This window comes from Anas platyrhynchos, chromosome 33 (assembly GCF_047663525.1).
Source record: "Anas platyrhynchos isolate ZD024472 breed Pekin duck chromosome 33, IASCAAS_PekinDuck_T2T, whole genome shotgun sequence".
Lineage (NCBI taxonomy): Eukaryota > Metazoa > Chordata > Aves > Anseriformes > Anatidae > Anas > Anas platyrhynchos.
The window spans coordinates 1,050,777-1,119,606 of NC_092618.1; the positions used below are offsets into that span (position 1 = coordinate 1,050,777).

General features: G+C 50.3%; 3 protein-coding genes and 2 long non-coding RNA genes across 9 annotated transcripts; 1 reads left to right on the forward strand and 4 right to left on the reverse strand.

The window, feature by feature from the left end:
* Positions 1–17,160: 17,160 nt before the first annotated feature.
* On the reverse strand, positions 17,161–23,746 carry LOC140000128 (ATPase family AAA domain-containing protein 2-like). The gene is made up of 7 exons (XM_072029887.1): positions 23,614–23,746; positions 22,311–22,470; positions 21,843–21,956; positions 21,597–21,746; positions 20,279–20,527; positions 19,460–19,593; positions 17,161–18,165 (listed from the first exon to the last, which is right to left on the reverse strand). The coding sequence occupies exons 1-7, from the start codon at positions 23,734–23,736 to the stop codon at positions 18,118–18,120; spliced, it is 978 nt and encodes a 325-aa protein (XP_071885988.1). The 5' UTR covers positions 23,737–23,746; the 3' UTR covers positions 17,161–18,117.
* LOC140000127 (ATPase family AAA domain-containing protein 2-like) lies at positions 23,669–39,342 on the reverse strand. The gene is made up of 15 exons (XM_072029886.1): positions 39,208–39,342; positions 35,271–35,385; positions 34,729–34,834; positions 33,801–33,923; positions 33,470–33,572; positions 33,134–33,249; positions 30,699–30,873; positions 30,239–30,327; positions 29,745–29,904; positions 28,810–28,900; positions 28,068–28,382; positions 27,631–27,757; positions 26,470–26,653; positions 25,338–25,496; positions 23,669–23,810 (listed from the first exon to the last, which is right to left on the reverse strand). The coding sequence occupies exons 1-15, from the start codon at positions 39,331–39,333 to the stop codon at positions 23,781–23,783; spliced, it is 2,019 nt and encodes a 672-aa protein (XP_071885987.1). The 5' UTR covers positions 39,334–39,342; the 3' UTR covers positions 23,669–23,780.
* LOC140000129 (protein N-terminal glutamine amidohydrolase-like) lies at positions 31,563–47,987 on the forward strand. 5 transcript variants are annotated; one of them, XM_072029891.1, is made up of 6 exons: positions 31,563–32,243; positions 39,992–40,091; positions 40,851–40,901; positions 42,109–42,257; positions 42,604–42,728; positions 47,686–47,987. In XM_072029891.1, the coding sequence occupies exons 2-6, from the start codon at positions 40,089–40,091 to the stop codon at positions 47,817–47,819; spliced, it is 462 nt and encodes a 153-aa protein (XP_071885992.1). In that variant the 5' UTR covers positions 31,563–32,243; positions 39,992–40,088; the 3' UTR covers positions 47,820–47,987. The 5 variants fall into 5 exon arrangements, 4 of the variants coding, with proteins under 4 accessions (XP_071885992.1, XP_071885989.1, XP_071885990.1 ...); XM_072029888.1 differs by lacking the exon at positions 31,563–32,243 and adding an exon at positions 39,670–39,804; XM_072029889.1 differs by lacking the exons at positions 31,563–32,243; positions 40,851–40,901 and adding an exon at positions 39,670–39,804.
* On the reverse strand, positions 37,124–38,498 carry LOC140000130 (uncharacterized). Its single transcript, XR_011805415.1, has 2 exons — positions 38,368–38,498; positions 37,124–38,271 (listed from the first exon to the last, which is right to left on the reverse strand). It is a non-coding gene; the product is annotated as an uncharacterized lncRNA (long non-coding RNA).
* Positions 47,948–48,918, reverse strand: LOC140000131 (uncharacterized). The gene is made up of 2 exons (XR_011805416.1): positions 48,392–48,918; positions 47,948–48,304 (listed from the first exon to the last, which is right to left on the reverse strand). It is a non-coding gene; the product is annotated as an uncharacterized lncRNA (long non-coding RNA).
* Positions 48,919–68,830: the final 19,912 nt, after the last annotated feature.

A 68,830-nucleotide genomic window follows, 5' to 3' on the forward strand; every position in this document is an offset into this window, starting at 1 on the left:
CTGCTACAGCCATCGAAGGCTTTTGCTGTTACGCCCATGGTGACCTGGATGTGCCTTTTGGCCCAGGCCCTATGGCCTTGAGAAGGAGCTGGATATGCTTGTCTTCGATTTGGGAAGAACGGGATCCATAGGGCCTGAGGACCGAGTTGCTTGACAACATAAAGCAAGACATATTGTTCAAAAGGAATGGAAAACGGAGACTTGTTAGTAATCAGGAAAAGGAGTGGAAAATGGAGACAGTTGAGTCGTGGAACTTGGAGGATTGTTTGTTACCTTTCCTGATTGTACGTATGTATAGGCATACTTGGGTTTAGTATGTAAAGCAATGTTCTGTATATTTAGAATGTTTGATGTTCGTGTGTGCGTGCTGGTGGAGCGTAGACTCCCCGCACACCCAGCGCTGTTTACTTGCCTTTTATACCTTTTATAGCTTTTATACCTTTTAGAAATATTTGTTTTATAAATATTACAAAGTTCAGATTGAGTTGAGACCTCATGTATAACAAGGGGAAGAGCAGAGCTAAGAGCAGAGCTGAGCGCCTCCAGCCCCCATTTCTCGCCCCCACCCCACACAAAACAGCACCGGGGGGGGGGTGGTCCCAGAAAAGCTAGGGGCTGCTGGGGGGAGTCGAGGTGCTCTAGGGCAGGCGCAGAGGGAGCAGAGCAGCCCCTGAACCCCTCAGGGGGCCGATCCGGACCCTGTCCCGGTTACCCCAGAGCCAAACCAGCAGCCAAGCCCTCAGGCCCACCCCAGTGCTGGTGGAGACCCCAAAAACGAGGGGTCCAGACCCCTCCTGTCTCACAGGAGACCCCACACAAGACCTCAAAGACATCCCCTTTTGGGGACAATTCCACCTCTCTTGGCAAAACTTCCCACTTTTTGTAAACAACTCCCACTTTTTGGGAATGACTCCCCTTATTTAGGTAACAATGCCACCTTTTTGGGGAAAATTCCCCCGTTTTTGGGGAACAACTCCCCCCTTTTGGTAATAATTCCCCGTTTTTTGGCAACAATTGCTCCCTTTGTGGGAAAAACTCCCCCCTTTGGAGAAAAAATCTCAATTTTGGAGAAAAACTCCCCCTTTTTGGGGAAAAAATTTCCCCAAAAAGGGGGAATTGTTCCTAAAAGTATGTTGTTGTTACCCAGAAAGAGGGAGTTTTTCCCCCAAACAGGGGAATTTTCCCAAAAAAGGGGGAAATTTCCCCAAACAAGGGAATATTTTCCCCAAATGGGGAGTTGTTTCCCAAAAAGGGGAATTGGTCCCAAATAATAAATTAAATGTTAAGTTACAAAAGTTCACAGGCCATGAGATTAGAAATAAATCCCTTCTCGAGCTAAAAGATCTCTTTTTTTTTTTTTTTTCAGGAGCGGCCTCCCTGAATCTAAATAATCCTCTCACAGGCAGAACAGAGTGTGTCCGTTCTAACTCTTTATCAGATGTGGAAAAAGAGATCGAGATGACCAGTGCCTAAAAAAAAGAGGCACTCTCTTTTTAAGGCAGACTGATCAGCACAACACATTTTATCTGTTCTTAAGCACAAGCAACTCTAAGATAAATGGGTTCAAGGATCTTCAATGTGAAGAGTGAATATCCAGCGTATACCGGGAACACCTGACTTGGACCATGGACGCCTCACGCAGATTTCGGAGGAATTCGGACAACTCAGAAATCATCTTTTACAGGAAGAGACCAGAGAATTTGACTCAGTGTAAAACTGGCACAGGCAGAAATCTCCCCAGTTACAGATGCTCAAGCGCATTAGTTAAAAAGAGATTAGAGTGTGACTAGAGAGAAGTCTCAAACTCTTGTTATATACTTAAATTTCTCTCCAAGGATGGAACAACCACTATCACCGTGCATGACTGGCTGTAGAGGGAGAGAGCAAGTGAAAGACTTAGAAAAGCACCTTCCCTTCATAGTCCTCCCACTCCCAAAATGGTTCTCAAGGAAAACTACTGACAGACTAAAGTTAACTGCTTTGAAAGGGCTGTGTGGGTGGACCCGTTGTCTTCAAGTTCAAGCTTTTTCCTGCAGAAACTGCCAACAATTATGCCAAATACAACAATGGTTTTGCAAGATGGATAAACGTCTTCCAGACTGAAAGGGAGAAGTCGTACTGTTGTTGTTGTCTGTGCACAGACACCTAAGCAGTAAAGAGCAATGCTAAACAACCACGATATCCCAGAACACACAAATACTGCGTAACAGTGACAGAAAGCGCTAGAATTCAAAACAAAAAGCGGCTGGTGGCGAAAGTGGGGTGGCTGGCGGGCAGCCTGCGATGGCAACCGATTGCGTTGCCCTTCACGGGCACCAGGCCTTGCAGCTGCCCCTGAGCAGCTCCTCTGGGAAGGATCCAGCGCTGAAGCATCTCACAGTGCTGGGAGCTCCCTTCACATCAGCCACGCTAATGCTGAAATTCCTCCTGTCCTGCTCCCTGCCAGGCATCCAGCCAGGTGCGGGAGCACTCCATTTGCCTCTTCCAAGCCATGGTGGAGGATGTGCTGCGGCAAAGGAAGAAGGAAATGAAGAGGACAGTGCACAGGAGCCTTCTCCCACTCTACTTTCACATGAGAGACCAGAGTGAGAGCGTAGCAAAGGTACAGATCTCAGAGCTGAGCAGTTATGTGGGCAAGGGTGTGCTGATGCCACAGGGTTGCTCTGGGGGATCACAGAATTTCTAGGTTGGAAGAGACCTCAAGATCATCGAGTCCAGCCTCTGATCTCTGGCTGTGATCTCTGGGATCTCTCTCATTGTGAGCTGCCTCCGATAGTGGCAGTCCCGTGGCCTTGCCTTGGCCACTGAACCCAGTGCACGCTGTCCGAGCCACGGCTGCACTCGCGTCAGGCAGCACCCTGGGGTGTCACCAAGTGACGTCACAATGGGTGCCCACCCAGCCCAGGCGCGTGTCACAGTGGCACCCATTGTGACGTCACTTGGTGACACCCCAGGGCTCCGCCTTATAAGAGCGCAGCCGTGGCTCGGACCCTCAGTGTCGGTGCACGGCAGTGACGGACAGGGCAGGAGCACAGGGCCTTCGAGGAGTCCCCGAGCATAGCCCACGTCCCACAATGCCGCAACCGCCCGCCCGGAGGAGCCGCCGGTTTCTATCTGAGAACTCTCCCACTCCAGAGGCTGCTTCTGAAGGGGATGAGGAGGGAGGCATGCCCCCCAGGCAGCCCAGGCTGGCCTGGCAGGAGACCTGGTCTTCTAGGGGCAGCAACCGGCCAGCAGAGGACAGCTTGCTGGCAGTGGAAAGAACCCCAGTTGAGGCCTTTTTGCCGGAAGAGGACAGCAGCCCGGCAGACGCCATTGCTCAGGCAGCGGGCAGCAGCCAGGTAGAGGAGAGCCAGGACGACGTACAGTGGCTGGATCCCAGTGAGTCAGGGTCTTCGGGATGGGGTGGGGAGGGTTGGGGACACAGAGACCCCTGCCTGACTCCAGGACTCCTTCCCTGGGTAAAGCGGCGCTTGGGCTGACGGGGCCGAGCTTCCTCCGCAGCACCACAGAATGCCAGGACGCTTTGGGCTGGGGGGGACCTCGGCGATCACGATGCTTCCCCCCAGCCCAGGCTGCCCAAAGCCCACCCAGCCTGGCCGTGGGCAGTGCCAGGGAGGGGGCACCGCAGCCTGCGCCAAGGCCTCACTGCCCTGGGCGTGAAGGAGAGAAATCCCTGCCTGTCCGAAAGAAACCTGCCCTCTTTGAGGTTAAGGCCGTCACCCCTTGTCCTGTCGCTGCAGTCCATGATGAAGATCCCCCCCCAGCTTTCCTGGAGGCCCCTTTGGGCACTGGGAGGCCGCAGCGAGGTCCCCCCGCAGCCTTCTCCAGGCTCCACAAGCCCAGCTCCCTCAGCCTCTCTTCCCAGTGGAGCTGCTGCAGCCTCTGGGCATCCCCACGGCCTCCCCACGGCCTTCTGGGGCTGGGGCCCTTCCTCTCCTCACCCCTGCATTCAGCCCCTCTCTGCAGCACTCTTTGCTTTCCTCCTTTCCAGGTAAGGCATGGAAACTGTGCAGAGACAAGGCCGTGGAATTCATCAGGGCGTATGTCAGAGGCACAGAAAAGGTAATGGCAGCCGCTTGCATCACAGCTGTGCTCCTGGCGCTGCCCTCCAGGGGTCCCACACAGCCCCAGACCCCTCAAGGCTTTGGTCCTGCTGGCCGTGGGTGTCCCCCTAATGCTCTGTTGGTGTCTTTGTGGCTGCCAGGACGACGAGGAGCAGAAGATGCTGTTCCTCAGCAAAATCTGCGATCTGTGCACATGTGTCACAGAGAGGGGTGTGCCGATGAACTTGCATGGCTTCTGCAGCAAACATAAGCTGGTGGAGAACATCATGGTGAGAGGATGCACAGCGGGTTGGGGAAGGGGCAAGGCCCCCCGGCACCAGCCCCCTGGGAGGCGAGGGCTGGGGCAGCGCTGGCTCTGCTGCTGCTGGGTGCCGGCGGCTCCAAGGTCTCATCCTGCTTGTGCTCTGCAGGCTCTGCTGGAAAAGGAGCCCATGGACAGCTTGCGCACAGCATTCCGGCAGAAGGCCATGGAGACTGTCGCCCTCCTCAGGTGCGTGCCCAGCCCCTGGTGGCAATGTCCTGGTGGCCCTGAAGCTGGCAGGGAGGCTGCCCGTCCCTCCCAGGGATGCCTGGCCAAGGGAGGTCCGTGTCCTCCTTCATAAGCCTCGAGGCACTGCGTCCAACAGGCTCCTCTCTCTCTTTTCTTCAGCAACACCATACCAACAGCACTGTGTGGCAAAAAGGAGAGTCTCCTAAACATGTGCTGCAAGAGCATCTTCTTTCTGCCTCCGGAGTCGGATGTGCCAGAGACAGGAGTGCTCTACGCCAAGGTATGTGCTGGGTGAGGTACCAGCACCCCCAGTCCTGCTGAGCTGCTGCCTTGCTTCCCCGTGCTGACACAACCAGAGACCAGTGCAGGGCCGGGGCCCAGATTTGCTTTCCCAGCCTCGCCCCTTCCCCGACCTGATCTTGTGCTGCAGGAGGTCTGCACACAGCAGCTTTTTAGCCCCAAAGCCACCCCTGAACTCCCGAGGGGCTCAGAGCCAGCTCCTGGGGGTGAGGAGGGCCACAGAAATAATTCGATGCTCTTCTGTCCTCCCTGCAGACTATGAAAGCCATGGACACCATGCTGGAGGGCTTCGTACGCAACTGTGCCAACACCAGTGTCAGCATAGAGTTGGAGAATATGTTGAAGGTTTGGCATTTGCAAAGAATTTCCAAAGAATCCTCTCAGGTCTCATTTGCAGACCACTGTCAACCCAGCAACTTCTCTCCTCACAGGTGATGCTGGACTTTGCTGTCTCCAAAGACTCAGCTGTGCGTGAGAGCGCTGTGAGGAGGATTGAGAGGCTGGGTGATTTCATCATCAGTTATTTTGTGAGCGAGGTAAGGCACAAGGAACCCTCCACCCTTTCCTGCATCCCAGAGCATCCTGCCACTCAGGGGTGCCTGTGAGGCAAGCCTCGATGCACGTGAGTGCCTCAGAACCGTGAATCGAGGGTCTTCGTCCCTCCTTCGCCCCTGCTCTTCCCTCCCCAGGCCCTGCTATCTCAGGGGCTGGCTCTGCCTCCACTAAGCCCTTTGTCTCTCCTCCCTTCCTCACCCAGATCACAGATGACTATGAAAACTATAGCGATGATGAGCCCACAGAGCTCTACATCCCCATCCTGGGACAGCTGCTGGGCATCCTCTTCATTTTCACCAGTGACAAAGATTCCATCAGATTCACAGCTTTAGAAACTCTTTCTCACATATACAAAATCATCAGAAAAGGAAGAGGTAAGAAGGTGTGGTGGGCAGCGTCCGTCTGCACACAAACATCTACTGATTTGTCTACTTGTTTTCCCCGAGTTTAGTGGGGACTGTTAGTGTTAGGTTAGAGGTTGGACTCGATGATCTTGAGGTCTCTTCCAACCTAGACATTCTGTGATTCTGTGAGTATTGTGAAGGATTGTTTTTGTGCTTGGTGGAGGCTGCCCACGGAATTCTGCCAGGTTCCCTGGCCTCCTCTGCTCCTCACAGCAGCTTCCCGCAGCATTCTGGCTATCGTTTTCCGCAGAAGCTAGACGCTCACCTGCCGTCCAGGAGCAGTTCTCTGCTGCTGTCCTTCCCAACCCTCCCCAGATCACCTACCACGCTGTTTTGTGGTGTCCCCCAGTCTAAGCCATCGATCGATGAGCACTTCCCAAACGGCATCTTCCCCGAGGAGTGAACAGCAGAGCCAGCCGTGCATCACCAGGGATGGTGACGCCCTCCAGAATGCTCCCTGACTGTTTGCTCCCTGCCGTCTTAAAGGCAGGTGTCAGGGGGCTTCCTGCACATCCTGACCCCGAGCAGAAGGGGGTCTGTGACACGCTGCTACCCCCACGGCACCCAACGCCATTGCTTCTCCTCCTTCTGCATCATCCCTGAGGTCCCTCTTGCTCCCAGCACTCCTCACCTTGTGCTTTACATCCCTGCCCACCACTCTCCTCGCCGTGGGTCTGAGCCTCCCTCCTCAGCCATTCCTAGTGAAAGTGCTTTTCACCATTTGGCAAGCTTGTTGGCAAAGATGCTCTTCCCTACTGACTCTTCGCTGTTGCCCCCTGTTTAGAATGCATATTGAGAGAGGACATGCTATATTATGCAGTGAGACACAAGAAATTGGAGTATGCAAAACTTCCATTTTCTACAACATCAACTCCGTGTGAAATTGCCAAGGTAATGAGCTCTGGCCTTGCTGGGGATCTTGTCCGCAGCATCAGCAGGCATCTCGTGTGAGCAAAGGGGTCCAGAACCGGTGGGGCTGGCACGGCCTCACTCGCCCTGCTGAGAGGGTTCCTCTTGTCCCCAGGCTGGGGCTATGCGAAGGCTGCTCCCCTGTGTCCCGGCAGCAGCTCCACCCTCCTGGCCACCAGCAAGCCCTGGTTACCTGCAGGGCCAGCACTCTGGCCCCATATGCCCCATCCTCACCCCTTCCCCCGAGGGCCCTCTCTCCAGAGCTGCCCTTGCTGCTCAGCTAAGCAGCACCCTTGGGACACTCAGTGAGGCATGTCTTCGCTCCTCCTTCTTCCCACAGGGGTTTGGAGGACATCTCTTCCCTGATGAGAGGCTGGACATCATCCTCACAGCCCTTGAAGCTTTACAAGACTCCAGCATCCATGACAAGCAGGGGGCCTGCAGCGTGCTGGACGCAGCCTTGGAGGACCCTTTCTACTGGCTGAAAGATGTAAGTGGCCTGTGGCCATGGCCCTGCCCTTGAGCTCTTCCAGGCGTGGTTCCTCTCTCCTTCCCTGCCTCCCTCCCTGCCTCCCTCGCACATCGGGGTCTCTTGGGCTCCAGAAGCCACCTGAAGCCAGCAGAGAGCAATGGAAGGGGCCAAAGTTTGATTGGCAGCTGTGACAATGGCTGCTGTCTGCTGGCAACACCATTCCCACTTTGTCCCCCAAGGTGCCAAAGACCATGGAGTGCATCAGGAGAAACCTGGGCAGCATCCACACGGCATTGGCGCGGCAGTGCCTGGACTCCCTGCTTCTCCAGATGACCAAAAAGATGTCCAGGGAAGAAGTCAAGAACCTGCTGCAGTTCTCTCCGCCACGTGACAGGTCCTGGCCTTAACATCCTTGAGGGCTTGTTCCGTGTTGGGAGATGCACCTGGAGACTCTCTGCTTGCCACACCAATGGCAAAGAGCAGGACATCCCCAAGGAGCACAGCCCTCCTTCCCACCAATGTGTTCCAGCCCTACTGGGCCAGCCAGGGCTGCAGCAGCCCAGCTGTCCAAGGCAGCCCAGAGTCCCCCTGCCCCCAGGGAACACCAGCTCAGCCCCCTCCTGCCTGCCCAGGCTGGGCCCTCAGTGCTCCCCAAGTCACAGGGGCTGCAGTACAGCCTGGGTCCTCCGGGGCTGGCCCAGTTTGTGGCCCTGCGGCTGAGGCAGCCTCACTGACAGAGTATTCTGGGCTTGCAGCACTGACCTGGCCATGTGGGAGGTGATCCTGGCCATGCCGCAGACCTTGGAGAGGGTTTTAAACATCATGATGCAAGACTTGCCGCTGCGCAACTGGTGCACCGAAGTCACCAAAGACACCTGCATCCGTCGCTTGGCTGTGAGTTCCCAGATGAAACCTTGCTCACAGCAGGGCTACGTGTGCCCCTTCAGGCACACAGGCACAGCCCTGTGCCCATCTACCCCCAAACTGCCAGCTCCCGCAGGACGTACGGACACATGGTCCCTGGGGCCGGCAAGCCCCCGTAGCTCCCCGCGCCTGGTGCCTCTTTGGTGCCAGCTGGCGCTGCCCCATCCCTGCCCAAAGGTGGGAGAAGAAGAGGCTGCAGGGAGCCCTGCAGGCCCTGCCAGGCTCTCACTGCTCTTTCTTGCAGATGCTGGCCCAGAATCACATTTCTGAGGAGGACTTTGTTAACCCAGTGCACCTCCAGAGCTACCTGAGGCACCCAAGACCAATGATGCGCTTTTTGGTTCTGAAAGGGCTCTGCACCGTGTCAGAGAGCCCTGAGAAGGTGAGCGGGCCATCGTCAAGCAAAGCCATGTTGGCAGCCTGGGGCTTTGCTCTTCTGCCCTCCCGTCCCTCCCCGCTGCCAGGAAGCAAGGCAGGAGGCTGGTGCTCAGGAACCAGAGCCCTTTGCCCAGGGTGGTCTCTCACTGCCTCACGGAAGGGAAATGGTGTCTTTCCTACAGGCAAGGGAAATTCAGGTCTTGCTGCCAGACATCCTGGAGGCCCTGCAGGACACCAACACACACGTGGTGCTGAAGGCCCTGCTTGTGCTGAAAAACGTGATGGCTCATGTGGAGAGGAGGAAGGCCAGTGGCCCGGCTCTGCAGCTGGCTGAGAAGCTCCTGCCATTCTTTGACCACGTAAGTGTGCTGCGGGAGCCCGAGCCCTCAGCTGGGCCCCCTGTAACGAGGGCTGCCCTTCAGCCCGGCCCTGTGGGCAGCACTCAGGCAGGGCCTTCCCAGTCTCCTCGTCAGCCCAGGCGCTGGGGAGCTCTGCTTGGGCATGGCTGGTGCGGCTGGTGGCGAAAGTGGGGTGGCTGGCGGGCAGCCTGCGATGGCAACCGATTGCGTTGCCCTTCACGGGCACCAGGCCTTGCAGCTGCCCCTGAGCAGCTCCTCTGGGAAGGATCCAGCGCTGAAGCATCTCACAGTGCTGGGAGCTCCCTTCACATCGGCCATGCTAATGCTGAAATTCCTCCTGTCCTCCTCCCTGCCAGGAGTCCAGCCACATGCGGGAGCACTCCATCTGCCTCTTCCAAACCGTGGTGGAGGCTGTGCTGCGGCAAAGGAAGAAGGAAATGAAGAGGACAGTTCACAGGAGCCTTCTCCCACTCTACTTTCACATGAGAGACCAGAGTGAGAGCGTAGCAAAGGTACAGATCTCAGAGCTGAGCAGTTATGTGGGCAAGGGTGTGCTGATGCCACAGGGTTGCTCTGGGGGATCTCTGGCCGGCAGCATGAGCTGCCTCCGATGGTGGCTGTCCCGTGGCCTTGCCTTGGCCACTGAACCCAGTGCACACTGCCCCCCACCACAGCCTCCCATAACGCGCTGGGAAAGGCTCGCAGCCCTGCCAAGAGGAGGGGACAGAGGGTCTCCTTCCCAAGGCTGTGCTGCTACCTCCCAACCTCTGCTGCTCCGCAGGCCTCTGGGGAAGCTCTCGCCGTGACTGCAGAGTTTCTGCGATGCAAGGAGCTGAAGCGCTTGGCCCAGACAGAACAGACGTGGAGGATCGGGGAGTGCTTGGTAAGGACCCAACTTGGTTTGCCCCAGCTGGGCAAACGTGCCCGGCCAGAGCCCGCTGCCTGCAGCCGCATCCTCGCTCCCTTCCTGCCAGCACAGAGCCCCAGGGGGCTCTTCTGCAGGCCCCTCTGCCCTCCCTGCCCCCAGGATGCTGGAGGAGACCCTGGAGAGGGTGTGCAAGCCCCGTGACCCTGCGTTCTCTCTCTCTCCAGCTGCAGCAGGACAGAGGCAGAGTAGAAGAATACCTGCAGCAGAGCCAGCCCTACCTGCAGGCCACTCAGACCGACTTGCGACTTGAGGCCGTCAGATTCATTGGTGAGCCCAGCCCCTGGGTCCCTCTTGGGGCAGTCTTTGGCAGCCCCAGGCACTGCCCTGTTGCCCCCAGAGCCCCCCGACTGGGCCCTTGCTCCAGGGTGCAGGAGGGGGCACAGCCTGGCTGGCCAGGCCAGGGGCTGCGCTGCTGGGAGCGTGCTGGGGAGCGGGGCTCTGATGGGGTCTCTGTGTCTAGGTCTTGCTGCGCGCTACTGCGAGGACCAGAGCGAGGAGAAGCTGAATGAAATCCTCAGAGGTGAGTGAGGGCAGTGGGGGGTGTGCTAGGGCTGGGGGGACAGCGGCAGAGGCCCCCGTGCCTTGCCCTGCTCCAGGGAAATGCTTCGGGGCGGAGGAGCAATGCAGCCATAGGAACGAGGGAGAGGAGACGGGGTAGCCTGTGGTGTCAGGGAATGGCCTCCCAGCCTGGAGCTGGGCAGTGCCGCTGAAAGGGTTGAGTGTCCCTGAGGAAGAGTCAGGGGAAAGGGTGACAGTAAGGCTGACAGAAGGTGGGAGCCTGTTGTAGAGCACGCAACCAGGACGAAGAGGGAGATGAGACAGCCTACAAGCAGCTAGGAGCAGGGTCACGATTGCTAGCCCTTGCTCTCATGGGGAAGCACAATAGCGAGAGGAAAGAGTCCAGGAGATTCCTGGAGTGTGTGAATCCTCCCAAGGGATGGAGGCAGGTGGTGAGGGAACCAGCTTGTGAAGGTGCCCCACTTGACCTGTGGTGCGCAGGTGGGGAAGGACTGGTGGCTGCATTTGGGACATTGCTGAGCAGCAGCTTTCAACGGATTCCTTTGTCCCTCTTGCTCCTCCTGGCCTGGGGAAGAGTCGAGTGGGGCTGGCATGGTCTGCAGGGGATGCCTGGGGATCTCTGCAACGAGTGGGTTTTCATCTCTGCTCTTCTTTCTTTTGCAGTCCTCCGGCCTTCAGAGAAAGACCCGGAACCCATGGTCCGTTCCGGGGCAGTTGAAACCACCGTGATGCTGACGTCAAGGCATACCGCAACGTCAGGACGGAGATTTCCACTGCCGTGTTGCCGCTAGCCCCGCAGCAGTCCTCAAAAGAGCAATATATATATTTAATAGAACTAGGTTGTTGTCTCGTTATTCCAGCAGCTCCTTCACAGTGACTCGGTGCCATGACGCTGAGCTAACTTGGAGGCCACCATGGACGTCTTTTCCCTGGGCCCGGTGACTGCATGGTGCCTACTCAATCAGTGAAAGAGTCACAGAACCCTTGCGCTTGGAAAAGGGCCTTCAGCTCAAGTCCAAGCGTCAGCTAACACCACCAGGCCCACCACAAAACCACGGCCCTTAGCGCCAAGTCCACGCATTTCTTTAATAGCTCCAGGCCTGGGACTCCAGCAGTGCCCTGGGCAGCCGGTTCCACCCTTTGCATGAAGAAATTCTTCCTGACATCCCATCCTGTGAGTCCACCTGTGGTAGGTGCGCCCAGGTAGAAGAACTGCTCAGCCTCCTGGCAGAGCTTCGGGAGGAGGTGGGCAGGCTGAGGAGCACCAGGGAGTCGGAGAAGGTTGAACTGTACTGTGCCAGCCCTGGGACAGATGCGTCAGGCAGACACAGCAGAGGAAATGGAGGATCCCCTACCCTCTGGCCATCAGGCAGAAGGAGTGCATCTCAGTGACGAAGGGATGGAAGTTTAGATCTGCTCGGGGCAGCAGGCGGACCCCTCCTTGCCTACCTCACCTTCCTTTCAGGTGCCCTGAAACAACAGACTCTGGAAGTAATGGACACACAAACGATGATGTGCATGAAGGTCCATCCAGGTTGGAGGGGTTTTCTAGGGCAAGTCAGCCTTCCCCAGTATCACGACCACCTCCATCAAGAAGAAGAGAAGGGTTACTGTCATAAGTGACTCCCTTCTGAGCAGAACAGAGGGCCGCATATGCCGGCCTGACCCAACCCATGGAGAAGTCTGCTGTCTCCCAGGAGATCAGGGTAAAAGGTGTTTCTGGAGAGCTCACTCGCCCCGTAAGGCCCTCTGAGCATCATCCATTATTGTTCTGTCCCCGGGGTTTTTCGGGGCCCGGTGGCAGTGCCGTCCCCTCTGTGTCCCCCTTCGCGCAGGTGACACCTCGGTGCTGGCCGGGCTGTACGGCCCCGCGGAGGTGCGGGGCTCAAAGGAGAGCCCCGAGAGGGCGACGCTGGAGGTGCTGCTGCGCCCCAAGTTGTGGCTGCCAGGTGGGGGCCGCCTGGGGGGGGGGGGGGGCTCGGGAGGGAGATGGGGTCGGGGCCAGGCTCCGAGGGGCGTGGGGGGGGCCGAGGGGGTGGGGTCCGGGAGTGCTCTGAGGGGTCTGGGGGTGCTCAGGGGGATCCTGAGGAACAGGGGGGAAACGGGGGGAGCCCTGAGGGGGGGCTATAGGGGTTTATGGGGCTCCTGAGGTGCTCAGAGGGCTCCGGGGGTGCTCAGAGGGGTTTGGGGATGCTCAGGGGGATCCTGAGGGGACAGGAAGGTAACAGGGGGAGCCCTGAGGAGGGCTACGGGGGGGCTTAGGGGGCTCTGGGGATGCTCGGAGGGGTTTGGGGGTGCTCAGGGGGATCCTGAGGGGTGGGGGGGTAATGGGGGGAACCCTGAGAGGGTCTTCGGGGGTGTTCAGGGGGCTCTGGGGGTGCTCAGAGAGCTCCGGGGGTGGTCAAAGGGCTCCCGAGGGATGTGGGGGTGCAGGGGGGAGTCCTGAGGAGGGCTCTGGGGGTGCTCAGGGGGCTCCTGAGGGGCAGGGGGTGTAATGGGGGGAGCCCTGAGGAGGGCTTTGGGGACTCTGGGAATGCTCAGAGGGGTCTGGGGGTGCTCAGAGGGCTTCAGGGGTGGTCAAAGAGCTCCCAAGGGATGCGGGAGTGCAGGGGAGAGCCCTAAGGAGGGCTCTGGGGGTGCTCAGAAGGGTCTGGGGGTGCTCAGGGGGCTCCCGAGGGACGTGGGGGCACCGGGGGGAGGGCCTGAGGAGAGCTCCAGAGGGGAGCCCCCTCCTTGGGGGCTATTTTGTGACACTTTGGGGACACTCTGGGGATAATTTGGGGACAATCTGGAGGCACATTGGGGACACCTTGGGGGCTATTTGGGGACACACCTTGGGAGCTATTTGGGGACACCCTGGGGACAATATGGGGACACTCTGGGGACGCACCTTGCAGGCCCTTGGTGACGTAGTGGACGTCGATGTTGTCACCTGTTGTCACCCTGTGCCCCCCCCTCACCGGCGTGCAGCCCCCACTTGCAAAAGAGGCTGCGCTGGGGGAAGCCGCTGGCCCCCACCAGCTGCCTGATGACGTGCAGCTCCGCCATGCCCTGCGGGGACACGGGGGGGGGGGGACATGGGGACACACACACACGGTGTCACCCCACCCCAGAGGGGGGGTCCATGTCCCCCCCCAGGGGTTTCTGCACCCCCTCCAAGGAGCTCCCCACCCCCTTGCACTGCACATCCCAAGCCCATCGCAGCCCCCCCCACCCTCTTGTTCCCCCAATTGCCCCGTCTGACCCCCCCAATTGCCCTGTCTGACCCCCCCTATTGCCCCACGCCCCCCCCACTGCACCCCCGCCCCCCCTTTTACATCCCCTTACTCCCTTCTCCCCCCATTGCCCCCCCAATTGCCCCATCACCAATTATTACCCCCCCAGTCCCCCAATTGCCCCCTACAGACCCCCCAAATTGCCCCCCATCCCAAATAATTACCCCACCAGCACCCCCAATCGCCCCCACCCCAATAATTACCCCAACCAGTCCTCCAATTTCCCCCATCCCCACTAATTACCCCCTCCAGCCCCCCTCATTAACCCCCACCCCCAATTGCCCCCCCAGAACCCCCTTCCCAACCAGGACCCCCCCCCAGCAGTACCCCCCCCTGTCCCAAAAAGACCCTTTTCCCCGGGCCCCTTCCCCGCGTCTCCATCCTGCACCAGTCCCGAGACCCCCAAGTACCGGGGCTGGTGGAGTTGGGGGGAGGGGCGTCGGTCTTGGGGGTGCTCGGTGCTCCCCTGTGTCCCCCCCGCGGGGGGGGGGCTCAGCACTGCACCCCGTAGCGCTCGAAGTGGCCCAGGATGACGCCGAGCTCCAGGCGCACGGTGCCGGCGGCCCCGGTGCGCAGCCGAATGCGGTCGCCGTAACCGGGGTCGGGGGTAAGCGGTTGGGGCCCCCCCCCCCCCCAGCCAAAATTGGCTCAGGCGCTCCCGCCAGGTCCCCTGGGGCCGCCAGGTGACGCAGGTCAGCGCGTGGCACCCCGGGGTGCTGGGGATCTGGCAGGAGCTGAAGCCCATCAGCTCGCTATGCCCCAGGGAGCCCTGGTGCCACACCTCGAGGTGCAGCTTGGGTCAGCCTGGGGGGGGCGACAAAAGGGAGGGGACAGGTTGGGGACACTTTGGGGACACCTTGGCGGCTATTTGGGGACACTTTGCAGACACCTTGGGGGCACCTTGGGGACACTCTGGGGACGCACCTTGCAGGCCCTTGGTGGCGTAGTGGATGTCGATGTTGTCACCCGTTATGACCCTGTGCCCCCCTCACTGGCGTGCAGCCCCCACTTGCAGAAGAGGCGGCACTGCAAGTATATATAATCCTCTATACCTAGAGGATTGGTTATCTACTTTGATCAATCAAATTTGATGTATGTGATGCTGCTGGGGATGATTAGTATACATTGTGTGGAACAATGAGTTGGGTGAAATATTCTAGATATGGGAGTCCAATAATTGCTAAAAACTTGTTTATAAATCTTGCAGAGAATATTGTGAAAGCATTCTCTTCTGGTTCAATTGGCCTTGGCCAAATCTGAAAACAAGACACGGATTAATGATACTCAAAAGAAGATGAGGGATTGTGATATATGGAGTGGTAATTCGTGTGGAGAAAATGGTTGATATTAATAAAGAAGGGGGAGATTTGGGAGTGTGGCCATGGGGCTTGGAAAGCCCTGTGGTTGAGATAAAATTAGACCCTTAACGAGGAGGCCATCAGGAATGTAAAAGAGTTTAGAGGGAACCAAGAAGGGTGATTCAGGAGACTCCATGCAGGCTCGGGTTTCTTGTTCTCCAGCCAGTAAGGCATGGAAGCTCCTGGGTGTTTGCTGTTGTTGTTACATTCAAAGTTGTTTGAGCAATGAAAAGTTGTTTTGAAAAGAACTGCTGTGGAGAGAAGGGGATAAGAGGGGAGCCTGCCCTCAAGAAAGAAGAAGAAAAAAAGGCAACACGATGAAGTTACATCAATAAAGAAGCAGGAAAAAGAAGTGAAGAGGAACAGGCTGGCAGAATGGAGACCAGGACGGGAACAGGCATTTTGATTGCCTCATGAAGATAGGTTCGGCCAAACTCAGCAAACTGCTCAGAGAAGCTCGTACTGGAAACAGGCGCGCCAGAGCTGGAGAGAAGCTCGAGCTGAGAGAAGCGGAGCCAGCACACAACTGCCCCTCGCTGCTAAGCAGCTGCGCATTATGGGGAATCATACGTCCTTAGGAACAAAGACTGTCCTGGTCACCTCACAGCTTATTCTCCTTATTAACAATCGGACAGTTTATGATCCTGAAACATGGGACCAAACTGAGGTCAAGGTGTGGGACTCTGCAACTAGAAACGACAAGGTTGCAGTGGGATTGCTCGGCACCTGGCGAGCAGTCTCTGAGGCCTTAAAGAGCCCTGTGGGACCACAGTCAGAAACGTGTGGTTTGCCAGACTGTGAGGGAGCTGCGGGCTCCTTTACTGCTCCTTCTGCCACGCCATCGGCCCCTCTGCTGCTACAGCCATCGAAGGCTTTTGCTGTTACGCCCATGGTGACCTGGATGTGCCTTTTGGCCCAGGCCCTATGGCCTTGAGAAGGAGCTGGATATGCTTGTCTTCGATTTGGGAAGAACGGGATCCATAGGGCCTGAGGACCGAGTTGCTTGACAACATAAAGCAAGACATATTGTTCAAAAGGAATGGAAAACGGAGACTTGTTAGTAATCAGGAAAAGGAGTGGAAAATGGAGACAGTTGAGTCGTGGAACTTGGAGGATTGTTTGTTACCTTTCCTGATTGTACGTATGTATAGGCATACTTGGGTTTAGTATGTAAAGCAATGTTCTGTATATTTAGAATGTTTGATGTTCGTGTGTGCGTGCTGGTGGAGCGTAGACTCCCCGCACACCCAGCGCTGTTTACTTGCCTTTTATACCTTTTATAGCTTTTATACCTTTTAGAAATATTTGTTTTATAAATATTACAAAGTTCAGATTGAGTTGAGACCTCATGTATAACAAGGGGAAGAGCAGAGCTAAGAGCAGAGCTGAGCGCCTCCAGCCCCCATTTCTCGCCCCCACCCCACACAAAACAGCACCGGGGGGGGGGTGGTCCCAGAAAAGCTAGGGGCTGCTGGGGGGAGTCGAGGTGCTCTAGGGCAGGCGCAGAGGGAGCAGAGCAGCCCCTGAACCCCTCAGGGGGCCGATCCGGACCCTGTCCCGGTTACCCCAGAGCCAAACCAGCAGCCAAGCCCTCAGGCCCACCCCAGTGCTGGTGGAGACCCCAAAAACGAGGGGTCCAGACCCCTCCTGTCTCACAGGAGACCCCACACAAGACCTCAAAGACATCCCCTTTTGGGGACAATTCCACCTCTCTTGGCAAAACTTCCCACTTTTTGTAAACAACTCCCACTTTTTGGGAATGACTCCCCTTATTTAGGTAACAATGCCACCTTTTTGGGGAAAATTCCCCCGTTTTTGGGGAACAACTCCCCCCTTTTGGTAATAATTCCCCGTTTTTTGGCAACAATTGCTCCCTTTGTGGGAAAAACTCCCCCCTTTGGAGAAAAAATCTCAATTTTGGAGAAAAACTCCCCCTTTTTGGGGAAAAAATTTCCCCAAAAAGGGGGAATTGTTCCTAAAAGTATGTTGTTGTTACCCAGAAAGAGGGAGTTTTTCCCCCAAACAGGGGAATTTTCCCAAAAAAGGGGGAAATTTCCCCAAACAAGGGAATATTTTCCCCAAATGGGGAGTTGTTTCCCAAAAAGGGGAATTGGTCCCAAATAATAAATTAAATGTTAAGTTACAAAAGTTCACAGGCCATGAGATTAGAAATAAATCCCTTCTCGAGCTAAAAGATCTCTTTTTTTTTTTTTTTTCAGGAGCGGCCTCCCTGAATCTAAATAATCCTCTCACAGGCAGAACAGAGTGTGTCCGTTCTAACTCTTTATCAGATGTGGAAAAAGAGATCGAGATGACCAGTGCCTAAAAAAAAGAGGCACTCTCTTTTTAAGGCAGACTGATCAGCACAACACATTTTATCTGTTCTTAAGCACAAGCAACTCTAAGATAAATGGGTTCAAGGATCTTCAATGTGAAGAGTGAATATCCAGCGTATACCGGGAACACCTGACTTGGACCATGGACGCCTCACGCAGATTTCGGAGGAATTCGGACAACTCAGAAATCATCTTTTACAGGAAGAGACCAGAGAATTTGACTCAGTGTAAAACTGGCACAGGCAGAAATCTCCCCAGTTACAGATGCTCAAGCGCATTAGTTAAAAAGAGATTAGAGTGTGACTAGAGAGAAGTCTCAAACTCTTGTTATATACTTAAATTTCTCTCCAAGGATGGAACAACCACTATCACCGTGCATGACTGGCTGTAGAGGGAGAGAGCAAGTGAAAGACTTAGAAAAGCACCTTCCCTTCATAGTCCTCCCACTCCCAAAATGGTTCTCAAGGAAAACTACTGACAGACTAAAGTTAACTGCTTTGAAAGGGCTGTGTGGGTGGACCCGTTGTCTTCAAGTTCAAGCTTTTTCCTGCAGAAACTGCCAACAATTATGCCAAATACAACAATGGTTTTGCAAGATGGATAAACGTCTTCCAGACTGAAAGGGAGAAGTCGTACTGTTGTTGTTGTCTGTGCACAGACACCTAAGCAGTAAAGAGCAATGCTAAACAACCACGATATCCCAGAACACACAAATACTGCGTAACAGTGACAGAAAGCGCTAGAATTCAAAACAAAAATTACCTCCACCAAATCGGTTTTGTCGTAGTCTTCTCTATGGTTGTAAATACACTGATTAATGACGCCATATACTTTTTCCAGGTGTTAAATGTCAAATCCCTTCGTTATCTTAGTGACAAAGCATAACAGTTTCTGAAGACAACAATGGAGCAAAACAACAACTTTAGAATAGTATAAGATCCTTTGAATACGCTCTATATGTTTTCAGAGGTTGAACAGTAACAATACAAGTGACAGCCTACTTTTTCTTACGCTATTAAATAAAATGTGACACTTCAGAGAACAGATTAAATATCCCATAAGATTTCAGCAGGGAAAATATGAGTTAATTTTTCATATTTCAGAGAAAGGAAAGGCTGAAATTTCGGACAATCTTTTACTACTAATCAATCACATCAACGGTTGTAATTGCAAGTCGACTGCTCCCAAAGCAGCAGGGAATGACACGATCCTCTTTGTAGGACAGCTGCTGCCACAGCAAAGCCACTGTTGCATTTCATTAGAGAAGCGTTGCAGCAGCGCGGGGCACTGTAAAAAGGCTGCAGATCTTGTAGATACAGCTGTGCCAGCTGGAAAAGGAAGCACCCTTAGGTGATTACCTTTACCCACGTGTGCCATGCCTACAACTCTGCTGGCAGAACAGATTGCTCAAACGCCCAGAGCAAAGGTGGATTAGTTTGCTCAGTCCTACCTTTAAATTCAGGGGTGGGTAAATAGCAAAGTGACTGCTTGTAGCAATCACCTCTCTCTCACACAGCCATTTCTATTACCAAAGATGCAGAGATGATAATCTCTGGCACAGCAACAGTGACAAGCTAGTGGCAGCACCTTCTTCCACTGCCACAGCTGTCCATTAGCTGTGTGAGCCTGCGAGTATGTAGCTTTAGGGAGCAGCCATACCAAATGGAAATACTACTGCCCCCTGGAAATAATGCTGCTATCATCTAATCAGCAAACTCTGCCTCCCTCGTGTATATATATACACACACACACACTATAAGAACTTCTAATGCTGCACTTTCAAGGAATTTCAGAAAAGTAGTCACTTCTCCATGGCTAGCTAGTTTACGTCAACCTGCTAACTTCAGGTTTAAAATCATCACTGCAAGAAATAAAGATCCTTTTCAGGTTCTTAATACATCAAAGCATGAAAAAAAAATCCCCAAATAAAAGCCCTCAAACCCATCATTAAAATTACAAATCATTAAATGATATCCATAATAGTGCTAGCAGGTTGTCAATGTGGTATTTTAAAATTCAGCAAGGCCTTTTATCTTAAAAATTAGGCAAAGAATCTGTCTCCTAAACTACAGATGACCAGAAGCAAATGGTAGCCTACAGAAATCTACACGAGGTATGGAAACTAAACAGTCACAGTGCATATGTCCTATTTGAGCATCAAAAAAAAAGCTGAAATTAGACATACTTTGAGCTCATAGCGATCCACGATAACTATGTAGTCTGTCTCTGTAGGAACTTGTACAGGGTTCTCATCACTTATCTGTTGCTGGTCTTCTTCCCAAGAATGTTCAGGAGTCACTGCTTGAAATGCCCAGGAATCTGGAAGGACACAAATTTCTTCAGTCAGGTTTCCTGTTTATCTAGAATACAGTCTCAGTGAAGTATCCTGTACCTGCAAAACAGTCTCTCTCTACAAATACAGAGACAGAATTGTTATCGTCTGCACTGAGAAATACTTGGCTTCTCCCTTCTTTCCAGCTAAAGCCACTGCTCCATAAAAAAACAGAAACTAAGACAAAAAAAAGCAAACAAAAATACCCACAAACAAACAAAAAGCACTAATGAAAAGGTTAATAGTGAAAAAAAATAGTCATGTTGCCAATTCAGGTTAGGGAACACATCTTAGAGTACAACATTAGGGCTTAAGTCTCCTATTCCACATGTTACTCTGGATCCACGCATCTTGAAGTGCTGCTTTTTCACCTAAGCTGCTCGTTATTGGAAAGCACCTCGTACAATAAAAGAGTGTCAGTGACTGCCTGCTTTCAGTTAGGTACCATTAGAAAAAAACACACTTTAGAATCAAAAAAACAGCACCTACAGAAACATGTGGGCTAGGCTTGCACAATTAGAGGAGCAACATCGTTATGGAATAAACTGTGTGATGATTTTTGAGAGCTGTAACAGAAAAAATAGAGTGAAATTGAAGGCTAAAGCTAATAAATAGTGCAATCCTCCTCAGCAAGAATAGGGTGCTAAAGGATCTGATGGACTTCTCCCTTACCATTTGAACTTGGATTTCCATTAGTTATAGTTCCCCATCTTGGTGTTGAATATCCACAAAGCTTAGCACTTTCCTTTTCAGTGTTAAGTTTAACTTGACATACGTCAGAAACATGTTTGTCCACAAACTCTTCTCCATCACTATTGTTTTGGTCATCTGTTGGTACTCTGTTCTCTGTATCGAATTGAGAACTCCTCTTTGCTGCAGCACGCGCACAGTTGTTCCTTCTGCGCTTTCTTTCTGACGCACCTACAAAGAGACAGCATAAAAAAATAATCCAAAACATAACCAAAAGAATTCTTTCTTCAAAATCCATTATCTTCATCTTACTCAACTGACAAGGAAAACAAAGGAACTGAGCTACCACTGCCTATATCCCTACATATGCTGAGAAAAGAGTTGAAAGTTAATGGGGTCAGTTTGCTATTAAGATTAAAAACAAGCAAACAAACCACACACACAGCTACGGAATTTCATTCACTAAACAGTCACTTTCAGGATTTTACATGCTGAGGATTCTTACTTTGGATGGGCAGCATTAATACAACGTGAGGTTATTTGACAAAGTCACTGTCTTACTACATGAACTAATACAGATGAACATCATAAAAGCCTCTGGAAATAAGCTCTCCTTCGAGTCTGGTATCAAGCTGAAGACTTCAAAAGCTGAATACGTGTTTGGAAGAGATTAATTAATGAGACAATTTTAAGGGAATATTCAAAGGAGAAAAAACATGAAGACTTATACCTCGTACGCTTCCTGATTTGGTAAACCTTTTGTGAAAAAACAAACTTTGTGGTTTTGCCCAACATTCGTAGTATTCATATAGTATTGCAAAAGGATATGGGTGGAGTCCATGGCAAAATTCCCACTCTCACTAGTTAGACTTCCCTCCTTCAACTGGGAATCACAGTATGAGGTAGCTAAGATTTTAGCATTTGGGGAAGGGAGGGGTGGAGTGGGGGTAAAAATGCCATTTTGCATAATTAAAAACTAGTTAAGTATTCAGAAACTGCCATCCACAACATTTTTTACCTCAAGAATTAGCAATTTAGGGGCGGCTAAATGTCAATTGGGCCATCAAAGTTGTTTTTGTTTGTTTGTTTGTTTGTTTTTTATGTTGTAAACCAACTTTCTTTGAACTTTAATTCATCACTATATTGAATGAATGACCTCTGGATTTCTCTCTCACATTTTGAAGTAAATTTGAAAACAAAATACCTCTGGCATAAAGAGCCAGGCATCAGAGACACCTGTTGCGCCTCAAGAACAGAGAAGGTATGAATGACAAGAGCAGCTGAATAAAATGCAACTTACCATTAGAAATGGGTGTACTGGCATCTACAGGTGCCGCTGTCATCTCCTCATTTTCATTACTCTCTTCCTCTGGTTTGTCGTCTTCAGTAGCAGGGTTCTGCTGTGGTGACTTGGAGTCGTCCCATGGAGACCACGCTGGAGAGGTGCGACCTTGCAATAAAGAATAGATACCAAAGATCTTCGTCGTGCATTTTCAGTTACAAATGCAGAGACAAGTCTTAAAATCCTTAGCGTTAAAGCACGTACCTCTTTTCTCACGAGATTCTTTAATTTGTTCACAAAGTCGTCCAAACTCTGTATCCATTTCGTTCCTCACCATTGAATATGCAGTGTCTTGCAAAACATAGGCTCTGTGACGATCTGAAATTTTACAGACTTTAACTGAATGTTGTCTACCAACCAATGAAACTGTTTTGATCACAGAAAAAAATTGCTTTCTTCATAGGTTGGTTCCAAAAGGTTATCTCAGTGAATATTTTCAGCATAACAACGTAGAAGTTAATTAAACAAAAGCACTAGTTCCTTGGGAACACTTATATCACAATTCCATGCCCAAGTAGCAAAATGGTAAAATAGTTACAATGTGGTAAGAGATGTTCTCTGTGGATGTCCAAAATCATCTAATCCATCTGAAGTCTACTGTTTGAACACAGCATTTATCCATCTATACGTTTGACCGATTTTTTAAACTAGGGCTAAAAAGCACATCCTCACCTGTAGATCTTTGATCCGGGTAGTACTCTAAGGCATTGTTACAGATTAGATCGATGTCCTTCAGATAGTCTCCTGCAGTGAGGTACTGGTGCGAGTCAATTTGAGTCAGAACTGTTAAAAGATCCATCGGCTCTTTAATCCTTGTGGCATAGTCAGGTACCTGCAGATCAAATACAAGCATTCAGAGGTTTTCTTAACCTTGCGCACTGTCTACCAAATTATTCTGAAAACTTTAAATAAACGACTTCCTAAAAACTCTGAACATTTGCGATGCATCAGAAGATGCTGAAATTAACCAGTTTGCTTCTCAAAAATGGAAGGGCTCTTTCAACTGGCATTAGAGCTGCTAGGAGAGGACAACAAGAGGTAGGGCGGTCAGAAGCACGTGCATGGTAGAGAAGAAACACTGAGGGTGGGAGATTCATTTCACTTTGCTTCAGAAAATCACAACAGTGAAAGCTGAGTAAGCCATCCGACATTCTCTTTGTTGTCGACATTGAGGAAAAGGTGCATGCATTGCACCTGTGAAGTACCTATTGCAGGCATCTACTTTAGAATGAGGTAACTGGGCCCAGAGGTGCCGAGTTCTTCCCTCAGACCGTAAGAGGAGCCTAATAACTAGTTCAGATGAGGACATACGTATCTGTCTGGATTTTTCACAGCTCAAGAACCTAGGAGAAAAGGGGAAGAAAAGCCAGTGGATGCCCACATGAAGAGGACTTTGCTGATCCGCAGGTATATTCAAGTTACATCTGTCTTTGAAATATACGCCCCTAGTTTAGACTTATCTAATCAATTAAGGAGAAAAAGGGATCTAAGCAGCCAATTGGAGGAAAAAGAAAACACACTGCACTTATGGTTGATTCCTATTGAGGAGTTCCAGATGAAACAGAGAACAGGATCTCAAAACTTACTTTTACAAACGGCTGCTCCTATTCCTGTTCCCACAGGTACTGACAGTCCAATAAAGGGCTTTAGACTTCATTAAAGTAGTCCTGTAAATACTGTTTGTAATTATAAGGGAGGATCTCTGGGCTTTTCAGTGCTGTGACATGCCTACATACCAAAGCCTTTTCACGAGCAAACTGTGTTGGCATTTGGACTGGCTTTTTAGAATGAAACCAGGGCTTTCAGCGAATAATCCAATAAGAGACGTTTGAGAGTCAGCAGAAGTAAAAGCACTGCCTCTGCTTCTTGCAAAATCCTAATAGCGCAGCCCTAAAAACAAAGTTGAACCTTCCCCAAAACGCTGAGAAATACGAACGCTGAGAAGTTACAGACACACAGATCAGCACTAGTTTACCTTCTGTGGGTCAACGGGCTTTGCAAATTCCCTGAAACGTCTGTCAGTGGCAAGTCTGTGAGTAATGTCCCTCAAGAAAATTCTAAGTTCACGCAAGGTATCCTCCTCTTCCTCCTCCAGCATCCCTACTTCTTCCTCTTGTGGCTTCTGAGGCTCAGCTGGTGGTGCTACAGGCAGGACTTCCAATGTCCGATCAACTTCAATTAATCAGGAAAAATTAGCCAATTTACAGTACTCAAATTCAAGCATATGACAAATTACTGACAGAAAATGACCACCAAAGCAAATCCCAAAGAGCTAGTAACTTCGATAGGAAAGTTTTAGATGTACTTCTTATATCCTCCTCACCCGTTTTCTTTACAGGAGGCTTAGCCACTTGATTTAGAATTAGGTCCTCAAAAAAAGCTGCTCTCTCTGCCCTACCAGGCACCTCAATATTGCACACTTCTCCAAATTCCTTATTAAATAATTTTTGGATCTAAAGCAGAAGGAGGAAAGACATTTCAGATTTAAGGCCACAAAAACTCATCTTCTATTCCAAAAAGACGAGTACCTTTTAAAATTAATAATAACCTGAAGAACACAAACTGAAAAAAGTTATCTTCCTGGCCTTAAACGGCTACATTTTCACAGGCTGGCACGGCAAATTCAAATATCACCTTTAAGAATCACCTGTAGAATTAAAGCTCGGTGAAGGGATTGTACGCTACACTGATAAAGTAATGCCTTTCACCACATCCAACATCGCTTCCTTTGTATTTACTTGCCTTGCTGCATCCTTTACTTAGAACCTTTATGGCTATAGAGGGAAGAGAAAGGCTTCAGCAGACAAGTGAGGGCTTTTTGCTGAGTTTTTATTTCTCTACCAAAAGGTGTCTGAAGTAGCTAGTACCTCTACGTCTTCCTCCATTTTCAATTTCTAGTATTAAAAGGTAGGTAAGGAATTTCACTACTTATTTTAGAAGGAATTTAGAACCTGCACAAAAACTTCTGTGGGAACTCAAGCACTTTCAAAGCAGTTGATAATAAACACGTCTAGGTAAGACCCGTTCTCTTCCCCCAATAACTGAGACAAAATAATCAGAACGAGAACAGCGTGTTCCTGTTTTGGGCACCTTCCCTTAATGTAAACTCTCAGAAGTCAATGAAGTTCTGCATGTACTTTTTTTACTACAGTTTATTTAGGAATACAACTAGAATTCCATTCCAAAGTTACTTGAGCAGAAATTGGAACTCAGCTTTCCAGCTTGGAAAGCTTTGGCCTATATGAAGAAAGAAACTGATTTTTTTTTTTTTTTAATCAAAGTGTTTCAATTCTCTACTAAATTGCATTATTAGCAGTTTACCCAACATAGCATGGAATGACAGACTGTCAGAAGAAGTCTCTTCAGTAAAGACATCCTCTTGTCATTTCAAGCACTGCATATTCTTGACTGAACCACTTTGTAGCCACCGGAATTATTGTATTAATTTATTATTTGCATGCGTGAGAAGGGGGTGAAAGTCACTTGCTTGACTCAGAAAAAACTTTAAGCAGATGCTTTCACAGTATTCCTTTTCTCTAAGCAAATTTTAAGTGATTTGTTAGGGTGCCTGAGTAATAACAGTATGCATTTAACAGCACAGCATTTTGATGCTGGAAGCATTCAAAAATTACAAGAAACTGAAGAAATAGTAAGAAAAGTATTGAAAAACACCTCTTCTGGGAGATCTGAGTGACGTACATCAGACGTAGCAAGCAGCAAAACTGGCGAAAATGCTGGAATGTTACGTAGTAGAGTTAGAAAAGTAAGTTTCAAGGCAGGTCCAGCGTTGTCCCACCATAAATGGATATCTGGGACATAACTTATGCTTGGTGCTGTCTTCTGAGCATTTCGGATCAGCTAGTGAAAAGGAAAGCTTGGGTAAGAAAACTAAAACACGGAGAATAACCTGTTAATACATAGCTACATAGCCATCTGACTGCCCCATGAAATGAAACTATGTGAACAGAGTGGCAAGCATCCTTTCACATAAGGAATTTCTCTGGGCACCCTTTCAGATTATCAGTATTCGGAGAACTCTAGTCAGAAGATGGGAAGGATATATTCAGGCAGTGGCTAGACACCGTAGCTATATGGCCACAGCCACAATCATCGCATAACAAAGAAAGGAAATGTCCCTCTTTTGGGACACATCAGTATTCAGTAGTGTAACATGCCTGTTCTTACTTGTATAGCTCTCAAATGTTTCCACTAAAGGTAAAAATATTTTAAGGTAGTGATGCCAAACAGTAAAATGGATTTCCTGCCTAAAAGTAAAAACACCAAATCTGTTCATTTTTTCTAGCTAAAACCACATCAGCGTGTTAATGCTTTTATTGCACACACTGCAACAGCACAAGTTGTGTATGTCCGTGTGAAAACAAAATAAACAGAAGCCCCAAACCTTGGTTGCCTTACTAATATAATTTAAAAGAAGGCTACAAAAAGTAGCCGACATGCAGTCTGGTACAGAGCCATCTACTGGGAGCACACAGTCTTAGGAGGCAATGAGAACTACTTTCTGGATCCCAGGGAGATGAGCAGCATTTCTTTCCACAAAGAGATGTTCATTAGCAATACCGCCCAGCTTCCTGAGCTGCTAGCAACATCCTCACTGTAAAATTGGGTATGGAAAACGTGGACATGTACAACATCCAGATTGTTTGTGGTGCTGTCTAAAAGAAAAGGGGATTTTCAGACAGAAGCAAACATCCCAGCACATTAAAAGAAGGCCACCTCCATTACCAATGAATTTTGCTCACCTTACTTGCAACTCGATTGATCCTCTACATACAGTCAGTGAATCCGATGAGAATAAAAAGAAAAAAGGTACCTGTCCGCAGATTTCTTCTGGCGGTGCAATGTTTGTAAGCAGAACAGAAAGGTCCAGGGTGTGAACGGGAAACTTCTCCAAAGCGTGCAACACCACGGGTGCCACGTAAGAAACCTGGCCGTACCCTTCTTTTCCTACTATTAGCAGACGGGGCCGGCGTGATGTTGGTTCGCAGAAAGCACTCCTAGAACAAGAGTTAAGAAAACAAGCTTATAAATGAGGTGCTGAATAGACACACAGATGTTCCAAGTACTTTTCCTATAGATTTTCTTTTCCCTCCCCAAATAATCCCAATGGCAGTGGTACATTAAATACATGTAAGATTTCCAGTTAAGTTATTCAGTCATTCCAATTGTTTCATCTTCTTCCCTTGTGTTTCCTATTCTTTACTAAACCAAGACTGCAAATTAATATCCCTGCAATCTTGCCTTACTACTAGGAAATAAATTTGCAATGAGCATTTGTTTCCCCACTACAGTCAGGCTGTACCTTTGCTGGCTTAAATCAAAGATGCTAGAGACTTAGCCTTGCTCTAGAGGACAGAAAATCTTCTGGACAGCACAGCAATAGAAACTGAGAAAAATAACTGATCCAGCTGCGACAACATGATCTAACTTTCCAACCGTGGGCTTGCATGACTTCCATACTAAAATACCACAAGATTAACACAACTTGGTGGCTTAACAAATAAAGACACCATTCAAATTTTTCTCAAGGTGTTTTAACAAGCCATTTCTCAGTGTTCTTTCTACTACAAAATTCACTACTGGTTTAACAATCCTGGAAAACAGAAGGGCAAAAGGTGGCAACACAAACCCCTAAAGTTGGGGTACTTTTAGCTAAAAGGACAGATAGGACATGTATGCGGTCTTGAGTCTTTCAAAGAATGCCATGGATTAAGTCAACGTGTTCTGGTAGTCTACGGATCACTTTGGCTTAGGAAGAGAAGCCTGGGCATTTCAATTGGGTCATTCAGAGCAACTTCATTACAACTTTAGTCCCTTCACCCTTTCTTCTTGTGAATACCAAGCACCCCTTCTACACACTAACTTGATGTTACCCCTTCGTCTACCACCCCTCACACTTTTAACAGCTGGAACTGTTTACAAAGACTCATCAGACCTGAGAATTTAAACATAACAGGGATCTATCTTTCTTTACCTGCTGAAACAGAGGAGTTTTTTCTCCGGTCCGTCAGGCATTCCATCTTTGAATTCATCTCCGGAAACCAAGGATGCATCGTCATCACTGTTGAACATACCATCTTGTAAAATAGGATTTAAATGGTCTGAAAGGCAAAAGAGGTTTGTTAACTTCCCTGAATAGCCTTTGTCTCTTTCTCTTACATTAATACAGCTTCTAAATCAGTGCCAAAACCCTTTCTTCATTTGAGAGCACACACTGAAAGCTATTTCCTAGAGTTCATCCCACCACAGATCTAAGCAGATGGCACAAGGCCCTACAAAGCTGTACCAAGTCCCACTGATGTGTACGTATAAGGTACGCTACTCTTGGTGATTTTTTTCTCTCCCTTAGAATAAAGGAGCTTACGAACAATCTTTAGCAGAATTATAAAGAAGTGGATGCTGTGGTTATACCTTGCTGTCGGTCCTCCTTTAGCACTAGCTGTGCCTGCGGGAAGATCTTCTGCACAACTTGTAAAATATTCGCTACTGATCTTTTAAAAAGTGGCTTGAAAATGGGTGATAGTGCTTGTACGGGTGAAGCCTCGATCCTGTTTGATGCCGGAACAACCTTCTTCGGAGCCATGAAAAAGTCCTTTGCTTTTATTTTAATAGAATTAACGTCTAGTTGCAATTTCTCCCTACTTGCATAAATCTGAGGATAGCATCGGCGCAGAGAGCACAGAGCAGCTTCAGTACATAGGGATTTGATATCTGCACCACAGTATCCTAACAAACAAAAATCAAACGTTACATCAGTCAAGGCCCAGGTTTACAACATGCAACATTTAAAGAATTTGTCATGTCAAAACCAAACAGGTTAACAGGGAATTCAAAGTGCTACCGCTCTGCAGGGAAGTTTCATGTTGCTCACTGCCTGATATCCTGCGCTTATGCAGCTGAAGCAGACTCCTCATCAAAAACTATACTCTTGAGGCAGATGCCCCAGAACCATTTAATGTTCTCAGACAACAAGAGGAACGACAACAAAGAGTAAATAGATGAAAGCATCTAACTCTGATTGCTATGAAGGCGTGCCAGCTGCCTCGTTGACTAGTTGTGCAGCAAGGCACAAGAGCTTGGGTACTGCCTGGTACAAGCTAAGGTTCTTTACAACTTGGTCACAAGCAAGAATCCATTTTGGTTTCAGTCTTACCAATGCATTTCTCAGCTAGTTCATCAAGCAACATGTCCGGTGGCTTAGGGGTCCAGTCACGAGTATGAATCTTGAAAATTTCTTTTCTAGCCTGGAAGCAAAATCATTGCATTTTAGCTTGTCTCAAGTTTTCCTTAAAAATACCAACAAGAAACAAACAAACAAAAAAACCAAAACAGTCCTCCCTCAAAACCCCTCATCTACTAATACGCTTTTCTTACTTGCTCAACTTTCAAGTATTTTACAGTTATTTAATATACACTCTGCATTGTCAACCAGGAAATTGAATATTTCTTATTTGTTACACTGGACTTTTTTCTAGGAACCTACAGTGAAAGAAAAGGCATTTATAGCTTCAATAACAAGTTTCCAAACTACGAGACCTAAAGACCCAGAGGAAAATACTGCAATGAAAAATTTATCCAGAAACATTTCTTTGTTGTCCAAAAAACTTCTCTAAAATTTAACAAGCTTTCATTGTGACAGTCTCATTACTTCATCACATTTGCTTTTCAGGCAGTAAATTCACAGAAAGCACTTCTGGCACAATGTTTCAAATTGCTACAATTACTATAAAGAAGAAAATAATTATGACTCAAACTACTACCACTGATCTGGGGCACAATCAAATGCACACATGCCCCCTATTCATTCATAAGTGAAGGACTGAGACCAAAAACACAACTTCATGATGAAAGCGCCCAAGTGGACTAAATAATTAAGCAAACAGGTACAACTTTGGGAATGAAAGGTTTGATTACAGAACTAACTACTTGGTGGTATCATCTTGACCATATATATTCAGTACCAGATTTGCCCTCCATGGAACAACGCAGTGTCTCCACATATCACTCTCTTGTTCAAGTTGTCAATTTTTTTTTCCTATAAAGTTGGACTTTGCCATGGTAGCGCTAACGTTGAATTTCAGTTCTCACCTCTTTATTTGGCAAGTTGAAGAGGAACTCTCTGTCAAAGCGTCCTGGTCTTCGTAAAGCAGGATCTATAGAATCCAGTCTGTTGGTAGCTCCGATTACCACGATCTCCCCGCTGTTAACTATGCCGTCCAGAAGCGTCAGAAGAGTTGAAACAATGGAACTAATAGAAAAATATAATTTTTACTTACTGGTTCAGTAAATTTTGTCACATTCCACATGACTTTCTTCCATGAGTAGTCAAAAAGGACAAGCTTTAAGGACAAGACTCATTTTAAGACATAAACAATAGGTAAGTTAACACAGACCACATGCTGATATCAGGCTTAGTAAATTGGTTTCAACTATTGTTTAGAAGCACCTGTTTTGGCATTGAGTTACAAGTTTTCAGGATAAATTAACGTGTTCACAGTAAATTAAACAGGTCATCATCCTTTTTTTTTTTTTTCATTCCCCAAAGATCAAGCAGATTTTATGTAGGTGCAAAACTGTAATACCTATGAATGTGGTCTTGTTTACTAGAGCGCACAGGAGCGAGACCATCTATCTCGTCAAAGAAAATAATTGAAGGTCGCATCTGATAGGCCTAGCACAAAAACACAGAGTAAAACACCATTATCTAAAGGAAAAATACACAAAAACATCATGGTTGGAATGTCATCTAAACTAGATTTTTCACTTCAGCCTCTGGGACCTCTACTGATAGAGCTACTGGAGTATCTGGCATGACTAACAGAAGACAGCAGTCTGTGTCAACCCACTGTATCCGGGTGACAGGAAGCAAATCGTTCCAGTAGCTCCTACAGCTGACATTCACAGCAGAAACACTGGCATTTCCGTTTCAGTGGGAAAAAAAAAATAACAAAATACAAAAAAAGCAAGTTCTACTTAAAAACGTTGACCACAGAAAATAATGGTTTCAACTCTGACAGAACACACTGTGCATTTCAACCTTACCTGTTCAAATAACACACGAAGTTGGCGTTCTGATTCCCCCACGTATTTTCTCATGCAGTCCGAAGCACTTCTCATAAAAAATGTTATTTTTCTGTCACTTCGGCTATATTCACCGGCAAGTGCACGAGCAACTAGTGTTTTCCCTGTTCCTGGGGGGCCATAAAATAGACAGCCTCTGCAATAAAAAACGATCCAGATAGGAAAAAAAACATCATGATGAGTACCTCCTACAACCATCATCTCTAGAACAAGCGTCTTTCCTAACCAAAACACATCATGTACAAGACAGCAGTAATAGCTGAAGTGTGGGTAGAGTCAGAACAGATAGAAGTTCTGCATTTTTACAACGTTTCACAAGAAAATTCATTTTTTTCACCCAAAGAAATGAATAAGGGGGTAACTCAAGTGTATAAAACCTTCAAAAGAGAGCATACTGTCCCAGAAGGACACTTCCAAAACTGCTGACAAACAGTTTGATCACAGCAAACCGGAGCCAAACAGGCAAACTTCAGCACAGAATCTGAGAATGGGCTGAATGGTGAATCACCACTTCATTCTTCAGTGATAAACTGCATATTCTTGCTTTCATAATATGCAGAATCTGATAGTAAAGCATTTAATGCTCCTCTCAAAAGCATTAAGTTACTGGGTTTGGTCTCTCAGACCATCTATTGCTGATGGCACGTGAGGAAGCCTAAAGCCGGAAGGAAAAGAGATGCCTTAGCACTCAGAGGGAAAAAAAAAAAAGAAAACAAAAGTAGGCAGGAAAAACAATTGGGCTTCCAGGCAACATATTACAATTGACTTCCACTAGATAATCCCTTCTTGCCTACAAACTAATCAAGCTGACTGTGGTGTAAATGCCTGAAGTAACTAGGAAAATAAAACTAACATTCACGTTTTTAAGGAAAAGGTACAGCTTTGAAGAGGCTTTCAGGGTAGGGCATAACTGCATTATCTGAGTGTTCCCTAGGCTCCCAACCTTAGATGCTATCGCGCTGGGGAAACTTGGTGTGCTAGCTCTAAGGAACACCACGGAGCGTGGAGTGGAGTGGAGACACCACGGCTAGGCTCTGTGATCAGGTGGGACCTCGATTGTTCTTGTGCACAAAGCAGCACTTTTTGCCACCCTAAGCCAAAGACCTGTCATGTTTTGACAAATGCTGTACCCTAGTGTACTTTTTGCTCATTATAATATCATTATAATACCAAAACACACCTCCATCCCAAAAGCTACCCGCCTCCAAGGTGCGACCACCCCTCACTGAGCATGCGCTCTGAATTTCTCGGAGCCTATTACTTTAAACGGAGACGGGAAAACTTTACACCAATCATAACTAAGATATGCTTGACTAGAGCCACTCAAGCTCCACCTAAAAGATAGAAAATAATATAAATTGGCCCAAGAGAGAGGGGATGTGAGGGAAGATACCATCGTCAGGGGAGATACCATCCCGAGGACATACAGCATCCTTAGGACCTCCTGACTCCTGGGATCAGTCGACGGGCTGAACCTCTCTTCCCCCCCCATTGGGACGCCTTTGGGTGAGATCTGAATATTTGCTTATAAATCTCTATATAGAGTCTTTGATCCTTTCAACGCGTTTATTTCTAGGCTGTGCACCCATAACACCTATAACACCTGTAACACCTGTAACATCTATACCATCTATAACATCTATAACATCTGTAACACCTATAACACCTATAACATCTGCAACACCTATAACACCTGTCACATCTATAACACCTATAACGCCTGTGTATTTCATGCATATTAGCTTGCTTTTGCAGACAGTCACTATCGCCGGCAATCCAAAAGAACCTGATATTCTGTTGCTGTAATAAACCATACTTGATTGCATTGTGATAGCTTTCATTAATGCGACTTGGGTGAGGGTGATTATCCGTGATAATTCAGTGTTCTGAATCTAACCAGACCCCCAGACGGTTAATGCATTGTTGGTGAATGTCTGAACGGACCCCCAGGTGGTTAATACGTTTTTGGTGAATGTCTGAGTGGACCCCCAGGCGGTTATTACGTTTTTGGTGATTGTCCGAACGGACCCCCAGTTTTGGTGAATGTCCGACTGGTTCAGTACTCTGAATTCAAACGGGCCCGTGACGGTTAATCAGCTACACCCCTTTAACGCGACACTGACTTGTACATAAAACTGAGAACAAAACCACTCCAACCCAACTAACCCAACTTTTTAAAGACACCAGACGGTAAAACTTAAAATTTTAAGACGTTGCTTATATTTTTAACCTACAAATATTCTGGATTCTATCCATTTTTAAGAAACCACTTTTTGCCACTACTAAAACAAACGTTCACCGCTGCCAAAATGTTGAAGCATGGAAGCATATTGATGCCTGAATTGAACTTTCTCCTGAAAACAGCTGACTTACGATTTATCACTTTAATGAGTTACCTGGGGGACTGAATATTGAACCGCTGAAAAACTTCTGGATACAGGAGGGGAAAAATCACCATCTCTTTCAAAGCTGCGATGTGTTCGGAAAGACCACCCACGTTCTCAAATCCAATCTAAAGAGAAATTCAACACAACAGAGTTTGTATGTTAAAGAAAGCAGCAACCTAGATCAAGGTTTCATCAGAAATTATCTCAGCACAACGGAAACATTCTGGGCAACTTTTGAAGTTGCTTTAGAGAAAACCATCAACAAAGGTAGTTGTAGATGGCACACTGAGATCTTTCATAATCCCTGGAAACACTCGCTGACACGATGATTAGTTTAAGACTTACCGCACTATCTATTTGCATTGCATCTCCCTGACTTCCTCCAACTTTCTTTTGATCCCTCTGAACTCTCTTTAGGTCCTGTTTCTGAAGTTTCACTCGAAAAGTCCTGATTTGAATTAAGGAGAAGTTATAGGGCTTCTTTTTCTTTAAGATGCAACTCGAAGATTTTTGTTTTTCATAATAATGCCAAGCAAATGTAGAAAACATTAATTAATATATAGAAGACCTAACTAATTGACATAAACTCACACAGTTAAATTTAGATAAACTTAAACATGGCTAAATATTCATTTGAAGGAGATTCATCCCTCCCCTATTCTCTAATGACAGCAACCTTCTTGGAGATGTGCTCTCGCTGTCCTCACTGCTCTCACCACTCTCCTCCGTATCACATGTGCTAAGCAAGGGAGATGAGCAAGAGGGTGTAGAATCACTGATGTCATCTGCATGTCTCTGTCTGCAAGCAAGCATATAAACCAGAAAGTTAAAAAGAAAATAGAGCAGATACTAAGTAACACCAAAAATTAAGGGAATTCTATCTCAAAATTTACTCTGAGATCTATTTTCCAGTCCATTGTACTCCTTAGCAATCTGATTTCAAAGGCCATGACATGATTTTCCTCGTGACAACTGTCTGCTTTCAAGAATGCTCAACAAAATATCTGGCAATCAACAGCATTCTCTACGCACTAACTGCTTACAGAATCCAAAAAGCCTTTATCATTACTAAGGCAATTTATGATTTCATTTAGATCTTTTATTGTTTAAGGTTAACTTCATATAGAAACATTAGTTGATTCCAAACAGAAACTAGAGTCAGTATTTGAGTGATAACTTTTTTTTTTTTTTAATCCAACAAAACTTCCATAAAGCCTCTCCCTCTAAATCGAATAAAATTATTTTTGGTTTTAAGAAAATAATTTGTATCCTTCAAGATTAAATAGTGTGACTAAGATTTTTAAGGGGGGATTCTGGCTTCAGTTCCAGAACCAAAGAATTTCAGTTACAGAAACTCAGACACTACCTCCATAATCATCTTATCAGCGACCCACAAATATTGGATTTAAAAAAGAAACCAACTTAAAAGTATCCACCTCCTGCCCTCCAAATATTTCTTTCCTCTCTATCCTCAGACTACCAAAGTACCGATCATAAACTTACTCTGTAATTACCACTAAACTGAAAACCCTTTGAAGCATTATGCAGTAAGGAGACTGACAGCTCTACGGATAAGTAAGAGCTATCACTAGCCATACACCAACCTGGCACGTCTTCTACATTTTTGTGACCCAGCATTTTCAAGTGACTCTTTCTGTCTGACAGAACAGGGCTGGCCCGAGTTAGTCCTCTCTCGATCTCTTTGTCTTACTGAAAGGAAAGAATTTAGAATAATGATACAGATACATTTAAGAGAGGAGGATATCAAAAGATAAAGAAAATGCCACGTGTTTCACTCATCCCTAATTCCAGAAGAATTTTTAACCGTTTTTGCTTTTCATCAGTGCATGGTACAAGTGGAAAACTACGCCCTTTTTAAAGGTGAACTGAAAATCACAAGAGCAAGACTATTAAGTGTGATTAATTACTGTTATATCAAGGATACATAGCACTAAGTAGGCCAAACAGCAAAGAAATATAATGGGCACAGGACACACGTGTCTGATAAAAACAGCGAAGTTCATGTGCAGAATGAAGGTACAGAACTGAAACAGAACTGTGTGCGCAAACACATGTATTTGCATTGAAAAAAATTATCTCACTTATGTGCAAGAAATAAGGTTTTAAGAGAAACTGTGCGTTCAACCTGCTTTCCATAGGAGCTTGGTAGCGGTCAACAGGTTTCCTCCGTCGAAGGTTGTAACGCCTTGGAACATCTTCACCGTCATTTTCTTTGTTCTCACTTCCTCTTGCTGTTTGTACTGTACCACAAAATGACACCGAATCGTTAAGTACTTTTGCAAATTATATGAAATCCAAAATGCATTACACAGATGCCTGTAAGTTTTATTATTATCATTATTTTAATGACACAGTGGATCCTGCAAAACCTTAAGATGAATTTATGCAAGTCACGTTTCAGAAATCACAAATCCTAGCAGATGAGCATGCATCTAGACATTGTCTGTCCTCTCTGAAACTGCTGATGGACTTGTCGTCAGCCTCAGTGTTTAACAACAGGCAAAATTCTGTCATATTGCTTAGCTAAGATGCAGATCTTCTGAAAACAGCTATTTCAGAAAGTCACTTCTTAGTTTGAGAAAGTGTTTAATGGAAAGGGTTTTAATAATCTGTAGTGCTAAGACTAAGCACAGTAATCTAAGTCCAAGTCTAGCTCTGCCACAAATTCTGTGAGCAATAATGGGCCAGACACAGGCTTGAAGCTCACCAATGAGAAAACAATGCCAAATGCACATAAGCTTAGGCCATTAGCTTCTGTCAAGTAACCTGAAGTTGTTTCATGAAAGATGGTAAAAAACACAAAAACCAGAGTGCAATTATCTACTGGGTTCTGGTGAATATCCTCTCACGTTAACAGCAGGACACCGAGGAAGGAACGTACATACTCCGTTCACCTACCTGTTTGCCAAAAGGACTTATCTTTTTTTCTTGGAAAGCACCGCCCTCTTTGGTTTTTATTTTTTAACCCCAAAGGTTGCATTGCTTTCTGAACGCAAGGTAGGTGCCATGGGGTATACAGACAGCACACGGAAAACTGAGCGATCAGTAAATGAGTTTGTGATCACTACCATCTCCAGTCCTTGGTGTTCCAACACTTCTATCACAAAAGCATGAATTTCTTTGCTTTATTGCTCCACTAACCCTTTCTCAAGAAACCCTGTGCTCAAGAAAAACCTGGAGGAAAAAAACAAACAAACAAAAAAAAACTTTCAAAACTAAAGCTTCCCTCTCCCCACCATTTTCTTGTGGATAACTTAAGCTTAATATCCTTGGCAAAAAGATATTGCAGCAAAACCTTTCACATAAACTTAGTGTTTCGTGAAAAACAACAACAAAAAAAACCTTTAAATTGAATTGGAATTTAAATTCAAAACTTTGAATTCAATTGAATTTAAATTAAAAAAACTAAACTAATTAAATTAAAAAATTTAAATTCAATTGACTGTTCAGAGGAACAGTCAAGCTTGACATTATACATCCTAGAATTAAAATCTAGTTCGAGTTTTTCTCCCATCTCCAGACCTTGCTAAAGATGCTTATTAGGAGCTCTGTCAAAAAAAAGTGTAAGGCTTGTTATATCAAAGCTTTGAACCCTTCTTACTGCCCTTGACCTTCTTCACATTGCTGCTCCTACAAGGGTGAGTACTATCATTTTTAGTACGGGAGGGAAGCTGTGATATCCTTGATTGGGGGGTCGTTCTGTTTACAAAATGAAGTTCCAGCAAGAGTACATCAAATGAAATTTCACTCCAAAGTCAGAAAATAGACAAGATTTTTCTGCTTCCCGGCACTAACTTTACTAAGAGCTTAGTTAGTGTTTGCTCAAGGTAACAGCAAAGGCATGAAGAAGTTAGAGGAGGGCACTGGTAAGGGCACGTGGGAGAATGCTTTTCTCCCTCCTGTTCTCCGTGCTGATAGAAAGGGGCCTCACGAGATGCTTGCCCTAGCACAAGTTTGAATCCAGGCATCTGAAACAACTCTTGAAGACATTTTTTATTCCCCAGACCCAGCAGAGATGAAACAAGACCTAAAGCTTGATGAGACCAGCCTGGTCTGCCACAGTGATGTTTAATGTTTTTCCTCCGGGAGGCTTAAGAAAGGAAAGAGTGGAATAACTCAGGAGACCTCTGTACACATAGTTATGCATTTCTTTGATGACTTCTCTGCAACAAGCACAGTGCCGTGTACTCGTGTTATTCTTTATCAGCTCTTCTTTTATCTTCACCTTGTCTCAAACAAGGGCACAGCCAGGAACAATGGACCAGGAACCCTGACCATCCTCTGGCTCCTACAAAAGCATCCCAAGTCAGTGAGACAGCAGACACTGAGAAGCACTACGTTACCTGCAGCAGGCTGCCAGCAGGGCAGAACTGGCTCGTATCAGTCACACAAGGCTGAAAAAACACACTCAAGAAGTGAAATTCAGCAGAAGCAAGTGGCTAAACCAGAGCAAGGAAACTGCAGGAAGGAATTTTGTAGTAGTTTGAAAGTTATTTTCCTCCTACTATGGGAAGTGATCAACAATTGCTTCTAAGAAGTTAGCTGTTGGGTGTCTCTAAGGAAGCAAGCAGATGCTCAAGTGCCAGCCAAACAGGTAAGTGTGTTTAGGCTAGGAGCTCTGGTGTCAAGTCCCTACGCAGATGACTCAGGAAGGCTCAGCAGAGAAAAGGGCCACTTCCCACTTTCCCCAAACAAAAAGGGAACTCTGGAGCACACGGGTGTCAAGTACAGGTCACAACAAAACGACCTTGTTCGGCCTGAGGAATCACAGCGGGGTTGTAAAGCTGCAGACAAACAGCCTCCAGAGGGACAGCCGCCGCTTACGGTCTGCCACAGGACTCCTTGGGACTGGAAACTTGGGAGAAGACGAAGCCATCAGACTCCGGTTTACCTGAGACTTTCTGCTGCATGCTCCTTAATCTAGATGGATGAAATACGCAGGTAAATGGCTTGCTGGTATCGGGAAAACTGCAAAAGCTGCTATTGCCGAGTCTTTGCGCACCAGAAAGTCAGGGAAGAGACATTAGGATGTGAACAAGCAGCTAGGAGCAGGATCGCCATCTCTGTCATCTAGGGCACTTCTACATGTCTCTGCTATATGAGTGCTCCAGCAAAGGCTGGCGGTCCTACAAACGAAACAGGAGTGACTCTGTGCCTTGAAGCATGGGAAAGTTCTGCAAAGAGGTGAAAAAACACAAAGAAAGAAACCAAACCAAACACACCTTACAACCTGTTTCATGAGAAGGATTCTGCTTTCGCTTCAGTGAAAACTTTACATTTAACTTCCTCATTCCTGCTCCCACAAGGAAAGCGGGCCAGCTGTTTGCCCTGCCTGACTTTGCACAGCCTTCCCTCACGTGCCACGGGCAGCTCAAGTCCTTGCAGGCTTTGACAACCGCTTCTCATGCACACTGCAACGGCAAAGTGGAGATACTGAAGCAGCCTCCAGCGCCTGCTTGCAAAGAGACGACACCCCAAGGGCTGCTTCCTGCTTAGTTCAGTAGACTTGAAATGAGAAGGGGGAAGAGAAAGAGCAAAACAAAACCCCAGCCTGAACCCAAAGAGCCGAGAACGCTGAGCTCGGCGGCACGGAGAGCTGAAAGCATCGCTCGGAGGCGGGGCTCGCCCTGAGAGCTGGGAGGTGCTTTGAGGTGGTTCTGCTCTGCCTTTGGGAAGAGCAGAGCTTGAGCTCTAGCTAGCTGTGTGTACAGCAGCCAATTCCTTCAGGTGATGCTGAGCGGGGATGGGAGCAGCAAGACGGAGCTGGAAAGGTGTGGATGAAATACCAGACACACGAATCGTCCCTAAGAGCAAATTCGGGCTTTCCCTAACACCATCAACCCCTTAAGGGAAGTCGTAACCACATTACACCCCCTAACTAACGGTTTTTTTACTTCAGCACTAATTAACCCTGATTTTTAGCCTTGCTCTCCGAGCCCCCTCAGCACCCCCCGCGTGCACCTGCCCGCGGGGCCGCCTGAGGGGGTGGGGGGCTGGTGAACGAACCCCCCCCCAAAGCTCCCCGCCCGGGCTCGCTCGGAGGGAACCCCGCGGGAACTCACGGCCGGGGCTGCTCTCTGCCTGCTCGTCCTCCTGCCGCCGGGCTGCAGCGAGAGGAACTCGGAGCTCGAGTCCATGGCAGCCAGGGACCGCCGGCGGCTGCCGGCGCTGCGCCTCAGCACCACCATGGCGGCGCCGCAGGGCCTCCCGGAGGCGCGGCGCCCACTGAGGCGGCCCCGCGGCCCGCTGCGGATCCCTCCGCCTCACACGGAGCCCTCCATCCCCCTCCTCCCCCCTTTCTTCCCTCCTCGGCGCGGCTCCCTCTTCCGGCCCTCACTGAGGGCCGGCCCTCGCCCGCTCTTTTAATTTTTTTTTTTTTTTTGGAAGTATTTTTTAAATCTTTGCCGGCGGAGGGTTACAGGCGGGAGGCGCAGCACCGTTTGAGCCTTTTGGCGGGCGGGAAGCGGCGCGTGCCGCCCCCTCAGGCGGGCACCGCCTCCTCACGGGCTCCGCGCCCGCCCTCAGGCGGCTCCCTCAGGAGCCCGGCCCCGTTCCCCAGCACGGGAAATCTGCCCCCGGAGCATGGCGGAGCTGGATGAGGACCGGTACCGGCCGGCGGTGCCTCCCCGAGCCGCCTGCGCCTACACCGGCTGCTACTGGTAAGGGAGGCGCCTGAAAATGGCGGCCGGCGCCTGACTGGAGGCTGGCGGCACGCTGAGGGGGGGAGTTGAAAACGGAGCTAAAAACCCCGCAGGGAAACCTTCCCGGCCCGGTTTGGGTTGCTGGAAGTGAAGGTGAAAAGGGGATTGAAAAGAAAACGGTGCCGTCGACGGTTGTGTTTTGCAGTGAGGAAAACGTGTGGAAGCTGTGCGACTACATCAGGAGTCGGGGGGAGCGCCCTGTGGAGGAGTTCTACGCGGTTTTCATCTCCAACGAGAGGAGGATGGTGAGTGGGTGAGTTGTGCGCTCCGTGGGGGTGGTAAACCAGAGGCGGGGGGAGGTGGGAGGCGCTTTAACTACCCCAGGCCTTTTAAGTACAGCCTGGGGTAGGTGAGTCTTGGCCCCAGGCCCCCCTGCAGCAGCTGAGAGGCACGCAGGCAGCAGCACCTGGGAGCATGAAGAATTTCATTTGTTTCTGGCCTCCAGACCCCACGCAGTATTTGTTCAAGACATCAAGGCAACACCAGAACCTGAGAAACAGTAAAAGGAAACAGCTCGACCTGCTGCACCAGAAGAGAGCCCTGCTCTCTCCTCTGGAAGCCCCAAGGATAAGGATACCCTCAGGGGAACAAAAGGTTCATGGCATTCTTTCCAAGCTTAAAAGAAGTTGCCCTAAAACAACAGATCAATCTTAATTAAAGGTTAAAGGTTGGGCTAGATGATCTTAAAGGTCTCTTCCAACCTGAATGTTTCTATGAATGTCCTTACCTGACACGCTTGGATTGTGGGAAGAAGGAATCACGGTGTCCCTAAGGGCTGTGGGATGATTTTTCCCTGTCATCCATCAGGTTAGGGGGAATATTACATTATATGGTCCAGAATAGCGCCCAGTTTAATGTTTCTGAAAGATAAAAACTGGAGCAAGCTTTCTGACAGCAGCACTGATACAAGCTGATGAAATGCAGAGTTTAGCAAAGAACTTACCCAACGTGAAACTAATCTCTGTAAGTCAGGAGTGGTTTATGCCAAATTGCTTAACTTTCAGGTCCCGCTCTGGAAACAGAAGTCAGGGCATGGAGATGAGCCTGTTGTCTGGGTAAGGCCCTCTGTTCTTTCTTTGTCAGTATTTAAGTGCGTGCCTCTGCAGCTGAGGTCTGCAGGATCAGATGTGGGTAGTGTTAGATACCTCTGCTGGAATGAATTTAGGTTTATGTCCCCCCTGAGCATCAGGAAGCACTCTGTATGTGCCAGAGGTCCCTTCCGACCTCAGCCGTCCTGTAGTTCTGTATTAGTATTTATTATTCTTCTACAGCAGCCTAAATGCAACCCTTTTATTGTTCACAGGGAAATAGCAGTGAGATGGCCCATAAAACCACCAGGTGACAAAGCTTAGTTAGCATCGGTAAGAGTGCACAACAGTTCTGTGAAAATTACTGTCTGGTTTTGTTGGGGCCCGCCAGCTTTGTAGGATGTTAAATAGATGTCTTGTAACAAGCTGACGGGTGAAAATATCCATATAGGTCTGACATGGGATGGAAAAACGTGAGCAATACATGTCTTCAGGTGCCAGCTTGTATGTAAGCTCTTCCAGAGTTTTTGGCGTGTCATTTAATTTAATGTAGTTCAGTAGTTGCCACTACAGAATTCCTTTTAAAGATGTGTAGTTATGGTTATACTGTATGGGAGGGAAAAAATAAATTTTGCATGGCAATTTGTTTCAGAAATTCTGTTTTAAAAAAAAAAAATCTATGAATTTCTGAAATTCTGTCCTTACAGAATCATTTTCTGGAAAATTATCAGTGTGTTTATATTGTACAAAAGGCTTGGTTTAAAAAGAGGTCCAAGTGTTATCGGGATGATCTGAGAAGGAATAGGAGTTAACAACAACTATCTTCAATTTACTTTTTGGAAAACTGCAATGAATGTAAGTAACTAACACTGAAAATAATAACTGGAGTTTCTCCAACCCCCTGCCATACCCGTGTTTCCTACATGTTAAGGAATCAAAGATGTGGTATGAGGACTAGCGTACTCTTCAGGTTAGCTGCCCAGGCTGATATCAAAGAAGGCTACAAGTAATGGGGAGAATAGCAAGGCTTACCAAAAGGCACGAGGGCTGAGGCAGGCATTAGGAAACGTCTCTCCTGGTGCTGGAACATCACAGGCGTGATACCCGAGCATCAGAAAGCAGTCTCTAAAGAAGAGAAGCTGTAGCCTCAGCTTCCAGGAGGCTTTTTTTCTACTCCCTGTGCCGGTTTCTGGTTAACAACTGTTTAACTCCTGACAATTACCGTTCTTCCCAGGACTACCACGTTATCCTACTTCGTGTCTCCAGTGGGGAGCAGAACTTCATTTATGATCTTGACACAGAGCTGCCATTCCCCTGTCCTTTTGACGGGTACAGCACGGAGGCCTTCAGGCTGGATGACAGCCTTCATCCTGAATTTCACAGGTGAGGACAAAAAAAATAAAGATGAAGAGCATGAATTTTATTTCATGAAGTCCAAGTTGAAGTTGTCTCTGTGGATATATACTGATAGAAGTCTTCTGTTATACTCCAAGAAACTCAATGCACTGCATTATTTTTCTAAAGCTCTTTAATTGCTGTTGTTTAATCATCAAAAGCCTTTCCTTGCTGATGTTTATTCTTAACAGCCCAGCAGCTTAGCCCAGTGTTTCTGAGTGGAGTATTTAACTAAGCTAAGGCTCCCTGGGAGGAAGAAAGGGCTCTTCTCCAGAGTGGCTAATGCAGCGTTATGTACATATATCTCTTGATACAATTGTGCATTGTTGTTCAGGAAAATCCGGATGATACGAGCAGATCTGTACCTGGAGACGTTTGCTTCGGACAGATCTCACATGAAAGATGCAGATGGGAAATGGCAGAAACCTCCTCCCTCGTACCCCTGCATTGAAACAGCAGGTGAGCTGGCAGGACTCCTTTTTCCTTTTAACAGAGTTGAATGATTCAGTCAGAGGTGGGTGCAATAAATAAATGTGCTTTTGGACATGTGCTTTGGAAGCGTATCCAGCCAGCACAGTGTGTGGGGACAAAATGGGGCTCTGCAGTGCTTGCCTTTTCCGAACATGTAAAGTGTAGCGTGCTTCCTGGCAGCTGCCACTGCTGTTATCAAACACGAACTGCTGGTCTTCAGAAACTGAGCAGAGAGTAAGAGGTATGAAATGTTGCAGTGGGGAGCTGAAACAGAGGCCAAGCAACCTGCCTAGGGTTGGAAAGGGAATTTTTAACACGGTGATTACCCCACTTTTTTTTATCACACGGCGTTTCAGCTTACTCGAACCAGGTGTTTGCCAAGCTGGCTAATGTTTGCCATGTGCTTATTCTCTCCTTTTCTTCCCAGATGGAGAGAAGTGTGGTGAAGTTTTGTTTTGGTGGAGTTTGTTGATGCTGTGCACGTTTGGTTTTGCTGCTTTTTTAATAATACAATGCTACCATATATTTCTGTTAGAGAAGGTGGGGTCAAAGGAACATGTCTTGTGTCTAGAGCCAAGTTTATTGTGGTTTTAAGCTACAGGCAAGTTAATTCACAGTTTTTGTGTTGCTTTCTAAGAAAGTTTGGCGTTTCACTTGGGTATAAATGAGTTATGAGTGGGGGCGGGAGCACAGGTACAGCCTTGTGAAGCATTTTTAGAAATTCCAGGCTATGAAACACCTGTCTCAGCCAGCCCCCAGGTCATCCTTGGGATGTTGGTAGGTAGCTAAAGATGCAGAGACTTTGATTGCTCCCATACTTCATTCCTTAGCCTGTACCTTGCCAGGCTGGGAGGAGCATCCCCAAGTCATCCAGTCCAGACCCTGCTCAAAGCCGGTGCAATTAGACTGAGGGGCTTTAAGACTCTGTCTGGTCTAGCCTGGAACAACTCCAGGGACGGCCATTGCACCACCTCTCTGGGCACAGTGTTCCAATATTTGATCCCAGGCATGAATTCAATACAATTCCAGTATGCAACCAGAGTTTCCTGTGTTCCCACTCGAGTGCTTTGCTTCTTGTCCTGTTGCCAGCCACCTGGAAGGCTCTGAGTGCACCTGTGGTGATGTGCTCTTGTCTGGGCAGTCACCTGGGTGTTGCAGGGGACGGTGACTGCTTACCCTGCGCCCACCCAAGGTGGAGGATCGCTGACTGGGTAGCTCTGGGATTGGGGTCAGAACAGGAGGAGACTCTGTCAGGTCTAGGACATCTCGTTCACACTGCCTTTCGCTCAGTGCAAGTTTCTCAGGCTTTGATTTTGTTTTTCCTTTCCTCACCTGAGGCACCTCGTAATGGTGTGTGCTTCAATGTATGCACAGTCTTATCAGGCATAAAGCACCTGATTTCAAACTTGATAGGAAGCCAGGTGGCTGACCTTTGGTTAGTGTAAAACAGCCTGGGACATTGATGTTCATCCACGCCAAATGCCTTTATGGATAATTGCTTCCTCCCCACTTAGAGTACTCTCTTTTCCATGCTAATTTGTGTTTGTGGAAGATTAAATTGCTCGCTGCTGGTGTTAGAGGTGACTGTAATTTAACAGCTGGCGGAATTGATCACGTATATGGCTTTAGTGCCAATTTATTTGTGAGATCAGAGCATTACATTACTCCTTGAGGTTATATTGCTGTCATTTAGAGAAGCCAGAGTTATAAGCTCTTGAGAAGATGACTACAAAAGCTTATCAGTTACAAGGACTCATATTACATCTATTTGGTCTGTCTTTGATGCTAAACAAATGCTTGAAGACTGAAAAATAGCATAAATACATATATTTTTTTTTAATGTATATGAGCATTGTACTGTTAAAAAGAAATGAGCTTGTGAACTTAGGGTATTTAAAGAAAATCAGCGCTCTGGTGCTGCTGCGTCTTAAAGGATGTTAGTTACACTCAACACACCCTGCTTCACTTATCCAGTGGGGGTTTAAAGCTTTTAGTAAACTTAAAAAGATTGGAGGTTTTGTTCTTGATACTGAAATATTGCCTCTTCAGGGCAGAGCAGCTGCTGAGCCCAAATAGAGCACTTTGGGCAAGGAAATTCTGTAGCATTTAAGTCAAATGTAGGCCAAATAGGGTAATGTAAATACCCACTGTGGTGCTGGGACAAGGCACTGGGACCAGTGATGCCTTTTTATGAAGTTTACCAGGAAGTGTTAAAGGACTGTGAAATTCCTGTTGGAATTCAACCAATAAACTATCAGGAACCAGTGAAGCATTTTTTTTTCCTAATACTAACTCAAAAGGAATAATTCTTGTGTTGGAGTAAGTCTTGTGTTGGCAGTGCTCTGGCCTCTGTTCCTCTGCTGCAGGTGCTCATCCTGCTTTTTTAAATAAAACTAAACAAGATCTGTTTTGAGGTGTGGATTCACCATTCTGGAGCTGGCTAGCCCAGCCTGGGGTTTTCTTTTAAGTCTTCCTCCTACAAATGAATGAGGTTTGATTCTGCATGGTTTAAGTCCCGATGAGATCAGCCCTCCTTGCTGCAAGCCTGTGTAAAATCCAGCTTGCACCCTGCAGTTACTCAGGTCTTACTGCTTCGATACAACTGGTAGCACCAGCTCCTAACGCTGAAAAGCCTCACTTTGATTTTCAGTTCTCCCCAGGTGTTTGGCAGCACACAGGCAGAATGGATGTGTAAAGGCTTTTTGTTCTTTTTATTACTACTGAAATCCCTAGAAGCCATGAATTCTGGGGGTTTATTTCTGAAGAATGCAGGTAGGGCAGCTGAGGAACTGTGTGGGTGCCGTGTGTGATGCGTTTCTGTAACGGGCAGCTGCTAGACAGGGCAGGCAGGTGGCTGCAGTTCCCTTCTGTACCTTCTCCACAAGGTAATGGCAGGATCCTAGCAGAAGGAAAGAAGGACTGATACAGATCTAAGCAGCTCATGCGTGCTATAACCTGATTCCCATTTGAAAATAAAACTGTTGTGAGAAACACCTCAAATAATTTTCTTCAGACAGGATCTTCTGTGAAGTTATTTTATTTGCGAGTGCAATGGCATGCGGCCTGTCAATCAGGAGCGCATTTCAGTAAACAAACCATAACCTTTTATTCGCTATTACCCGATGCCTGATCACCTCCCCTGTTTCCTCACTGAATCCTCTCTGGATTTATTCTTCGTTCCCCCTCAGCCACTAGATGCCCTAACTATTTGACTTCTCTTTTTCTATGAATTTTAATTTATTTTCCAATCCTTTCAAGCCCTGTTTTCCCAGAAATTCAAATAGCTTGTTAGTGCCTTCCTTCACAGCTGTTTTCTCCTGTCCTAACAATAGAAGATCATCCATATATTGTTACAGCAACACCCCCTTTGGAGGTTGGAATTACTCCAAAAACTCCTGTTGGCAGATGCCACAGGTATCGTGGCTGTTAGGCTGTGCACTATCGGATGGTGTTTTTGTTTTGTCCCTGCTCAGGGCAAAAGTGTCAGACTTGATCAAAAAAGAAATGAAAACGTGCACGGATCTCGGAATGCACCAGGTAGGTCTCACGGACTGTAAACAAAGTGAGTTTGGGCAAAGAGGAAGCCTTAGCTCTGTGCGTGCCCAAATGCAGACTAGTGTAACACCTACAGCATCAGAGGAGGACTGTGAGCGTGTTGTAAATCTTAAAAATAAACAGGAGATTTTTCATTATTATTTTTTGCCACTTTTTATCTGCTTCAGAAAAAGGCTTTTGTGGTGGTCTGTTTTTGCGGAGCTGTTGGCTAAAGCTGTAAGGTCTCACATAAGTGCACAGCCTTTAGATGTGACACGTGAATAACAAGGATGACAAAGGGGGACTTCTGTCTCCTGAACCAAAGGAGATGGGAGAGCACTACAGGCAGTTACATGGCTCTCATACTGCTTTAGTGCCACCTACTGACTGGTCTTTAGACCATCTGCTCTTCGCGGGACGGTGAAGCTTGTTTCTTCTTCTTGCTTGCCTGTTACAACAGGTTTTGCTCTCATTAAACTCCTGATGCACTGTGTTATGCCCTGCCACCACCCTCCTGACTGTCAGAGACTGTTTCCCTTCCTACAGACAGTGTGACAGCAGTTCCCAAGTTGCTAACAGCAGCTGCTTTGGTTGTGACTCTGCTGGAACAATCCCCCTTGGGCTTCTTCACCATTCGCAGAACATTTTAATTAAATTATTCTTCTGCTATGCTCAGTGCACATAAAGCAGGGACTTGTTTATCTTTCAGATCTTAAACTACATGAGTAATCACATTAATTGTAAAATAAAAGCATCTGAGAGGAAAAGACAAGCTGGGGATTGGAAAACAAGCTTACCAGGCTACCTGCATGCTGGAACTGTTATCCTCTGCTGGTTGTTCTGGAGTTCCAACAGAAAATTGCTGGGCTTGTGCTATTTTAAATCCCCACGTAGTCAAGTAGAAAGTGGCCTAGTGCTGGCACTTGTGGCAGCAGTGGGACTGTGGTTGAGAGAGTTTTTGATGTTCAGTACCCAAAGGGGCTGACAAGGAAAAGGTCAAGTTAGGGGCCAGACCTTGCAGGTGCTGAGAGCTGGGGCTCAGAAAATCCCAAAGCTGTGCTGCGGTGTAGATATGGTGCAAACAAGAGGGCTGCAGGGGCTGCGTGTTGGCTGGGACTGCTGGGTATGGGATTCCCAAACGTTGTCTTCCCTTCCTCGCTTACACTATCTGTAATGGTGAGCCTAATTACACAGGCTTTTTGCAGCTGGAGCAAATTCCATTTCTATGGAATTTGGTTCTGGTGGCTCTGTATGGTCTGCAGAGCTGTTGGACTGCTGCTCAGCAAGTGTGCTGTGAGCTGCTCTGAGTTATACTTTCAAACGGTTTTTCTTGGGATTTTCATGGTAGCTGTATGTGCTACAGAAGCTGAATCGGGAACTCTGACATTTCACTTCTCTGCTCTTGTTTTAGATTCCAAGATGAACTTGGATGATTTCATCGGTATGAATCCCAGAGTGGGCTGGGGCTCAGTGCTGCCCTTATCGGACTTTGTGCGCCAGTTTGGCAGACAGACTCATCTCAGCTGCTCCGTGAAAGCACAGTGAAGTAAAGAAGCTCTTTCTGCTGCAGGTTGCAGGTGGTTTGATTTGTTTTGCTGCTCTTACATTGTATTTATGAATGGTTTACATTTCTTTATATGGAATAAGCGTTTGGGCAAATACAGTACCCAGGGTACACTGAACTGAATAAAGTCTTTTATTTTTATTACAAAAGAGTCAACTTCTTTTTTTTTTAATAAATCAGATCAGAGGTTGACATCCCACCATAAACGTGTTGCTCTGTTGTAAACAGAGGCCACCCTTGCAGCTCCCCCCACTACCAAAACCTCGCCACATAAACCCAGCACCTGGGCGTCACTCAACAGAGCCATTGAGCTGTAGAACATCAGGTTGTCATCCCTCCAGACATGAGTTTGCTCCTTGATTAAACTACTGAGCTGGTTCCTGGTGGCTGAAATCCTTGGCACGCTCCCTTTAGTGAGGCTCAGATAGGAGAATTTGCCACGTTTGGTCTAATTTCAGGATCAAGGCTGTTAAGGAGAACAGAGACAACCATTATTCAGAATGTAGAAGTTAAAAATCAGCATGAAGAAACGTTCCTTTTTCTCTTTACTCACTCTTTAGCTTGTCCTTTCCCACAGAGAAGTCCTGACTTTCTGTAGTCCATTCCTATTACAGTATTTATGTGCTGAGAGTCCCCGTGTGGTGGCTTTTTGGACTCGGTCACCCTTGAATTAGGCATTGAACAAACAGAAAAAAGTTCCTCACAGTCCCACTCTCTCCTGGCTTCTCTGTGCTGGTGGTCACTGGAAATTCTCCAGTAACCCAACACTACAACGTTTGCTACTGAAAATGTTAGGGCAAGGCCTTGACGGCCTGACATCCACGCTGGGGTCACCCTGTCCCATGGGTCGGTCCTCTCGCTTCCACCAAACTATGGATGCAGTGAGCTGGGATGGGACAGAAGACCCATGTCTGTCCTGCCTCTTTCTCCTCTGCTGCTTCCTTTTTGTTAAGAATATCATTTATTCAATTCAACCTCTTTTATGTGCCTGTTTGGGACTTTAGGGGAAAAAAAAAAGCTCTATTTTTCTGACATGCATTTTCTCGGTTGATGCATTTCTGCAGGCCTGTCTCGTGGAAATAAAATTTTTCAGTTGGCCAGCAGAGAGAGCAGTCAGCACGCAGCAAGCGTGCGGCCAGTTCCCTGCTGGCACGGTGTGCCAGGAGCTGTTACAGCTCAAAACAAATCATCCCACAGCGGCGCAGAGGTGATCTGTGTCTCACAGGGTTGGGGCACCGGGTTTCGTGTTGCCCTTGTCAGCCTGAGCCCCTGAGGGCATCGAGGAGCGTGCCAAGGCCTTCAAACCAAGCCTTTGGATCGAACCAGCGTTTGTAATTCCTACTGAAATGGGTGCGTGGCACTTGAGGATGTCAAACTAATCGATGTATGGATTTGGGGGGCTAAATTTAGGCACCCGGGAGGCTGTAATCCGATCTGCACCATTAAGTAGAGCAGCTGGGAGGCACCGGGCTGCACTCGTATGAATCAGATTCCAGGATCAGAGCCCGGGTCGGAACATTTTGGCCTGTGGGGCCCTTCCCTGCTCGCCCGCTCGGCGTCATCCAGCCAGGACCTCATGTGTGCTGTGAAACCATCTGCTGTGAAAACGGTCAGCTCTAGGGTCTGCTTTTCCCTTGTTAGGATGAATTGGGCCGAATTTTCCCGTTTTACGGTGCCGTGAGGTTGTTTTCTCCTTTTCCCCTTGCCTTTCCAGCAAACGCGGGTGGTGGGTTGAAGGACACTGCAAGGAGCAGGCAGGAGGTGTGAAAACCCCGCCGGGTCATTCCTGTAGCCCCCAGCAGCTGAGCACCTGCCTCCACCTTTTGTGGGGTTGCCCTCTTAGGGCACTTAGGATTCGCAGGCTCGGGGAATCTCAACGTGAAACCCATCTCCACGTCCGCCTGCGGTAATTTCCTGCTCAGAAATTGGAGGGAGCAAGCGCCGGTGATTTTCTTCTCCCTCCTGGCTTCCCCCGTGCTGACCCAGCCGAGGTCAAGGTGAATGAGGCATACCCGGGGAGTGTCCGGAGGCATCCGCGCAGCTTTGCTCAGCAGCTGCCTGCGCCCTTGCCCCTGGAGCTCGGCGAAGATCTGAGCGAGGCTTTTTTGTCATCATGGTGTCAGCAGAGAAGCACTCGCTGGAAGGGCAGCCTCTCAAAGCACAGCTGCAGCAGCGGTTCTGGAAAATCTCCCCGGTTTGACCTAAGATAAACAAATATGGCAGCTGAAGCGTCCTCAATGTTTCCTTGTTCTTATAGTAGGAAATACCTTGGATGCTGAGGGCGGCTAAAACAAATCTTGCCTACTTATCTAAGGCCTCTGGCAAGTCCCTGAGTTTCTGGGGGAGCTAAGCCGCTTCCCATGCGGGAGGCACACAGAGCTCGGGTTCGTGCTGCCGAAAATCAGCACACAAAGGACCTGAGCTGTGGATCGGTGCTCGCCAGGCCCGAGGGAGGTGGCATTGCTGGGTGTGATGAGCAGGGTGTTTCCAGCAGGCCAGATTCCTGACATTACATGACTTAAAAGCAGGAAATGCTCATTTGGCTCTCTCCAACGTCATACCTGCCTTCCCATGCAGGGCTATATCTGAAAGCCAAACACTGCAATAAGGCAGGAATCGTTACATGTTACTTTTTTTTTTTTTTTTTAACCAGCCTACACGGTAAGAATATGGTAGTTAGCTCAGCCTTCCCCTCTTCCGAGTGTGTAATGGTGGTGGCATGCTTCCCACCGCCTTGGCATGGCTGGTCGGGTGGCAGAGCACCAGCTTCACACTCGGAGCCCTCCAGAAAAAGCACTCTGCCACGGCTTTTAATGATTTAGCTGTAAAACCTCCCTCCGCTGCCATGGCTTCCGACTTGCAGAGGGGAACAAGGGTTTCCAGCCCGTGTTTATAGCTCCTGTAATCAGTAAGGCCACTTATACTGTACTCATGCACTCATCACAGAGTGTTTTGCTGTATGAAATGGTCGTGGTTATATTTATCCCTGTGCAAAAACAAAGTCATCACAAACTCGGGCGGCAACGTTCGGCGTGTTTTGCCCTTGCTGTGTGCTGCTGTTTCTTCAGCAAACGGAGCGTCTACCAGCCCAAGCCACGCTCCTAGCACAAAAACCCCAGCCTGCTGTACGTCAGGAACCCCTCTGGTGTTTTTCTCTACTTGTTTTTTTTTTTGTCTTGTGTGAAGTAAACACAACTATTTAGTAAACTTTGCTCAGCTGCTACCTCAGTACGAATATGAGGCGATGCCAGCACAGTCCACAGGGTTCCATTAGCAGAGCTGAAAGCCGAGTTTGATCCGTTCTGCCAGAGGTACTAAAAATACCTTCTAATATGCTAAGGTATGTGTCTAGCCAGAAGATGTTTTCAAACGCCTTGTTCCAGGGAGCTGCTACACAGTAAACGGAGCCCGAGCAGCTCAGTCCTGAGGTGCAGAGGAAGAAGAGAAGAGGAAGGCCAAGTGCCTCCAGCCTGGCTCTAGACCAGGGGTAGCAGCACCATGTTCCCCCCACGTTGGTCCCAGCAGCAGGGTGGGAAGAGGGGACCTGGAGGGGGTTACAGTGCCCTACCTGCCATATGAACCAGTGGTGTTTTACTGGGAGGAATTAGATGCTTAATCCCTCATTCATGGCTTTCTCCGTTGCCTCTGCACTGCTTGGCATGGCAGCTGGGAGAAATGGGCTGGGACTGCCTTCTTCCACCAGTGTCCTGCTCCAAGAGACTTTGAGGGTTTACACGTGCTCATGGAGAGGGACTAAAATGAAGGCCCTCAGAAAACCTGTGTCCTTTTCTATTCAGATTTCCACCTTCTCTGGAAATCAAGTGCTGTTTCTGGTTGCTTTAGACAGTTTGGCAGGGTGTACTTACCTCCAGCAGAATACATTCGTGAAAAAGACAAGTTCGTGATTAATGCAGAAAGATTTCTTCCCCACCACAGTATGAGCCACGTCTTAAAACCTTTCGTTCAAGAAAAGCTGCTGCTGACAAGAAATTACTGACCTCCATTACTCATGCTGCAGCGCCCGGCATCTAAAAGTCATCTATTAATTATTTGCACGTAATGTGTGTGCATGTGCCCTTATCGCTCCCATGGGCAGTTGGCACCTCCTGAGAAATGCTCACACCTTGGCTGCTGCCGCCTGGCAACATTTGCGGGATTTTGGGCCAAAATTTGCAGCGCTGTTAGTCATTTTAACTCTCATTGTCACCCCATCACATAGCCCTTTGAAAACGTTTCAAGATATTTTTTTTTTCCATGCCAAAGTTTGGTTCCTTTAGGAAGACAACCTGGCAGTGGAAACACTGACAAAAGCACAGGCTAATGCTGTGTTGCTTAACATCCTTTCTTTAGACTGCTCCATCAGGGGGAGTTGCTTGTTTGGTGTTGGGTTTTGTTGTTTTTGTTTTGGATGGCACTAAAGAAGCCATAAAATTAGCTACAGTACTGCTTCAGGGATTTGCACACTTCAGCCACATCTGCCTTCAAAATAAGAAGAGGATCACAGTAAAATGAAGTACAGGAATGGCGCTAACCCTGCTGCCACCAGTCGGGCAGGGCAGGCCGGTGGCAGGGCAAGGCCTCGCCACTGTGCCTTGGGGACAGGGCTTTCTGGCAGGCTGACAGCATGCACAGGGACATTTGGCTCAGGCAGAACATTTCAAATGAGGGGGATGAGGAGCATGAGATAAACGGTGTCCCATCCTGTATTGTAGCAGAGGCACTGCCCTGCTGCCTGCTGGGGCCAGCAAGGCCTTGGGCTTTCCTGAAGGCTCAAGCAAGGGAAATTTGCATTTTCAGGGTTTCTTTCTCAAATAAAGATGAACTGAATTCACAAATACTAAAAAACCTTGAGGCTCTAGCCTGAGGAGAAGGGGTTTAAGGTGCCCAGGTGTGTTACAAACTGCGAGGCCTAGCACTGAGCGCGCAGAGGCCGTGCTACCTGCAGCTCTGCTCTCTGTGTGTGTGTGTGTGAGAAATGAGTTACCCAGCCTCTTTTCCTTCAAATGTTCACAAGAAGCAGGGAATAGTAAAACACAACTGTAGTTCTGGGCACCACAGTACAAAAAGAACATTAAACTGTTGGAGAGTGTCCAGAGAAGAGCTACGAAGATGGTGAAGGGCCTTGAGGGGAAGACATATGAGGAGCGACTGAGGGCACTGGGCCCATTCGGCCTGGAAAGGAGCAGGCTGAGGGGAAACCTCATCGCGATCTACAGCTTCCTCATGAAAGAATCATAGAATCACGAGGTTGGAAAGGACCCACAGGATCATTTAGTCCAACCATCCTTCTATTACCATTACTACCCAATAAGCTACTAAATCATATCTCGTGCACCTTGTCCAGGCACTTCCTGAACACTGTGAGGGACGGTGACTCCACCACCTCCCTGGGCAGGCCGTTCCAGTGCCTGACTGCTCTCTGAGAGAAAAAGTTGTTCCTGATATCTTATCTCCCCAGGCACAACTTGTGGCCATTTCCTCAAGTCCTATCATTAGTTATCTGAGAAAAGAGGCTGACCCCCTCCTCATCACAACCTCCCTTCAGGAAGTTGTAGAGTACAATGAGGTCTCCCCTGAGCCTCCACTTCCGCAGACCAACCACCCCCAGCTCCCTCAGCCGCTCTTCACAGGACTTGTGCCCCAGGCCCTTCCCCAGCTTTGTAGCCCTGTTCTGGGCACACTCCAGGGCCTCGATGTCCTTCTGGTACTGAGGGGCCCAAAGCTGAGCACAGCACCTGAGGGGCGGCCTCACCATGTAATACACAATAAATGTTTGTTCATTGTCTTTTGTATTATAAAAACAAGGAGTTCCGTTTGAGGAGCAGGAGTTGCAAAAGCTCCCTGCTGAAGTAAGGAGCTGTATAATACTTGGCTAGACACTATGAAAATTCTTTTGCTTAATGTAACAAAAAAGAGAACCCCCTCCCCTTCTCTCCCTCTGCATCTCAGTTGCCTCTTTCGTTCAAAGACCCTGCTGCAAAGCTCATGTAACCATCTCCTGATAAGTTGCTAACTAGTGTATCAACATCCTGCCTTCCTGTCTCACACTGGGCCAACATGACCAACTAAAAAAAGAAGTTGAACCACAACGCCGAGGAAGACTACGGCCTTCATCTTCACGACCACCAGAGGGACAGAGACGACCCCCTAGCAACAGTGCGCGCAGTCGCAGAATATACCAGGATGTGCTGTGTAATCCCGGAATTACCAAGATATAAAAAGGGATGCTGGCGGGGGTGAGGTGCGCGCCGTTGGTGGAGCCGAGACTCCGTGGCCGCCCAGCGCTGTTTTGCTTGCTGTTGCTTACTCAATAACTTCCTTTCTATTATTAATGCAATGTTCTCTGAAAATTAATTAAGGGGGCAACTTATAACACTGGGGAGCTCTGCTTGGGCATGGCTGGTGCGGCTGGTGGCGAAAGTGGGGTGGCTGGCGGGCAGCCTGCGATGGCAACCGATTGCGTTGCCCTTCACGGGCACCAGGCCTTGCAGCTGCCCCTGAGCAGCTCCTCTGGGAAGGATCCAGCGCTGAAGCATCTCACAGTGCTGGGAGCTCCCTTCACATCAGCCACGCTAATGCTGAAATTCCTCCTGTCCTGCTCCCTGCCAGGCATCCAGCCAGGTGCGGGAGCACTCCATTTGCCTCTTCCAAGCCATGGTGGAGGCTGTGCTGCGGCAAAGGAAGAAGGAAATGAAGAGGACAGTGCACAGGAGCCTTCTCCCACTCTACTTTCACATGAGAGACCAGAGTGAGAGCGTAGCAAAGGTACAGATCTCAGAGCTGAGCAGTTATGTGGGCAAGGGTGTACTGATGCCACAGGGTTGCTCTGGGGGATCACAGAATTTCTAGGTTGGAAGAGACCTCAAGATCATCGAGTCCAGCCTCTGATCTCTGGCTGTGATCTCTGGGATCTCTCTCATTGTGAGCTGCCTCCGATAGTGGCAGTCCCGTGGCCTTGCCTTGGCCACTGAACCCAGTGCACGCTGTCCGAGCCACGGCTGCACTCGCGTCAGGCAGCACCCTGGGGTGTCACCAAGTGACGTCACAATGGGTGCCCACCCAGCCCAGGCGCGTGTCACAGTGGCACCCATTGTGACGTCACTTGGTGACACCCCAGGGCTCCGCCTTATAAGAGCGCAGCCGTGGCTCGGACCCTCAGTGTCGGTGCACGGCAGTGACGGACAGGGCAGGAGCACAGGGCCTTCGAGGAGTCCCCGAGCATAGCCCACGTCCCACAATGCCGCAACCGCCCGCCCGGAGGAGCCGCCGGTTTCTATCTGAGAACTCTCCCACTCCAGAGGCTGCTTCTGAAGGGGATGAGGAGGGAGGCATGCCCCCCAGGCAGCCCAGGCTGGCCTGGCAGGAGACCTGGTCTTCTAGGGGCAGCAACCGGCCAGCAGAGGACAGCTTGCTGGCAGTGGAAAGAACCCCAGTCGAGGCCTTTTTCCCGGAAGAGGACAGTAGCCTGTCAGAAGACAGCTTGCTGGCAGAGGACAGCACCTCGGTAGAGGACATATTGCCGGCAGAGGACAACAGCCTGGCAGAGGACATTTTGCCGGCAGAGGACAGCAGCCCGGCAGACGCCATTGCTCAGGCAGCGGGCAGCAGCCGGGTAGAGGAGAGCCAGGACGACGTACAGTGGCTGGATCCCAGTGAGTCAGGGTCTTCGGGATGGGGTGGGGAGGGTTGGGGACACAGAGACCCCTGCCTGACTCCAGGACTCCTTCCCTGGGTAAAGCGGCGCTTGGGCTGACGGGGCCGAGCTTCCTCCGCAGCACCACAGAATGCCAGGACGCTTTGGGCTGGGGGGGACCTCGGCGATCACGATGCTTCCCCCCAGCCCAGGCTGCCCAAAGCCCACCCAGCCTAGCCGTGGGCAGTGCCAGGGAGGGGGCACCGCAGCCTGCGCCAAGGCCTCACTGCCCTGGGCGTGAAGGAGAGAAATCCCTGCCTGTCCGAAAGAAACCTGCCCTCTTTGAGGTTAAGGCCGTCACCCCTTGTCCTGTCGCTGCAGTCCATGATGAAGATCCCCCCCCAGCTTTCCTGGAGGCCCCTTTGGGCACGGGGAGGCCGCAGCGAGGTCCCCCCGCAGCCTTCTCCAGGCTCCACAAGCCCAGCTCCCTCAGCCTCTCTTCCCAGTGGAGCTGCTGCAGCCTCTGGGCATCCCCACGGCCTCCCCACGGCCTTCTGGGGCTGGGGCCCTTCCTCTCCTCACCCCTGCATTCAGCCCCTCTCTGCAGCACTCTTTGCTTTCCTCCTTTCCAGGTAAGGCATGGAAACTGTGCAGAGACAAGGCCGTGGAATTCATCAGGGCGTATGTCAGAGGCACAGAAAAGGTAATGGCAGCCGCTTGCATCACAGCTGTGCTCCTGGCGCTGCCCTCCAGGGGTCCCACACAGCCCCAGACCCCTCAAGGCTTTGGTCCTGCTGGCCGTGGGTGTCCCCCTAATGCTCTGTTGGTGTCTTTGTGGCTGCCAGGACGACGAGGAGCAGAAGATGCTGTTCCTCAGCAAAATCTGCGATCTGTGCACATGTGTCACAGAGAGGGGTGTGCCGATGAACTTGCATGGCTTCTGCAGCAAACATAAGCTGGTGGAGAACATCATGGTGAGAGGATGCGCAGCGGGTTGGGGAAGGGGCAAGGCCCCCCGGCACCAGCCCCCTGGGAGGCGAGGGCTGGGGCAGCGCTGGCTCTGCTGCTGCTGGGTGCCGGCGGCTCCAAGGTCTCATCCTGCTTGTGCTCTGCAGGCGCTGCTGGAAAAGGAGCCCATGGACAGCTTGCGCACAGCATTCCGGCAGAAGGCCATGGAGACTGTCGCCCTCCTCAGGTGCGTGCCCAGCCCCTGGTGGCAATGTCCTGGTGGCCCTGAAGCTGGCAGGGAGGCTGCCCGTCCCTCCCAGGGATGCCTGGCCAAGGGAGGTCCGTGTCCTCCTTCATAAGCCTCGAGGCACTGCGTCCAACAGGCTCCTCTCTCTCTTTTCTTCAGCAACACCATACCAACAGCACTGTGTGGCAAAAAGGAGAGTCTCCTAAACATGTGCTGCAAGAGCATCTTCTTTCTGCCTCCGGAGTCGGATGTGCCAGAGACAGGAGTGCTCTACGCCAAGGTATGTGCTGGGTGAGGTACCAGCACCCCCAGTCCTGCTGAGCTGCTGCCTTGCTTCCCCGTGCTGACACAACCAGAGACCAGTGCAGGGCCGGGGCCCAGATTTGCTTTCCCAGCCTCGCCCCTTCCCCGACCTGATCTTGTGCTGCAGGAGGTCTGCACACAGCAGCTTTTTAGCCCCAAAGCCACCCCTGAACTCCCGAGGGGCTCAGAGCCAGCTCCTGGGGGTGAGGAGGGCCACAGAAATAATTCGATGCTCTTCTGTCCTCCCTGCAGACTATGAAAGCCATGGACACCATGCTGGAGGGCTTCGTACGCAACTGTGCCAACACCAGTGTCAGCATAGAGTTGGAGAATATGTTGAAGGTTTGGCATTTGCAAAGAATTTCCAAAGAATCCTCTCAGGTCTCATTTGCAGACCACTGTCAACCCAGCAACTTCTCTCCTCACAGGTGATGCTGGACTTTGCTGTCTCCAAAGACTCAGCTGTGCGTGAGAGCGCTGTGAGGAGGATTGAGAGGCTGGGTGATTTCATCATCAGTTATTTTGTGAGCGAGGTAAGGCACAAGGAACCCTCCACCCTTTCCTGCATCCCAGAGCATCCTGCCACTCAGGGGTGCCTGTGAGGCAAGCCTCGATGCACGTGAGTGCCTCAGAACCGTGAATCGAGGGTCTTCGTCCCTCCTTCGCCCCTGCTCTTCCCTCCCCAGGCCCTGCTATCTCAGGGGCTGGCTCTGCCTCCACTAAGCCCTTTGTCTCTCCTCCCTTCCTCACCCAGATCACAGATGACTATGAAAACTATAGCGATGATGAGCCCACAGAGCTCTACATCCCCATCCTGGGACAGCTGCTGGGCATCCTCTTCATTTTCACCAGTGACAAAGATTCCATCAGATTCACAGCTTTAGAAACTCTTTCTCACATATACAAAATCATCAGAAAAGGAAGAGGTAAGAAGGTGTGGTGGGCAGCGTCCGTCTGCACACAAACATCTACTGATTTGTCTACTTGTTTTCCCCGAGTTTAGTGGGGACTGTTAGTGTTAGGTTAGAGGTTGGACTCGATGATCTTGAGGTCTCTTCCAACCTAGACATTCTGTGATTCTGTGAGTATTGTGAAGGATTGTTTTTGTGCTTGGTGGAGGCTGCCCACGGAATTCTGCCAGGTTCCCTGGCCTCCTCTGCTCCTCACAGCAGCTTCCCGCAGCATTCTGGCTATCGTTTTCCGCAGAAGCTAGACGCTCACCTGCCGTCCAGGAGCAGTTCTCTGCTGCTGTCCTTCCCAACCCTCCCCAGATCACCTACCACGCTGTTTTGTGGTGTCCCCCAGTCTAAGCCATCGATCGATGAGCACTTCCCAAACGGCATCTTCCCCGAGGAGTGAACAGCAGAGCCAGCCGTGCATCACCAGGGATGGTGACGCCCTCCAGAATGCTCCCTGACTGTTTGCTCCCTGCCGTCTTAAAGGCAGGTGTCAGGGGGCTTCCTGCACATCCTGACCCCGAGCAGAAGGGGGTCTGTGACACGCTGCTACCCCCACGGCACCCAACGCCATTGCTTCTCCTCCTTCTGCATCATCCCTGAGGTCCCTCTTGCTCCCAGCACTCCTCACCTTGTGCTTTACATCCCTGCCCACCACTCTCCTCGCCGTGGGTCTGAGCCTCCCTCCTCAGCCATTCCTAGTGAAAGTGCTTTTCACCATTTGGCAAGCTTGTTGGCAAAGATGCTCTTCCCTACTGACTCTTCGCTGTTGCCCCCTGTTTAGAATGCATATTGAGAGAGGACATGCTATATTATTCAGTGAGACACAAGAAATTGGAGTATGCAAAACTTCCATTTTCTACAACATCAACTCCGTGTGAAATTGCCAAGGTAATGAGCTCTGGCCTTGCTGGGGATCTTGTCCGCAGCATCAGCAGGCATCTCGTGTGAGCAAAGGGGTCCAGAACCGGTGGGGCTGGCACGGCCTCACTCGCCCTGCTGAGAGGGTTCCTCTTGTCCCCAGGCTGGGGCTATGCGAAGGCTGCTCCCCTGTGTCCCGGCAGCAGCTCCACCCTCCTGGCCACCAGCAAGCCCTGGTTACCTGCAGGGCCAGCACTCTGGCCCCATATGCCCCATCCTCACCCCTTCCCCCGAGGGCCCTCTCTCCAGAGCTGCCCTTGCTGCTCAGCTAAGCAGCACCCTTGGGACACTCAGTGAGGCATGTCTTCGCTCCTCCTTCTTCCCACAGGGGTTTGGAGGACATCTCTTCCCTGATGAGAGGCTGGACATCATCCTCACAGCCCTTGAAGCTTTACAAGACTCCAGCATCCATGACAAGCAGGGGGCCTGCAGCGTGCTGGACGCAGCCTTGGAGGACCCTTTCTACTGGCTGAAAGATGTAAGTGGCCTGTGGCCATGGCCCTGCCCTTGAGCTCTTCCAGGCGTGGTTCCTCTCTCCTTCCCTGCCTCCCTCCCTGCCTCCCTCGCACATCGGGGTCTCTTGGGCTCCAGAAGCCACCTGAAGCCAGCAGAGAGCAATGGAAGGGGCCAAAGTTTGATTGGCAGCTGTGACAATGGCTGCTGTCTGCTGGCAACACCATTCCCACTTTGTCCCCCAAGGTGCCAAAGACCATGGAGTGCATCAGGAGAAACCTGGGCAGCATCCACACGGCATTGGCGCGGCAGTGCCTGGACTCCCTGCTTCTCCAGATGACCAAAAAGATGTCCAGGGAAGAAGTCAAGAACCTGCTGCAGTTCTCTCCGCCACGTGACAGGTCCTGGCCTTAACATCCTTGAGGGCTTGTTCCGTGTTGGGAGATGCACCTGGAGACTCTCTGCTTGCCACACCAATGGCAAAGAGCAGGACATCCCCAAGGAGCACAGCCCTCCTTCCCACCAATGTGTTCCAGCCCTACTGGGCCAGCCAGGGCTGCAGCAGCCCAGCTGTCCAAGGCAGCCCAGAGTCCCCCTGCCCCCAGGGAACACCAGCTCAGCCCCCTCCTGCCTGCCCAGGCTGGGCCCTCAGTGCTCCCCAAGTCACAGGGGCTGCAGTACAGCCTGGGTCCTCCGGGGCTGGCCCAGTTTGTGGCCCTGCGGCTGAGGCAGCCTCACTGACAGAGTATTCTGGGCTTGCAGCACTGACCTGGCCATGTGGGAGGTGATCCTGGCCATGCCGCAGACCTTGGAGAGGGTTTTAAACATCATGATGCAAGACTTGCCGCTGCGCAACTGGTGCACCGAAGTCACCAAAGACACCTGCATCCGTCGCTTGGCTGTGAGTTCCCAGATGAAACCTTGCTCACAGCAGGGCTACGTGTGCCCCTTCAGGCACACAGGCACAGCCCTGTGCCCATCTACCCCCAAACTGCCAGCTCCCGCAGGACGTACGGACACATGGTCCCTGGGGCCGGCAAGCCCCCGTAGCTCCCCGCGCCTGGTGCCTCTTTGGTGCCAGCTGGCGCTGCCCCATCCCTGCCCAAAGGTGGGAGAAGAAGAGGCTGCAGGGAGCCCTGCAGGCCCTGCCAGGCTCTCACTGCTCTTTCTTGCAGATGCTGGCCCAGAATCACATTTCTGAGGAGGACTTTGTTAACCCAGTGCACCTCCAGAGCTACCTGAGGCACCCAAGACCAATGATGCGCTTTTTGGTTCTGAAAGGGCTCTGCACCGTGTCAGAGAGCCCTGAGAAGGTGAGCGGGCCATCGTCAAGCAAAGCCATGTTGGCAGCCTGGGGCTTTGCTCTTCTGCCCTCCCGTCCCTCCCCGCTGCCAGGAAGCAAGGCAGGAGGCTGGTGCTCAGGAACCAGAGCCCTTTGCCCAGGGTGGTCTCTCACTGCCTCACGGAAGGGAAATGGTGTCTTTCCTACAGGCAAGGGAAATTCAGGTCTTGCTGCCAGACATCCTGGAGGCCCTGCAGGACACCAACACACACGTGGTGCTGAAGGCCCTGCTTGTGCTGAAAAACGTGATGGCTCATGTGGAGAGGAGGAAGGCCAGTGGCCCGGCTCTGCAGCTGGCTGAGAAGCTCCTGCCATTCTTTGACCACGTAAGTGTGCTGCGGGAGCCCGAGCCCTCAGCTGGGCCCCCTGTAACGAGGGCTGCCCTTCAGCCCGGCCCTGTGGGCAGCACTCAGGCAGGGCCTTCCCAGTCTCCTCGTCAGCCCAGGCGCTGGGGAGCTCTGCTTGGGCATGGCTGGTGCGGCTGGTGGCGAAAGTGGGGTGGCTGGCGGGCAGCCTGCGATGGCAACCGATTGCGTTGCCCTTCACGGGCACCAGGCCTTGCAGCTGCCCCTGAGCAGCTCCTCTGGGAAGGATCCAGCGCTGAAGCATCTCACAGTGCTGGGAGCTCCCTTCACATCGGCCATGCTAATGCTGAAATTCCTCCTGTCCTCCTCCCTGCCAGGAGTCCAGCCACATGCGGGAGCACTCCATCTGCCTCTTCCAAACCGTGGTGGAGGCTGTGCTGCGGCAAAGGAAGAAGGAAATGAAGAGGACAGTTCACAGGAGCCTTCTCCCACTCTACTTTCACATGAGAGACCAGAGTGAGAGCGTAGCAAAGGTACAGATCTCAGAGCTGAGCAGTTATGTGGGCAAGGGTGTGCTGATGCCACAGGGTTGCTCTGGGGGATCTCTGGCCGGCAGCATGAGCTGCCTCCGATGGTGGCTGTCCCGTGGCCTTGCCTTGGCCACTGAACCCAGTGCACACTGCCCCCCACCACAGCCTCCCATAACGCGCTGGGAAAGGCTCGCAGCCCTGCCAAGAGGAGGGGACAGAGGGTCTCCTTCCCAAGGCTGTGCTGCTACCTCCCAACCTCTGCTGCTCCGCAGGCCTCTGGGGAAGCTCTCGCCGTGACTGCAGAGTTTCTGCGATGCAAGGAGCTGAAGCGCTTGGCCCAGACAGAACAGACGTGGAGGATCGGGGAGTGCTTGGTAAGGACCCAACTTGGTTTGCCCCAGCTGGGCAAACGTGCCCGGCCAGAGCCCGCTGCCTGCAGCCGCATCCTCGCTCCCTTCCTGCCAGCACAGAGCCCCAGGGGGCTCTTCTGCAGGCCCCTCTGCCCTCCCTGCCCCCAGGATGCTGGAGGAGACCCTGGAGAGGGTGTGCAAGCCCCGTGACCCTGCGTTCTCTCTCTCTCCAGCTGCAGCAGGACAGAGGCAGAGTAGAAGAATACCTGCAGCAGAGCCAGCCCTACCTGCAGGCCACTCAGACCGACTTGCGACTTGAGGCCGTCAGATTCATTGGTGAGCCCAGCCCCTGGGTCCCTCTTGGGGCAGTCTTTGGCAGCCCCAGGCACTGCCCTGTTGCCCCCAGAGCCCCCCGACTGGGCCCTTGCTCCAGGGTGCAGGAGGGGGCACAGCCTGGCTGGCCAGGCCAGGGGCTGCGCTGCTGGGAGCGTGCTGGGGAGCGGGGCTCTGATGGGGTCTCTGTGTCTAGGTCTTGCTGCGCGCTACTGCGAGGACCAGAGCGAGGAGAAGCTGAATGAAATCCTCAGAGGTGAGTGAGGGCAGTGGGGGGTGTGCTAGGGCTGGGGGGACAGCGGCAGAGGCCCCCGTGCCTTGCCCTGCTCCAGGGAAATGCTTCGGGGCGGAGGAGCAATGCAGCCATAGGAACGAGGGAGAGGAGACGGGGTAGCCTGTGGTGTCAGGGAATGGCCTCCCAGCCTGGAGCTGGGCAGTGCCGCTGAAAGGGTTGAGTGTCCCTGAGGAAGAGTCAGGGGAAAGGGTGACAGTAAGGCTGACAGAAGGTGGGAGCCTGTTGTAGAGCACGCAACCAGGACGAAGAGGGAGATGAGACAGCCTACAAGCAGCTAGGAGCAGGGTCACGATTGCTAGCCCTTGCTCTCATGGGGAAGCACAATAGCGAGAGGAAAGAGTCCAGGAGATTCCTGGAGTGTGTGAATCCTCCCAAGGGATGGAGGCAGGTGGTGAGGGAACCAGCTTGTGAAGGTGCCCCACTTGACCTGTGGTGCGCAGGTGGGGAAGGACTGGTGGCTGCATTTGGGACATTGCTGAGCAGCAGCTTTCAACGGATTCCTTTGTCCCTCTTGCTCCTCCTGGCCTGGGGAAGAGTCGAGTGGGGCTGGCATGGTCTGCAGGGGATGCCTGGGGATCTCTGCAACGAGTGGGTTTTCATCTCTGCTCTTCTTTCTTTTGCAGTCCTCCGGCCTTCAGAGAAAGACCCGGAACCCATGGTCCGTTCCGGGGCAGTTGAAACCACCGTGATGCTGACGTCAAGGCATACCGCAACGTCAGGACGGAGATTTCCACTGCCGTGTTGCCGCTAGCCCCGCAGCAGTCCTCAAAAGAGCAATATATATATTTAATAGAACTAGGTTGTTGTCTCGTTATTCCAGCAGCTCCTTCACAGTGACTCGGTGCCATGACGCTGAGCTAACTTGGAGGCCACCATGGACGTCTTTTCCCTGGGCCCGGTGACTGCATGGTGCCTACTCAATCAGTGAAAGAGTCACAGAACCCTTGCGCTTGGAAAAGGGCCTTCAGCTCAAGTCCAAGCGTCAGCTAACACCACCAGGCCCACCACAAAACCACGGCCCTTAGCGCCAAGTCCACGCATTTCTTTAATAGCTCCAGGCCTGGGACTCCAGCAGTGCCCTGGGCAGCCGGTTCCACCCTTTGCATGAAGAAATTCTTCCTGACATCCCATCCTGTGAGTCCACCTGTGGTAGGTGCGCCCAGGTAGAAGAACTGCTCAGCCTCCTGGCAGAGCTTCGGGAGGAGGTGGGCAGGCTGAGGAGCACCAGGGAGTCGGAGAAGGTTGAACTGTACTGTGCCAGCCCTGGGACAGATGCGTCAGGCAGACACAGCAGAGGAAATGGAGGATCCCCTACCCTCTGGCCATCAGGCAGAAGGAGTGCATCTCAGTGACGAAGGGATGGAAGTTTAGATCTGCTCGGGGCAGCAGGCGGACCCCTCCTTGCCTACCTCACCTTCCTTTCAGGTGCCCTGAAACAACAGACTCTGGAAGTAATGGACACACAAACGATGATGTGCATGAAGGTCCATCCAGGTTGGAGGGGTTTTCTAGGGCAAGTCAGCCTTCCCCAGTATCACGACCACCTCCATCAAGAAGAAGAGAAGGGTTACTGTCATAAGTGACTCCCTTCTGAGCAGAACAGAGGGCCGCATATGCCGGCCTGACCCAACCCATGGAGAAGTCTGCTGTCTCCCAGGAGATCAGGGTAAAAGGTGTTTCTGGAGAGCTCACTCGCCCCGTAAGGCCCTCTGAGCATCATCCATTATTGTTCTGTCCCCGGGGTTTTTCGGGGCCCGGTGGCAGTGCCGTCCCCTCTGTGTCCCCCTTCGCGCAGGTGACACCTCGGTGCTGGCCGGGCTGTACGGCCCCGCGGAGGTGCGGGGCTCAAAGGAGAGCCCCGAGAGGGCGACGCTGGAGGTGCTGCTGCGCCCCAAGTTGTGGCTGCCAGGTGGGGGCCGCCTGGGGGGGGGGGGGGGCTCGGGAGGGAGATGGGGTCGGGGCCAGGCTCCGAGGGGCGTGGGGGGGGCCGAGGGGGTGGGGTCCGGGAGTGCTCTGAGGGGTCTGGGGGTGCTCAGGGGGATCCTGAGGAACAGGGGGGAAACGGGGGGAGCCCTGAGGGGGGGCTATAGGGGTTTATGGGGCTCCTGAGGTGCTCAGAGGGCTCCGGGGGTGCTCAGAGGGGTTTGGGGATGCTCAGGGGGATCCTGAGGGGACAGGAAGGTAACAGGGGGAGCCCTGAGGAGGGCTACGGGGGGGCTTAGGGGGCTCTGGGGATGCTCGGAGGGGTTTGGGGGTGCTCAGGGGGATCCTGAGGGGTGGGGGGGTAATGGGGGGAACCCTGAGAGGGTCTTCGGGGGTGTTCAGGGGGCTCTGGGGGTGCTCAGAGAGCTCCGGGGGTGGTCAAAGGGCTCCCGAGGGATGTGGGGGTGCAGGGGGGAGTCCTGAGGAGGGCTCTGGGGGTGCTCAGGGGGCTCCTGAGGGGCAGGGGGTGTAATGGGGGGAGCCCTGAGGAGGGCTTTGGGGACTCTGGGAATGCTCAGAGGGGTCTGGGGGTGCTCAGAGGGCTTCAGGGGTGGTCAAAGAGCTCCCAAGGGATGCGGGAGTGCAGGGGAGAGCCCTAAGGAGGGCTCTGGGGGTGCTCAGAAGGGTCTGGGGGTGCTCAGGGGGCTCCCGAGGGACGTGGGGGCACCGGGGGGAGGGCCTGAGGAGAGCTCCAGAGGGGAGCCCCCTCCTTGGGGGCTATTTTGTGACACTTTGGGGACACTCTGGGGATAATTTGGGGACAATCTGGAGGCACATTGGGGACACCTTGGGGGCTATTTGGGGACACACCTTGGGAGCTATTTGGGGACACCCTGGGGACAATATGGGGACACTCTGGGGACGCACCTTGCAGGCCCTTGGTGACGTAGTGGACGTCGATGTTGTCACCTGTTGTCACCCTGTGCCCCCCCCTCACCGGCGTGCAGCCCCCACTTGCAAAAGAGGCTGCGCTGGGGGAAGCCGCTGGCCCCCACCAGCTGCCTGATGACGTGCAGCTCCGCCATGCCCTGCGGGGACACGGGGGGGGGGGGACATGGGGACACACACACACGGTGTCACCCCACCCCAGAGGGGGGGTCCATGTCCCCCCCCAGGGGTTTCTGCACCCCCTCCAAGGAGCTCCCCACCCCCTTGCACTGCACATCCCAAGCCCATCGCAGCCCCCCCCACCCTCTTGTTCCCCCAATTGCCCCGTCTGACCCCCCCAATTGCCCTGTCTGACCCCCCCTATTGCCCCACGCCCCCCCCACTGCACCCCCGCCCCCCCTTTTACATCCCCTTACTCCCTTCTCCCCCCATTGCCCCCCCAATTGCCCCATCACCAATTATTACCCCCCCAGTCCCCCAATTGCCCCCTACAGACCCCCCAAATTGCCCCCCATCCCAAATAATTACCCCACCAGCACCCCCAATCGCCCCCACCCCAATAATTACCCCAACCAGTCCTCCAATTTCCCCCATCCCCACTAATTACCCCCTCCAGCCCCCCTCATTAACCCCCACCCCCAATTGCCCCCCCAGAACCCCCTTCCCAACCAGGACCCCCCCCCAGCAGTACCCCCCCCTGTCCCAAAAAGACCCTTTTCCCCGGGCCCCTTCCCCGCGTCTCCATCCTGCACCAGTCCCGAGACCCCCAAGTACCGGGGCTGGTGGAGTTGGGGGGAGGGGCGTCGGTCTTGGGGGTGCTCGGTGCTCCCCTGTGTCCCCCCCGCGGGGGGGGGGCTCAGCACTGCACCCCGTAGCGCTCGAAGTGGCCCAGGATGACGCCGAGCTCCAGGCGCACGGTGCCGGCGGCCCCGGTGCGCAGCCGAATGCGGTCGCCGTAACCGGGGTCGGGGGTAAGCGGTTGGGGCCCCCCCCCCCCCCAGCCAAAATTGGCTCAGGCGCTCCCGCCAGGTCCCCTGGGGCCGCCAGGTGACGCAGGTCAGCGCGTGGCACCCCGGGGTGCTGGGGATCTGGCAGGAGCTGAAGCCCATCAGCTCGCTATGCCCCAGGGAGCCCTGGTGCCACACCTCGAGGTGCAGCTTGGGTCAGCCTGGGGGGGGTGACAAAAGGGAGGGGACAGGTTGGGGACACTTTGGGGACACCTTGGCGGCTATTTGGGGACACTTTGCAGACACCTTGGGGGCACCTTGGGGACACTCTGGGGACGCACCTTGCAGGCCCTTGGTGGCGTAGTGGATGTCGATGTTGTCACCCGTTATGACCCTGTGCCCCCCTCACTGGCGTGCAGCCCCCACTTGCAGAAGAGGCGGCACTGCAAGTATATATAATCCTCTATACCTAGAGGATTGGTTATCTACTTTGATCAATCAAATTTGATGTATGTGATGCTGCTGGGGATGATTAGTATACATTGTGTGGAACAATGAGTTGGGTGAAATATTCTAGATATGGGAGTCCAATAATTGCTAAAAACTTGTTTATAAATCTTGCAGAGAATATTGTGAAAGCATTCTCTTCTGGTTCAATTGGCCTTGGCCAAATCTGAAAACAAGACACGGATTAATGATACTCAAAAGAAGATGAGGGATTGTGATATATGGAGTGGTAATTCGTGTGGAGAAAATGGTTGATATTAATAAAGAAGGGGGAGATTTGGGAGTGTGGCCATGGGGCTTGGAAAGCCCTGTGGTTGAGATAAAATTAGACCCTTAACGAGGAGGCCATCAGGAATGTAAAAGAGTTTAGAGGGAACCAAGAAGGGTGATTCAGGAGACTCCATGCAGGCTTGGGTTTCTTGTTCTCCAGCCAGTAAGGCATGGAAGCTCCTGGGTGTTTGCTGTTGTTGTTACATTCAAAGTTGTTTGAGCAATGAAAAGTTGTTTTGAAAAGAACTGCTGTGGAGAGAAGGGGATAAGAGGGGAGCCTGCCCTCAAGAAAGAAGAAGAAAAAAAGGCAACACGATGAAGTTACATCAATAAAGAAGCAGGAAAAAGAAGTGAAGAGGAACAGGCTGGCAGAATGGAGACCAGGACGGGAACAGGCATTTTGATTGCCTCATGAAGATAGGTTCGGCCAAACTCAGCAAACTGCTCAGAGAAGCTCGTACTGGAAACAGGCGCGCCAGAGCTGGAGAGAAGCTCGAGCTGAGAGAAGCGGAGCCAGCACACAACTGCCCCTCGCTGCTAAGCAGCTGCGCATTATGGGGAATCATACGTCCTTAGGAACAAAGACTGTCCTGGTCACCTCACAGCTTATTCTCCTTATTAACAATCGGACAGTTTATGATCCTGAAACATGGGACCAAACTGAGGTCAAGGTGTGGGACTCTGCAACTAGAAACGACAAGGTTGCAGTGGGATTGCTCGGCACCTGGCGAGCAGTCTCTGAGGCCTTAAAGAGCCCTGTGGGACCACAGTCAGAAACGTGTGGTTTGCCAGACTGTGAGGGAGCTGCGGGCTCCTTTACTGCTCCTTCTGCCACGCCATCGGCCCCTCTGCTGCTACAGCCATCGAAGGCTTTTGCTGTTACGCCCATGGTGACCTGGATGTGCCTTTTGGCCCAGGCCCTATGGCCTTGAGAAGGAGCTGGATATGCTTGTCTTCGATTTGGGAAGAACGGGATCCATAGGGCCTGAGGACCGAGTTGCTTGACAACATAAAGCAAGACATATTGTTCAAAAGGAATGGAAAACGGAGACTTGTTAGTAATCAGGAAAAGGAGTGGAAAATGGAGACAGTTGAGTCGTGGAACTTGGAGGATTGTTTGTTACCTTTCCTGATTGTACGTATGTATAGGCATACTTGGGTTTAGTATGTAAAGCAATGTTCTGTATATTTAGAATGTTTGATGTTCGTGTGTGCGTGCTGGTGGAGCGTAGACTCCCCGCACACCCAGCGCTGTTTACTTGCCTTTTATACCTTTTATAGCTTTTATACCTTTTAGAAATATTTGTTTTATAAATATTACAAAGTTCAGATTGAGTTGAGACCTCATGTATAACAAGGGGAAGAGCAGAGCTAAGAGCAGAGCTGAGCGCCTCCAGCCCCCATTTCTCGCCCCCACCCCACACAAAACAGCACCGGGGGGGGGGTGGTCCCAGAAAAGCTAGGGGCTGCTGGGGGGAGTCGAGGTGCTCTAGGGCAGGCGCAGAGGGAGCAGAGCAGCCCCTGAACCCCTCAGGGGGCCGATCCGGACCCTGTCCCGGTTACCCCAGAGCCAAACCAGCAGCCAAGCCCTCAGGCCCACCCCAGTGCTGGTGGAGACCCCAAAAACGAGGGGTCCAGACCCCTCCTGTCTCACAGGAGACCCCACACAAGACCTCAAAGACATCCCCTTTTGGGGACAATTCCACCTCTCTTGGCAAAACTTCCCACTTTTTGTAAACAACTCCCACTTTTTGGGAATGACTCCCCTTATTTAGGTAACA

What these genes read in the sequence shown, in the direction of transcription:
- LOC140000127 (XM_072029886.1), bottom strand. Translation starts at nt 39,333, where the DNA reads ATGGTGGTGCTGAGGCGCAGCGCCGGCAGCCGCCGGCGGTCCCTGGCT. An exon ending in TTCGTGTGTTATTTGAACAG is followed by an intron (nt 30,328 to 30,698) that starts GTAAGGTTGAAA and finishes TTTTTGTGCTAG; the next exon opens with GCCTATCAGATGCGACCTTC. An exon ending in TCAACTTGCCAAATAAAGAG is followed by an intron (nt 28,901 to 29,744) that starts GTGAGAACTGAA and finishes TTTTGCTTCCAG; the next exon opens with GCTAGAAAAGAAATTTTCAA.
- LOC140000129 (XM_072029888.1), top strand. Translation starts at nt 39,728, where the DNA reads ATGGCGGAGCTGGATGAGGACCGGTACCGGCCGGCGGTGCCTCCCCGA. An exon ending in GCCTACACCGGCTGCTACTG is followed by an intron (nt 39,805 to 39,991) that starts GTAAGGGAGGCG and finishes TGTGTTTTGCAG; the next exon opens with TGAGGAAAACGTGTGGAAGC. An exon ending in GAGATGAGCCTGTTGTCTGG is followed by an intron (nt 40,902 to 42,108) that starts GTAAGGCCCTCT and finishes CGTTCTTCCCAG; the next exon opens with GACTACCACGTTATCCTACT.
- LOC140000128 (XM_072029887.1), bottom strand. Translation starts at nt 23,736, where the DNA reads ATGCTGGAGGAGGAAGAGGAGGATACCTTGCGTGAACTTAGAATTTTC. An exon ending in AGCCCGTTGACCCACAGAAG is followed by an intron (nt 22,471 to 23,613) that starts GTAAACTAGTGC and finishes TTTGATCTGCAG; the next exon opens with GTACCTGACTATGCCACAAG. An exon ending in CAGTACACCCATTTCTAATG is followed by an intron (nt 20,528 to 21,596) that starts GTAAGTTGCATT and finishes GTCTCTTTGTAG; the next exon opens with GTGCGTCAGAAAGAAAGCGC.